General features: G+C 47.1%; 3 protein-coding genes across 6 annotated transcripts; 2 read left to right on the top strand and 1 right to left on the bottom strand.

The window, feature by feature from the left end:
* Window positions 1-15,374: 15,374 nt before the first annotated feature.
* LOC308510739 (uncharacterized protein) lies at window positions 15,375-15,599 on the top strand (the record flags this gene model as incomplete). The annotated part of the gene is made up of 1 exon (XM_081080469.1): window positions 15,375-15,599. The coding sequence occupies one exon, from the start codon at window positions 15,375-15,377 to the stop codon at window positions 15,597-15,599; it is 225 nt and encodes a 74-aa protein (XP_080936595.1).
* BCL9 (BCL9 transcription coactivator) lies at window positions 15,540-29,741 on the top strand. 2 transcript variants are annotated; one of them, XM_081080468.1, is made up of 7 exons: window positions 15,540-15,674; window positions 16,630-16,724; window positions 18,143-18,332; window positions 19,318-19,417; window positions 22,083-24,324; window positions 25,561-25,821; window positions 27,344-29,741. In XM_081080468.1, the coding sequence occupies exons 1-7, from the start codon at window positions 15,622-15,624 to the stop codon at window positions 28,459-28,461; spliced, it is 4,059 nt and encodes a 1,352-aa protein (XP_080936594.1). In that variant the 5' UTR covers window positions 15,540-15,621; the 3' UTR covers window positions 28,462-29,741. The 2 variants fall into 2 exon arrangements, with proteins under 2 accessions (XP_080936594.1, XP_080936593.1); XM_081080467.1 differs by having other exon boundaries at window positions 16,630-16,946.
* A 16,155-nt stretch (window positions 29,742-45,896) lies between these two features.
* Window positions 45,897-63,040, bottom strand: ACP6 (acid phosphatase 6, lysophosphatidic). 3 transcript variants are annotated; one of them, XM_081024796.1, is made up of 11 exons: window positions 62,891-63,040; window positions 62,389-62,529; window positions 55,660-55,791; window positions 55,415-55,545; window positions 55,012-55,091; window positions 52,236-52,323; window positions 51,283-51,415; window positions 50,512-50,609; window positions 48,360-48,455; window positions 46,714-46,879; window positions 45,897-46,092 (listed from the first exon to the last, which is right to left on the bottom strand). In XM_081024796.1, the coding sequence occupies exons 2-11, from the start codon at window positions 62,506-62,508 to the stop codon at window positions 45,949-45,951; spliced, it is 1,188 nt and encodes a 395-aa protein (XP_080880922.1). In that variant the 5' UTR covers window positions 62,509-62,529; window positions 62,891-63,040; the 3' UTR covers window positions 45,897-45,948. The 3 variants fall into 3 exon arrangements, with proteins under 3 accessions (XP_080880922.1, XP_080880921.1, XP_080880923.1); XM_081024795.1 differs by having other exon boundaries at window positions 62,389-62,587; window positions 62,891-63,022; XM_081024797.1 differs by lacking the exon at window positions 62,891-63,040 and having other exon boundaries at window positions 62,389-62,834.
* Between the last annotated feature and the right edge of the window lie 7,223 nt (window positions 63,041-70,263).

Genomic DNA, 70,263 nt, shown 5'->3' with positions numbered 1-70,263 from the left:
ATTTTACAATATATACATATATCAAATCATATGTTGTATGCCTTAAATTTATACAGTGTTATATGTCAATTATATCTCAATGAAATTGATGAGGAGAAGGCCATACCAGAATATCATTGTATCTTGGAATTCAAACTGTAAGAGATTCAGAAAGAAAAGGATATTCATTGGATGGATTTGGCGATTAGGTTTGGCCATATAGGAGAAAGAATTTTGATAGAAGGGCTGGGTTATTACAAGGTGGGAAAGAGAATTGTGGTGGCAGAGAATGTAGGTTACTCTTTGGATAAGTCGGGAATCAAAAGAAAGGGGGAAAAAGAGCATTGGTGTAAGAAAGGTTTGACTGAAGATATTAAAGCAAGGGGTACGTAAACAGAAGAAAGATAATTGACCAAAACCCTTCAGAAGTGGGATGAGATGACAAAATTGGTCTGGCAATGTTGGTGAAGTAGTAGATAAAATTCGGAATAATTGCTGTGGGAAATGATATAGGAGATGATAGGAATACATAAAAGGGTTGCCAAGTAATAGTACTAAAGTCCTTCTCGTTTTTTCCTGTTTAAATATACCATAGTTTTATTTATTTTCCTCCTATTGATAGAAACCAGGGCTGTCAGAAAACTTTGGCTATCATAAATAAACTAGAAAAAAAAAAAAAGTTTTCCACTGACGTTTCATCACCTGAATTTTGTTTGGGGTCCATTTTCTTGTTTTCGTGTTTTTTTTTTTCAGTAATGTCTGGCATCTCAGGAGTGAAAACAAAAGAAGTGGGTACCTCTTGGCCTTAAGAATATCCATTGCTGGGATGATGGGTGGTTTAGGATTCTAAAAAGGCAGTGTGGCTAGGGAGAGCACCCTGGGTGCAAGCCATGTTGGGAGGACAAAGCTGTAATGGTTAGGTAACAATTCCAGAGAAGCCCGGGAGAGGCTGGTTATGGGAAGTAGGAAGAGTCCAGCAGTGAAGATAGAACCCAGGAAAAATAAAATAGTTGTATCTGAAGGGCAAAATTCCTAGAGAAATATCTAGGAGAAGAAAATGAAATGAAGTAGTAAAAATACAGAGACTTATTGTTGGGAAAGAGGTTAAGAATAAGAAATGAAACAGGGAATTAGTGGGAATTGGGGAGGAAAAGGGACATGGGATTATAAAGGACAGACGTGAAGAACTGGTATGAAGATCAAGCGATTCGGGGAGAAATGGTTAGAGCACGTGGCACACTTGGGTTGTTTCTTGTTAAGCCATGATGGACTGTGGTTCAATTTGGAAACTGAGGAAGGGGATCAGCCTTTATAAATCAGTCGTTTAGGGCTCAGGAAATAGATTGAATGCCACATAAGCATGACTTTTCACAGGCAGACATGAGGGTCTAGGAAACACAACCACGTAGGTTTGAGTGTGAAAATCAAGGGGGAAACATTGGTGATATCTTCTTAAGGAATGTCACGTCACAGATCTGTCAGAGCTTTCACAAATAGGGTGCCTGTGACTCCCAAATTGCGCACAGCAGATACGCAGATACACAGAACAAGACCCAAGCTCACATGAGAGTTCCAGTGGCCCCAGGTGGAGCCACAGGATGAAAGGACGTGGGAATATTGATTTCTGCCTTACAAAAGAGACACTTAGCCTTAAATTTCCCCCGGCAGAGATGAAGCTTGGGACTCCCCATTGACTTGAATGGGCTGGTGAAAGCTCGGCTAGGGAGATTTGTTTCTCCTTCATGGGCAACCTAAAGAAGAAATCACTTCCTGTTTTATTACAGCATTGGGCAGTAGCACTGTGAGAGCTGAGATGCTATTCCATTCTAACCCTTCATTGTCAGTCATAGATGACTCTCTTGGTGGTATTCCTCTGGGGTTGAAATGCGCCAGTTTGGGTTTGGACAGCGAGGCAGATGAGTGGGTAAGACACAGATTAAGTAGCTGGAAATCATGGACAAACTGAGGGTTTTGACCAAGGCAAGAATTTGTTAGGGCCTCGTATAACCCTATTACCAGCTGGCCGAGTGGGCTCAACCTTTCTGAGTCTTAATTTCCCAATTCCTAAGGTGGAACTTCATGTTCTCTCCTACAACAATAAATATTGTTATGATTGCACAATCCTTGGAAGTTAGAACAGTGCTGTAGCGTGTTGACTTGAATTCTAGTCCCTAAAAATGGGCATGATCTTGGCAAGCCATTTAACTTTTGTCTTAGAATTCTCATCTGTAAAATAGAAGGGGGGTTCCATCCTAAAATTTAGGTATAAGTTCACCAAGAGTTAAGGGAACAAAGCATTTTGAAAGTGGGGTTCACAGGTAGAAAAGACTGGAGGCAAACTTCAGTAACAGATGCTGAGATTAGCTGAAGAATTAAGAAGCCAGTCTTTCACCATCCATGTTTCCATCACAGTAAGTACTTATTATCATCATGAGAAGCAAATTTCAGTAAGTGAAAAAATCAAACCCAGGACTCTTTAGTGTCAAAAGTCTTTTAAAAAAGGAAAAAAGAAAAGAAACACAGTTTTACCATTTGGATTTTAAAAAATGATTTATCTTAAAATTTCTAGAGTAGCATTAACAGTCTGAATCTTTTATTTATAGAATGACTTCAAAAATGATGTCATCATTCTCCGTTAGTATTTAGGTACCAGTAGATACAGTATGCTTGACCCGGAAACAGTAGAACAGATAGAATTCGTTCTCAAGTGAGATGGAAATGCATGGCAGTTAGAAAATTCAGAGGACAAAATTTTGTAAAATAGGCAAAGAATGATAGAATAAATCACACTTTAAAACACATTTCTATCTCATGTGCAATGTAGCTAAATTACCATTATTGTGGAGACTCCAAACTTTAGATTTCATGACTTTCCACATGCCTAAATTCTCAATATTATTGCTTTTCCCCTAGTGTTGTTGCATTTAATATTCATTTACATTTTTCTTCTGGTTCAGTAAATAGTCTTGAACTTTGACACATACAGTCCCGTGGGGGTGTGATGCCTAATTAAAAGGTTAAGACATTTCTTGCATGTGTATGGTTGTTATAATGAGTTTGTTTTTGACTTTTCTGAGTAAAGGTAATCTTGTTTGGAACACTCCAGCCCAGCGCTTCTTTTAGTAGTGGCTTTCCTTTATACAGTCTGTGAATCCCTTCTTCCCATCTGCATTAGCAACCCCAAGTGTTTCGAGTTTAGTTGTCTTTTCATATGTCCATACCTGACTTTCTTCCTGCTTTCTTTTACAGAGGTTCTTACCTATGTTACATCAAATGTTCTGTCTCCAAAACCTGACCCAAAGTAGCATTTTATTTTCATTATTTCCCGTTTTAGAACCCATCAATTGATCTTAGATTTGTATTGTTTTACCTACTATTGTCCTTTTTCTTTATTTATATCCTCAGTCATAATGGAAGACAAAGTGAAAATATCTTGCTATGAAAAAACAGTTTTTCGTAGGATCTAAGCTTGGGAGACATGGTATAGAAACTTGTATGACGAGTCAAGAGTTGTAAGTGGTTTCCAAAGCTTCATCATTTACGGTTCTCCTGTACCAACCTTTACAACCAGCACCATTTGGTTAAAAGGTTGCCCCAGGGAAGGTTTCCTATTTTATAGACAGGGGAACTGACACAGAAGTAAGTGCCCTGGTTAAAACCATGGGTGATGGAAGCAAAAGCAGAAAAAAAATGTATCTACTTCTCTTGGCCACGTTGCCTCCAACTATCAACAGGGAGAAGACGCAGCCCATTATAACTCTGGCAGTCTTCACTTAGCCCGTTCAGGAAAGCTGTGGGGCCAGTGCTTGTAGTTGTAGCAACATCTGACATGTACCAACACAGAGCTGCAATCACTCTGTGTGTGTGTGTGTGTGTGTGTGTGTGTGTGTGTGTAGGGGGGTGGGGTTGCTGTGGAGCAGACAGGTCTGTAATAACAGTTGGTCACGGCAGCAACAAGGGCCGCAAAGATAAAACGGCAGGAGCCGGAATCTGAGCTTTATTCAGCCACATGCTCTCACCACGATGCCGTCATTTTTCCTGCTAAGAAAAAGTGCAGTCTAATGGGTTACGGTCTCACTTCACAGGGGACAGTGCCGGGATGCCCCGGCCTTGAGCTCACCAAAGCAGAGGCCTCCGGAAAAAATCAGGGGAGTGATACTGCGAGTGAAAAGCGGCTGGGAAGCGATCCGAGGATTTGGGCCGAAGGTGCCCTAGGGGCGCTCGGTAGCGACGCGTGAGCGGGGCTGGGCTCCGTGTGGACAGAGACCCGGCACCAGCCCCCGCGCTTGCTGGACCCTGGCGAGAATCTGCTTTGGACAGGGTGGAGGGGAGTGCACCCCGAGAGGGGCCTGCTCCCCCGGGAGGGGAGGAAGACGGCCACGGCCAAGGCAGTGCGGAGCTCGAGGGGTGAAGACGAGGGACCGCAGAGGGGGTGGGCCCGGGTGGCACTGCACCCCGGAGGTGTGCGGAGGTCAGCCTTGAAGACTGAGCACTAGGCCGGGGCTAAGGCGGCAGACAAGTGTGAGGGAAAGACCCCTTCCTTCGGCGGCTCCCAATTCGTTTCTGTCAAAGATGGCCAAATTCCACGCCGCCCTTCCCCCCTCCGCGCCTTTTCCAGCCCCCTTGGGTTGCTCGGGTGCGTGTGTGCGTAGGGAGGAAGGTGCGGGAAAGAAGAGGCCCTCCCTGGGGGGGCCGCACCTTCCACCCCGCCAGCCCTTGGGGAGGTTCTTTTAGTTGATAAAGAGGGCTCTGCCGCTTTAAGGTGGGAAGTGGGCGTCACCTCTGGCCGGGTGACGGACTAGGGAGGGAACCCGGTGGGCGTGTCCATGCAAAGCCGGAGGTGGGGCCGGCGGTGGGCGGTCCCGTAGTAAAATGTTGGAGGGAGGGGCGGGGTCGAGGGGCGAGGCTACTTGGTGGGCGGGGCGCTGGGGGCGGGGCCTCTCCGGGAAGGCAGGGGAGGGGGAGGAGGAAGCGGCCGGGTTGGTACCATTGCGCACGTTCCGGGAGGGGGACAAGTGACATTCCCTTGGAGAGGGGCGGGCCTCCCCGGCGGCGGGCCCGGCGCAGAGGCGGGGAGGGGGCAGTCCCCATTCCCTCGCCGGGAGAGACGTCAGGGCCGGGGGGAGGGGACACTTCCCCGCTCGCGTCCGAGGCGGGGCCGGCGGTACCTTTCGTGGCGCGGTGCGGCTGGGGGAGGGCCGAGGGGAGGGGGAAGGGGCGGGCCCGGGAGGGGGTAGCCGGAAAGGGGGAGGCGCCGGCGGACAATGGAGCCTATGTGTGCCTGCGGGAGTGGGACAGCGCCGCCGCCGCCGCTGCCGCCGCCGGGGGGAGACGCTGCGCCGCCGCTGCCTCTGGCCCTGGCCCCGGCCCCCCGGGGCTGAGAGCCGCCCCGAACCGAAGCCCCCTCCCCTGCTCCGCTCCTCCTCTCCCCTCCCCCACTCCTGCCTCGGGGGTAAGTGGCACCTCGGGGGGAGGGGGAGGGGAAGAGCCGGAGCCGGGGGCTTGGGGGGATCGGGTCCGCGTCCGCGTGTGTTGAGCAGGTTTGGGGGCAGGGGTAGCCACCGCCGCGGAAAACCGTAGGGGGGAGGGGAGAAAAGGGGCGGGGGTCGAGACTGCGGGTTTAGGGAGTTGAGTCTGTATAAACCTTGGAGGGGTGGGGGGGGGTGCGTCCTGAGCTGTGGGGAGACGGAGGCGTTTCTCGTTTTTTTAGAGGTGGTGTCCCAAGCAGTGCTTGGAGAGGCTAAATGAGATGGGACGGTCCTAGGGTCCTGGGATGAAGGAGCACCCGAGGGGCGAGATGGAGAGCTAAAAGGAATTCGCGTTGAGTTTGTTGGGGTCTGTAAGACCCCAGAGATGGATAGAGAGGGAAAGGGGACTTTGCTGGCCAGTGACTTGTTGAAGGGTGGGGGAAAGTGAGAGCTACTAAGATTGTGAGTAGTCAAGACTCCAGCAGGTGAGGTGGTGATGTCTAGGTGACTGAGTCATCGTGGGGGTCGTGGGCCCACCAGTGATTTACAAAGTGGAGGACCAGTCATTGACCTTTGAAAGTTGCAAAGTCTAGTAAGATGTCACTGGTTAGTGTTGGGTGAGCCTGGTGACATGGAGATCTCCTAAGGAAAACAACAGCTGGTTATTATGTTCAGAGGGAAGCACCCTGGGCCTGTAATATTGTTTCTGGGAGCCTTATGTGAAGGAGGAGGCTTGAAATCTGCCCTCCAAGAGCCTGAGATGGAGAGGAGAGACTTAGATCCTAAATTACAGCCCAGTTGGGGACTAACAAGTTATTAGTCAAGGTGGAGAAATGGACATAACTATCTCTTGGTGGAAAGAGACTGGGATAGTTAGACTTTGGTTAAGGCAGACGTGGATAGATCCTGGGCAGTGACTTTAGTGGGAAAATGACTGAGGAGCTGTGTAAAGAGTTATATGTTGATCCGTGTTGGTGTAATCAAGTATTTGTTAACGTTGGATATATTCAAGAATGAAGTGTTCATTCTTGCACCAGAGATTTGGACTCTTGTGCACTGAGCAAAAAGTGATGAATCCAATTCAGCAGGTAGGAAAGATAAGTAGCAAAACAGTTGGGGGGAGGGGGGCAAACGATTTTGGTGAGTAAGACTCATGTGGGTTCACTTTGATTCTTCAGGGAAATTGTGCAACATAATGGTCCTGTTGATTTCTTTTTTTTTTTACTGTAACTTGGGAAGTTTTAGCAAGGAATTAACGTTAGTGTGTGAATTATGTTATGGCCCTAAGTACAATTGAAGGAAAACCTCCTTACTAACTAGCTAGTGAAAAAGACCCAAGCTATTAAAGGCAGAGATGAATTAATAAAAGGAGCAGATAGATGGCATGAGGATACTTTGAGGAGTGAGGATTCCATTAATTGATGGTTTGGATAAGAAGAGAAAACGTAATGCAAAGTTGACACAGGGGTGACATTTCCTAGCTTTTAGGGTCTGGGATCTAATGGTATTGAACCATTAGAATATTATTTTGTGATAACAGTATTGAATGTAAGATGATAGTAGTGCCATCAAATGTGATAGATAGATAGGTAGATAGATAGATAAGGAGGTCGTTGACTAAAAGATGAAGGAACAATTTCCATAATGCTCTCTTCTTATAAGGCAAGTTTTTTGTAACTTGGCTTTGAGCAAAGGATTCCTGACCTGAATTCCTAGATGACTAGCATAAGTGAAAAAGTACTTCTGTACAGTGGAATTAATTCTATGGGTTATTTTCCCTATAGCCTTCAGAGGTGTCTGTTCCTGTGAGTCAAAAGAAAATGCTCTCTGGCTTGTAGGGGGAAAAAAGTACAGGGGTTTCACAAGCATTTTAATCAGCCCCTATTTGATCATGGTGACTTGGTATAAATGGTTAGAGCCTTGAAGTTGGAATCAGGAAGCTGGCTCTCCCACTGGTACTTATGTGTGACTTTGAACGAATCTCATTTATTCTCCAGTTTTCCCATTTATGAACTGCCCAGACCGCTCATAAAGCATTGCAGCGCCTAACAAGTTAATGCCTATCTACAAAATGTTCTGAACACTTTTGAGCATGAGAGATTAGATACCCCAACTTTTTTCTCGCTTCTGAAAAACTGCTATCTCAGGAACAGACCAAATTCAACTTTTGTAACAATTATTAGCAGCACGCTTGATTAAGGAACAAAAATGACCTTACACATCTGTCCTATTCGATTGTCTGGGGTTTGATTGTATGTTAGTTTTGAGAGGTGATGCCTCTTCCCCATTTAGGGCAAGTCAGTAATGGTGATGACAGTTGTAGAAATGTAAGCAGAGGTCCCCTTGGGAGAGTGAGAATAGTCATGCTGTGTGTTAACCTAAGCTGATGCCGACCCTAAATTTGTGTGACCTTGGACATGTTACTTGGCTTCCTGGTGGCTTAATTTTCTTCAACAATGAAATAATGCTGGTAGAATGACTGACTTGTCTGCCTGCCTTGGTGACTATGATGTTTAGGGTCTGTAGAAACTTTATCTGCACTCTAGATCAGGGGTTCTTAACCGTCCATGTTACATGGACGCCTTTGGTAATCTCATGAAGCACAAGACCCCTTCTGAGAATCATGCTTTTTAAATGCATAAAATAAAATGCATAGAATTCCATAGGACATGGGAACAGTTGTTAAGATGTTAAACAATGATGACATGGTCACGTATATACTTTGTAACACATTAAATAGCAAAATGTAGCTGCAGGTCTAAGGATACTGTAATTTTGAAGTAGTGATAAGCGTAAATATTATATGGCCATCTCAGCAACAGCTGGAATGTGATGTGCAAGTATCTTTGTGGTTTCTCTGGGTGGCACAGTCACAAGATTGCCAATACTACTGCCCGTTGTCACCTGTGTTCACAATTGAAGGCAGTACCGACTTTTACTTAGAGGTTAGTGAGGAGAAACATGCAAGTTTTCCCCAGCAAGTTCACAGCTGCCCCCCCACCCTCCACTTCCCCACCCCAGTCTCTCCACAGACCCCTTGGGAGGCAGTGAATCCCAGGCGACAAACTCCTGCTCTAGACCAGCTGAATTTTGAAAGTTAAATTCTCTTATAGCCACTTGCATTTTAGGCTTTGCAACATATTTCCATCATCTCCACCATGCTAAGAGCAGGGCATAGAGAAGACATAAAAGAAAAGGCCATTCTGCAACCTGTGGTGACTGTTCTTGGTTGTGGAGAAAGTTGAAAGCAATGATTAGAATGAGGCTTTTGTGTCTGGTGGGTTCTACTTTTTCTGTACTTCCCAGTCTTTTGGGGGATGGATTTGGGCTATAGTCTCCAGTTTGCATGTTGAGTTTTAGTGGTTTTTGCCTTCCTTTCCCATTTTTAACCTAATCACTTTCTTACTCTTCCTTCTTCCATATATTGTTTTGGCCTCAGCACGTGAGGGAATGGGTGGTATTTTTGCAATTGGTGTGTGAATTGGAGTATGAACTTTTCCATCCTTCTCATCCCTGTAGGACTGAATGTGGGACTAACTGGTGTCAACTCGCCTTTGACCGAGAACTTCCCTTCTGTGTGGGAGGCAGAGATCGTACTTGGAAAGTTCCTCTGTGTCCCAATGTAGAAGACAAAGCAAATTGGACCTCTCGAAAGGTAAAGAGTCTGGTGTGCAGCCCATCGCTTCTGGGATTCAATCCGAGTGTGTTGTATTGTTGTGTCTATTTCCGCAGGGTCTCTTGTAAGTTAACATGAGATTCGTTTGTTACTGTCCCAGTTCCCAAATGAAGAGCATCGGGGAAATGCAGGTCAGAACTGTAGCTGCACTTTCCTTACACTTTTCTGTGAGCGGGGCCTTCTGCAGTAGCACACCTCGCAGGAAAGGCAGCTGATGAGAAGCTAGAGGTGTTTATCATGTCGTCATGGATTTGTGGCCTGTGAGGGAAGGGGAGCAGCTCACAGGCGCCACGCTCATTGTCCTTCATGGATCAGCCAGCACTTACGGAGTTTCTATTGGGTGTTGGGTGCTGAGGTGACACCCCCTTTCTCCAGGAGTTCCCTCCCTACACTTCCCAGGGGCACAGTTTTTTCAGTGTTGTTATAGTGTTGTGAATATAACGCGGTGGGACCACAGAGGACGTTCCTGGAGGTAGTTGGGAATGAAGGAGAAGTTCACAAAAGAAAGGTCATTTCTGCTGGAAGTTTACTTTGGGTGGCCATTGTTCTAAATGCTGGTGGATGAATTTCATTTTTGAATGCTGAAATTCTGTGAAAACTTGTTAGCTTGATACACAGTTGTGTTTGCTAACTTAAAGTTTGTGAGCTTGAAGGATGACATATGTGCGTTTTTACCCTGTGAGTCTGAAAACATACTAGTATTTTGTTTGGACCAAGGTTTTCTATACATGCCCGTTGCATAGCTTTGCTTTCACTACATGTTGAGAGAACAGTGGTTCTTCCTATTGTATGTTTTTTCTGAGAGGAAGCCTTTTAGTAGTTGGGATGCCAGAAGTTAAGAATGAGAGAGGAATGGAATCCTGAGGCCTTTTAGTTCCACATTCTAAGTTTGATACTATGCCTTTTATGGAGTAGTGGTCATAGCGTAGAAATGAAATGTGTTAAACATGACATAGTTGTAATAAACTTGACTTCTTAGAGCAGGAAAGCAGTTACCGTTGGAAGAGTTGAAATTGGAATGGTCGAGGTGATTCTGGGCTTGGTCAGGCTAATTTGTGAATTTATTTACAACTTTGTGGCAACCGTATAGAGTCTTCTTTTAAAGATTCCTAAATAAGTTGGCCGCAGGACACTCTGGAACTTGGTTCTTGCAATTTTAGAACTGTAAATTCTGGGCAGAGGGGGGAGGCTCAGCGTTATAATTCTAATTTACAAGGACTCTTGTAGGAAATTGTTCCTCAGTGTTTTATTGACTTACCTTGCTCAATTTAGGGTAGCATTTTATACACAGTAGTCAATCAAAGGAAATCATGTGGCCTGGTTGTTCAGTCCATGTTCCCCCCAAAGTCTATGAAAATAAATTTTCTTGCTGAATGCTTGCCACGTAGAGTTACAGTTGAGAATAGGGAGAGCTATGAATGGTATTCACTTTGTGAATTCGAAAGCATATCTGGAATCTTACGTCTCTCACCTTTGCAGTCAGCTCTCGATTTCTCTAACAAGAGATGGGCAGAAGCAAAAATGGGAGGGATTTTTTCTTTCCTACTAAATGCCCAGAAATTTAAAAAGCAGAAAAATTGATTTTATTTGCCCTTAGTATTTTTCCCGTCTCTGAAAATGAAATGTGCAGTTGGGCAGGAGGAAAAGTCACCAGGGCCTTGAAAAATCTGCTGATTGGATAACGTGCCCTTTAATAATTGGAAGTTGATTCTGTTTACATGAGAGATGACAACGTTCTCTTAAACTCACATTCTAGAATAAACAGGAAAGCTGTCCTTCTCTTAAGATATTTAGTAACAAAATAATATTGCCATTTTTTAAAATCCACTTAGGAATTTTTCTTCTTTATCCTCATCTAGGTGAGGGTCACCTTTGAGCCAGAGGCTCCTGGACTCCTTCAGCTTCTTACCTCCAGGATGAACACTGCAGTATCGTGACCCTGGGGGTTTCGGTGAGTAGCCTGATGGTGATGACACTAGCGAGCATGCCTGGCTTAGAAAGGGGATCTCGGGGGGAAGCTTCCCTTTTTATACAGCAGATATTTTCTGAGCAAATGCACTATAGTAAGTGCCAGGAGTACATGGGTGGATATACCACTCTTGGTCTCTGCCTTCATGGAGCCTAGTGGGAGAGCTAAATATTACCCAGATGATTGCAGAATGACAAAACATGGGAAAGGTTGTGAAGGGAAAACACAGGATGTTATGAAAAGAGTGTGATGGAGAATTTCAAGTAGATCAGTGGCATTCCCGTATCATTCCTCTCTAAAGAAGAAACACTGAAGCTGAGACTTCATTCATTCAGCGGAAGTATTCAAACTTAGTATTTGGGTTAAGGTGAAGGAGAGAGGTGTCCAGAACGACTCCCAAATTACTGGCATGAACAGCTGGGGGGATGAAGGTGCGATTGACTAAAATGCAGAAGACTGAAGGAAAAATACTGCTGGGAGGGAGGCTACATAGAGAAGAAGACTTCATCCTTGGTCTTGATACGTTTGAGACGAGTAGGGCGACTTCGGGTTGGCAGGTCTGCAGGTAGAGATATAAAATCGGGAGTTGCTGGCATGGAGAGAACATATAGAGTGAGAGAAGAGGACCCAGGGTAGAGTCCCAAAGAATGCTAAATTGTAGAGATTGGGTAGAGAAGGGGCCAGCAAAGAAAGCAGACAAAGAGGAAAGGGAAAGGAAGGAGGAAAATTAGGGAAGTGTGGTGTCTGGAAACCAGGAGAGGAGAGTCTGCTCATCTGTGAAATAGGGATAGCAGTGGTTCCTGCCTTCTGGACTGGTTGTGAATGAGCTATATGTGTGCACAGTGCTTAGAAGAGAGTTTTAAGAACGACGTGATCGACTGCCGAGATCTAAGAGATGGAATAAGATGAGGTTAGAAGAGTGGCCAGTGGTGACCTTGACAAAAATAGTGGTTTCTATGATCTGTGGGTGGAAGTTGGTTGAAAATGGTCAAAGGGTGAATGGCAAGTAGGGAAGTGTCAACTCTGTAGAAAACTTGGCTCTGAAGGGGAATAGAATGCTAGAGCTGGAGTTTGTTTTAATTTTTTTTTTTTAATCTGTAAGATAGGCTACAACATATCTGAATGCTGATTGGAAATATCCAGGAGATGCAAGAGATAGAGGGGAAGGCCAAAAGCGAGAGCGAGAGCAAGAGCCGGAAACGATGGGGCTAGACTGCCTTGGGTGGGACTGACCGGTGGGGAAACATGGGCTATTTTCTGTGTTTCAATAATAGAGAACGAGGAGACAGGCACTGATGAAAATAGGTTTGCTGATTTGTTGGTGAGGACGTCCTGCCTGGTGACGTCTCTTCTCCCGGTAAAGTCCTGGGCAAGACCTGAAGTGGGGAGGGAGCGAGGAGGTGACAGTGATGGAGAAGGTGTGAAGGGATGAGTAAGCTTGTTGGGCAGTAGTAGTCACAGTAGGAGTTGGCCCGAGTGCTGAGGTTGTGTGCTGAATGAATCCTGTATGTGTCCTAGCTCACCTTGTCCCCAAGGCCCCGAACGCCAGCTCTCCCTCTTACCAACATAGGACTGACTAGGGTACGACCCAACTTACTTGGGCAAATCACTTCACATTTCCGAGCCTCAGTTTTCTCTTCTGCAAAATAGGGGTAATGGTGGTTCCTGCCTTCTGGGGTGGTTGTGAGTTAGTATGTATGGACAGTGCTTAGAAGAGTGCCTGACACACAGTTAGTAAAGGTTTTAAGTGTTATTTAAGAAGGAAATGTACATATAGATCTAAGGAGTTAGGAGAGTTAGTTATATTGGGGGGAATCTCTTTCTGGCTATAATTAGCCATTCTGTGTAAGATCTTTTCCAATCCTTAAAAGTAAACAGTTGAGCACCAAGGGCAAACATAGGAGCCGAAAAGAGCCTAATTTCATTCTTTGGAAGTATACGATGAGACACTTGGCAGACTTTTTTGGCTTGATTGTTTTAAGTGTCAGGAAGGCTAAAGCTAAAGGTGACTTATTTCAGCAACTCCTTGGGATTAGGGGTTGAAACACCGGGGGTTTTTCCATCACTAGGTGAGCCCACATGCTTATTTCAGCCTTCCGTGCTGCCTCCCCACCCGTAAAATCATGGTAAGGAGACGGCTTAGAGCAAAGAGCGGACTCAGCGAGCACTGACTGGGAACCTGGAGACGCCATTTACTCCTGTGGGCTCTGTCCCTTAGTCTCAAATGCCTGTTGAGCAGGTTGGACCGAATTGTGAGAACAGAAAACTATGTAGAACTACTTTCAAAAATCAGTGGTTTATGTTCACAGTATTATCATTACAAATAATCTTTGCTACCAGCTCATCAGAAATGCTGGGCAGATTGAGGTGATTTGAGGTTTGTAATGTTTTAAGTTCCTTTAGAAGACGAGGGCCACACAGATGCCACGTGTTTCTGTTCTGGGAGAAGCTGAGTAAGTCACCGAGGGTCCAACCACATGCTTAGTGCATTATGCTGAGTATTACAGAAAAACCGAAGAACTGTAAAGCCAGGTTCTCGTCTTCAAAGCACGGTCTTCGTAGGGGGTACAGTATACACATACGACGATTCAGAACTCCGTATGACAGCGCTTGAATGTGTGCTGCAGACAGAGGTACCTGAGGAAGTTGCAGAAGGGGCCCTCATAGGTGGTACCTGCTTTTCTTCTCCTGAGGTCAGTGTTTTCTGATGGTTTTGTCCATGCAAGATGCATTTGCTACTTCCGGTTTACCAGTGGTTTCTGATGTTCAGCGAGAGATTACAAAATGGTTTATGATCGTGTGTGTCAAACTTGACAACCACAATCAATTTTATAGTCTAAACTGGAAAAAGAAAAAAGCTTAAGGTGATGGGGGATGAAAATACCACCTTAAATAGCATCAAGACCACAATGTTTTGGGGGGTGCTTTCTCCTAAGGTCGGCATAGAAACATTCCATAGCATGTTCTCGTTCTTTCCCCTGACTTTTTCATTTAAAAAGAAAAACTGTGTAACTGTGTGCCCTCAGAACTTCCATAAATTCCTCTCGGTGTCTTAGGTCAAATAGCTGGAACTATTACAAATTTCTAAATGAAAAAAAATAGACGTTTCATATTTGATAATGATTATTCTCATGCCCAAAATGAAGAACCAGACTCAGTGCCCAAACCTAGAATATAACTGATCTTCCCAATTTTAGTCCAGTTTTTGAGTCTCCCAAAGTATATGTAAGCTGTCACACCCAACCTACTTCTACCTCCGTTTGACTCTTTAGCCACTAATCCTGCATCTAACATCCTCCTTCTTCAGTCCTGTTAACCCATCAGTAAGATCAGAAGGTGGGAAGGATGGTGAGAGGCAGTGGTTACAAGGAAACCATATTGGAACTTCCCAAGAAGGAGCAGTGACTGAGGGTATATTTAGTCCAGGCTTCTCTAAATAAAGGGCTTTCTCGTTTGTTCTCTGGCTAGGTTTGGGAATATTGTCTTGACCTTTATGCTTCAAATTAGCCTTGCAAATTGGCTCAAAAAAATATCTTAGCCATCAAAGATGTTCTTTTACCTTCAGCATTACGGATCATTCCCATGCTTACCCATGCCTGCAGTGCCTTGTCATTAAGCAGTGAGACCACGAGGCACATACTCGGCATAATTTAATAGAAAGATCATGGAAATGGGGGCAGAATTGTTTGTATTTGGTGCTGGCTCAATAGTTGATTTCAGAAGTGCCTCGGTTCATGCCTCCCCACCCCGAGGCCCTGAGAACATAAACATGGATTCGTTTGTTTCACGGTTTGCCATCAGGATGGGGTCGTTACATCTCGGTGCCACTGTTTGCCATCAGAGGTGAGCCAGCAGGTAGTTGTCATGCATTTAGAATCCCCAGTGGTTTCAGAGCATTGTTTTGAAAAAAGAAAAACTCGAGGTTCGGAGGGTTTTGTTTTCGCAAGTAGAGAAATGTAGGGGAGACTATGTGGCTGACAACAAAAATGTGTTTCTTGAATCTGCTTACGAGCACCTGGTACAGGGTGCTTGGCTGGGAGGCCCGTATGCTTGGCCGCAAGCCTTCGTCACTCTCCTGCGACTTCACCACCAGAGCCTGTTGGCCAGACTACAAATGTCGCCCTTTCCTTTACCCCTGAGGACGCTGAGAAATGATCTAGCTGGTGCATCGTGGAGTTGGCTAGTGCTTGAATTGTGGCTCTGTTGTAAGGGTGTTTTATGTCTCTGTGTTTTTGCTCCCAACTTTTTTGGGGGTGGCCTTTTCCCGTAGTGTGCCCTGGAGATGCGAGATTTTCCTTTGGCGGCAGGAGGCACACACCCAGACGATGCTGGAGCTGCGAGGGGAAAGGACCCACTTCCACAGCAGAGGAAAACAAAGAGGAAAAAGGCATACAGGTGGCCAGCGCTAAGGGACGCAGCCAGCAAGCAGTGGGCCCCTGCCACTGCCCTCAGCAGCTGTTTCTGCTGCAGCCCGAGAGGAACTCGGGGAGCCCGTCCCTGTTTGTGACGCAAGCTCAGGATTTCAATCAATGCATTCCAGTAACCCTAAAGTGAGGAACTCTCCGTCAGGAAACACACAGAGGTAAGGGCAAGGGCGGCCCCTGGGGGACTTCGTAGGTGGACCGCGAACACTCATCGATAGAACACTACGTGCTGTTAGCAGCCAGCGCGACCCAAACGGGCAAAGAAGAGAAAACAGACAAAGAAATAGTAGTAGAATAATAAACAGGCCACAGTACAGTCAACGTTTACGTTAAGGGTTTCCCTTTGCTGTTCTTTTGTCCATCATCCCCTGACCACTCCTCGCCAAAGCACAAACGAAAGGACCTTATAGACCACCCAGTACAATGTGCTAACCTTGGCAAGTGAGGGGACTGAGGCCTGGAAAGGCACGGGGCCTGAGGGCCCAGAACTAAAACACCAGCCCCTGCACTCCCACTGCGAAGCTTTTCCTCTGGTCCACGCACGGTACTTAAGTTGATGTTTTAAAATCGTTTTTCCGGGTCCCCTGGGGGCGGTGGTTAGTGGATCTGCTCCAGTGTGATGCTGCTTGTTGGGCTTGGATCCCGGAAGGTTTCCCGAACCTGCCAGTCACAGTGGGTTTCCTTGCTCTCCTAGACCTGCTCGTATTTTCCAGCAGGGAAGTTGGGCTCCCGTTACAGCTGTCCCATGTCATCAGCCGAGGGGTGGGGAGTATTTTGATCTTCACGATGCCTGTTTGTTTACCCTGCGCCAGTCTTAGTTGGAGAGTCACTTCTCTGTGTACATAGAAACCGTTGACAGAAGCCCTGGAGATGGGTCCCCATGTGACTCTAGGGTTCCCGAGACCTGGCAGGCCACTCTGTTCGAGCCTCGTCTCTGGAGGACTCTGAGATGGGAGCAGGGGTGGAGTGAACAAGCAAGTGGCTGACGGGACTTGGGGGTGCTTGCTGAGTCCTCGAGGGCTCCTTGACCCATGCTAGAAGCTGCTTGTCCCTGACTTGTGCCAACCAGCTGCGTGCAGTGTCTGACCTCCCTCTGTTGTCTGTCTCTTTTAGTAGCCCTAAGTCAAAGCAGGAGGTGATGGTTCGTCCCCCTACAGTGATGTCCCCATCTGGAAACCCCCAGCTGGATTCCAAATTCTCCAATCAGGGTAAACAGGGGGGCTCAGCCAGCCAATCCCAGCCATCTCCCTGTGACTCCAAGAGTGGGGGCCATACCCCTAAAGCACTCCCTGGCCCAGGTGGGAGCATGGGGCTGAAGAATGGGGCTGGAAATGGTGCCAAGGGCAAGGGGAAAAGGGAGCGAAGTATTTCCGCCGACTCCTTTGATCAGAGAGATCCTGGGACTCCAAACGATGACTCTGACATTAAAGGTATGTCTATAAGATCTTTGAGACTCAGAGGGAAGTAGGTATTCACGAGGGAAGGATGCCGGAGAGCCCACCAGCCAAGTGGGGAGGGTAGGTGTCAGATTCAGGAGTTTGCCCAGTTTCAGATGGAACTATTTCTTCTCATTCTCCTGCTACCGGAAGAATAGTTTAGAACCACTTGTTGAGGACTCTCGCTCTGGAGGATGCAGTTGTCTCAGGGTTACGCGAGCCTGTCCCACGGCCCTGACCGTGCTCTTCTAGATGCCCTTACCTCCGTGCTCCGTGTACTTCCGTATGGAGCCAGCTGCTCCAGCTGGTCTGTACCAATAGTCCACACGGGGGCAGTTGTTCTGGCCTCGCCCCCTCTTCTCCATCAGCTTCATCCTCCATCACTTGGCTTTTGTGCTGTGTGGTTGCCACCTTGCCACAGCTGTAGGCACAAGGGGAAGCTCTGGCCCCAGGCCGGATTTGTCACAGCCGATCTCACTGCGGCAGGAATGAGTGGCTACATGTGGTCGAGATCGGGGTGGGCACCAAAGCGGAGTGAAGCAGCACGCGTTCGGGACCAGTGGTGTGGTTTCCGGCTTTTTTCCTCCTGGTATAAAATCCCAAGTCCTCACTGCAGGCCAGAACATGAAGTTAGCATTCAAGGAATGGAAGTGTGGCTCCCCAATGCAAATTCGCAATGAAAACCTGGGTGATCGTTCCCCCATCTTTCCTTCCTCCCTGAGGTGTTTGTGGGAGGCCTGTTAGGTGCTGCGTGCTGGGGGTGCCTGGTCAGCAATCCACACACAGTTGCTGTCCTCAAGGATTTGAGTGTACCTAGACAGCAGAACATTAAACAATTACTGTAAAATTTGATAAATGCTGAAATTGAGAAGTTGAGGGTTGTGGGTTCAGCCAGCAGGGGCATCCCGTCCAGTCTAAGAGGTTCCAAAAACGGTTTCCAGGAAGAAGGGACACATACGCTAGTATCTGAGGGGATGTGTGACAGAGGGGGTGGTGGAGGAAGAGTGCTTTACAGTTAGTCATTTCGGGAGAAGCGCATTTCCGTTTTTATGAGTAGGAGAGGTTTCCTCTTAGCAAGGTACTTCCTCCTTGAAATTCTCAGGGTGGGTTTTGTGTTATGATGCTGTATGTGCTGGCAGAAGAAAGTGAATTGTGTTCTTTGTGTGACGTGCGCCTTTCCGTTGTTTTAGAATGTAATTCTGCCGACCACATAAAGTCCCAGGATTCACAGCACACACCACACTCGATGACCCCGTCAAATGCTACAGCCCCCAGGTCTTCCACCCCCTCCCATGGCCAGACTACTGCCCCAGAGCCCACGCCTGCTCAGAAGACTCCAGCCAAAGTGGTATATGTGTTTTCTACTGAGATGGCCAACAAGTAAGTCGATGGCTGTGTCGCGCTCTTGGCAGGGCCTGAGTGTTTGGGCACCTAAATTCTTATGCCCATTGAAGATTGATTTTTCTTTTCTTTTCTTTTTTTTTTTTTTTTTTTGCCCACTTATATTACTACCACTTACAGTTAACAGCACAGAAAGAGGTAGAATAAAATATGGAACCTCCCCTCCCCAACCTCAGAGGCAACCATGGATTTGTTACTTCCTTGGCTCTCCTTCCGGAAATGTTTTGTGCTTATACAAACGTACATGTGTACCTTTTTAAATGCAAAAGGGATTGATTGTACAATACACTTTTCTGCAACTTAGTATTCTTTTTTTTAAAATGACCCAAGTCATACATGTCTGTTTTAGAATAATTAGAAAATACAGATAATTAAAAGGAAAAACAAAATCTTGAATTCAAGGTAACTCTTATTCAAGATTACTATGAACACTTTGATACATACTATGTTTCTGGTGGATGGATGGATCAATGGATTTTTACTTGTTTATAAAAAATGTGAATATACTATACATACAGTTTTCTGACACTTTTTTCACTTGAAGATTTTTCGGTTAAGATACAAAGTGAATCTTGACAGCCGTAGATGATGTTTAGGTGGTGTGAGATTTCACTTTCACCCTTCTGGGCTTGGGATTTTGAACTAGGTTTCCCAATAAAATATCCACCGCAGTGCCCTGGTTTGAGCAAGAAAATCTTGTGGAGGTTTTTTTGTATTTTTGTTTTTAGTGCCTCTTTGGAGATTTGCTCATGGCTATCTTCTGATTTCAGGAGTTCGATGGTAAATGATAGGCATAAATAATGAAAACCTGTTTCTCTTGGTTTCTCCTCATGCCACGTTTCCCATGGTTCTTTATACTTCTCCTTCCTGTCTCGTACAAGTTCAGTCTGGGGTGAAAGTGCTCTGGACTTAGTTAGTGAAAGAGAAACAAGTCCTAGTGTGTGCGCCTCCTCTGTCTCTGCAGAGCTGCAGAAGCCGTCCTAAAGGGCCAGGTTGAAACGATCGTCTCTTTCCACATCCAGAACATCTCAAACAGCAAGACAGAGAGAAGCACAGCCCCTCTGGTACGTTGTTGTGGAAATGGAATAACGGTTTAAAGGGTCTGCAGTGACTGTAAGGGTGAGAGATGGTGAACGTCATTGATAGGGCGTTATGCTGCCTTCTGGGCATGTAACCTAATTCTGGTGTTGTATGGTTTGGGGCACGTCACACTGCGCTGGCCTTTCCTACTAGCATGCTGGTACATTGATGAATTACTAGAAGGGAAAAGGTGTAAATTAAAAAAAGGAGTTAACTTAGATACCTTAGAATTTCCTTCACGTAACCATATCTGGGAAAACCTGAAATCAGCTCTTGTGTGTAGGGCAGGTTTTTAAAAAAATAACAAACAGTCTTGAGTTAGTTAAAGAACAGGAAAAAGCAACAACTGAAAACTGCAATAGTAGAGGACATGCTGATGATACCCTAATTAGAGTCTCGGTGACTTTCAAAATGATTCGTTCTTATTTCAAAGTGAGAGAGGACCATCGAATGTTTTTAATTCCTTGATATTTCTAAAATCGTAATAAACATTAGTCTGCTTCTGTCTGGAACCGAAGCACCTACTGTCAACTACAATAGAAAAAGCCATTTTAGTACCCGTAGTGTTCCAGACCGAATGAAAAGATATTTTTTACAACTGGCATTGGCAAGGCATTGCACCAAATGCTGTGGGGACACTTAAGAGGTTCAAGACACAGTCCCTGGAAATATAAAAATCTAATACCGGGGTGAATCTTACCCAAGGGAAAAGCTAAATGACAATAAATGACTGAAGTAACAATTCAAGATAAAATAGATGACATTTTGTCTACGTTGTATATCAAAGAAGTCCCTGTCTGTTGACATAACAGAGCTTGCATGGGCTTTCCTAGACTTAGAAAAGGAATTTCACTTCCTCATGCATCTCCACTGTGCAAGGGAAGAGGATGGATATATGTAATATGTAAAATGTGTGTGTGTGTGTGTATGCACATATGTATGTGTGTATGTATGTATATACACATACACGTATTTTAAAACTATATATGTATACACAATCATATTCAAAATTTATGTTGTCCTAGGATACATAAAGTACAATGCAAGTCAAATCAACATTTTATTGACTTAGGAAGAGATCTTAATGCAGTTTTCACTTCCCAACCTTCTCTGGTACTAAATGAAATCAGAAAAGGAGTTAAGAAGGAAGGAGTTGGGGATAGTCAAATCACCCTTGCTCCAAATCTAAAATAGGATGGTACTAAACTATTTCTTTTGTGATAGGAAACCAGTGCCCACCTCCAACACACAAATAAAACCTGGCCAACAAAATGAAACTTAAAATGGCACTGGAAGGAAGTGGAGGTGACCTCCACTCTCCAGTTAAGGCATGGGGCGTGGAAGATACTTTGCCCATACAGGGTCTTACAGGTCAGCCAGGCTGACCCACCCCGATCTCTGTCTGCAGACATGTGCAGGGATACCTGCAGGGGAAGCGTTTACACACAGTCACAGAATATGAGTCCTGGAAGTTATGTCCCGTGTTTATGCAACACAAACTGTTCCTACGCAGAGATACACATAATGACTCGTGTACAAGTTTGCACACAGGTAAACATTCCAGAGAGGAGGTGGGGTGGTAAGTAAGAGCCTTAGGGGTTTGGAAATGCACGCTGGATTAAGTGAACAGGTAGGAGCAAATGAACATCGCAAAGGGACCGTGCAGCTCCCTGGAGGCTGATGGAAGCTTCCTGAGGCTGGGCCCTCCCACTCCTCAGAGCCTCCAGAGTGCCAAGGATTTGACCCGGGACTTGTACGTATATCCCTCTTCCAAACACCTAGCAGCATCCGTGTCACCTGCCGTAGGTGAGAGTGCTTTTACCCAGGACTCAGTGTAGCATTGGTACTTAATAAATAATAATAAGGCGATCATCCAGCCTGTGAAAAGGGCAGTGTGCTGTCTATTGGAAAGAACAGATCAAGAGACACCATGAGCTAGATAGCCTCAGATTTCTCCACAGACGCTTCCTGCCTACAGATTATCTTACTACAGTTAATGTACACATTCTTATCAAATATGGAATCAGTGATCACAAACTGAAAACAGAAACCAGAGATGTCAGGCCCCCTGGAAACTCAAGGAGAGGAGTACGTTGGTTGTCACCCTGCCAGAGGAGACACTGAAACAGGGCGGCCTTGCCTGCTGCCTCTGGCTGGTAGAGGACCGAGCTGTGACAGGTACTTTCTCTTTCAGTTGAAAACATCAGGCCTCTTGATGGACAGTGAGATGTCTGCAGACCTAGTTGTACTTTCGGGGAAAAGAAAAAGGTGTTAGGAATAGCCTCCCACATACCAAGAAACTAATCTCACCCTGAATCAGAAACACATAGTAGATACGTGATATCAAACCTGTTCCTCGAAATAGATACTCAGATGTATTCGCTTTGGCAGACTGGCCCTCCCCTGGCATGCCTATATACTTATTGAAACCTAATCTTCAGCGAGGGGAAGAGGCTGCTATTTGACAGGAAGGGGGGGGGAATCAAAATGTCTCCATGTCCAAAGTGGGGTTAGACATGAGCAATTTCTGCCGCAAGTGTCAGTGTAGATTTATGTGACTGGGACGAGTCCTTTATAACGTATCTTGCTCTTTGAATCACCCTTCTGTTCAATTTACCGACGATTTGTAAAAATCTCATTTATCTTCAGAACACACAGATAGCTGCCCTTCGGAATGATCCGAAGCCTCTCCCACAGCAGCCCCCAGCTCCAGCCAACCAGGACCAGAATTCTGCCCAGAACACCAGACTGCAGCCAACTCCACCCATTCCGGCACCAGCACCCAAGCCTGCCGCCCCGCCGCGTCCCCTGGACGGGGGTAGTCCCGGGGTAGAAAACAAACTGATTCCTTCTGTCGCCAGTCCTGCCAGCTCCGCTCCACTGCCCCCAGACGGCGCCGGGCCCAACTCGACACCCAATAACCGAGCAGTGACCCCTATCTCCCAGGGGGGCGATAGTTCTTCAGCAGATCCCAAAGCCCCTCCACCTCCACCAGTGTCCAGTGCAGAGCCCGCCACGCTGGGAGAGAACCCCGACGGTCTGTCTCAGGAGCAGCTGGAGCACCGGGAGCGCTCCTTACAAACGCTCAGAGATATCCAACGAATGCTCTTCCCTGATGAGAAAGAGTTTACAGGAGGACAAAGTGGGGGACCCCAGCAGAACAGTGGCGTATTAGACGGACCTCAGAAAAAACCAGAAGGGCCGATACAGGCCATGATGGCTCAATCCCAAAGCCTAGGTAAGGGACCTGGGTCCCGGACAGACGTGGGAGCTCCGTTTGGCCCTCAAGGACACAGAGAGGTGCCCTTTGCTCCAGATGAAATGGTTCCACCTTCCATGAACTCGCAGCCTGGGCCCCTAGGCCCCGACCACCTGGATCACATGACCCCTGAGCAGATAGCGTGGCTGAAGCTGCAGCAGGAGTTTTATGAAGAGAAGAGGAGGAAGCAGGAGCAAGTGGTCGTGCAGCAGTGCTCCTTGCAGGACATGATGGCCCATCAGCACGGGCCCCGGGGCGTGGTGCGAGGCCCCCCCCCTCCGTACCAGATGACCCCCAGTGAGGGCTGGGGGCCTGGGGGTGCAGAGCCATTTGCCGATGGGCTCAACATGCCACATTCTCTGCCTCCGAGGGGTATGGCCCCCCACCCCAACATGCCAGGGGGCCAGATGCGCCTCCCTGGCTTCGCAGGAATGATCACCTCTGAAATGGAGGGGCCAAATGTCCCCACCCCGGCTTCTAGACCAGGTCTTTCTGGAGTCAGTTGGCCAGATGATGTGCCAAAACTCCCAGATGGTCGAAACTTCCCGCCTGGCCAGGGCGTCTTCAGTGGTCCCGGCCGAGGGGAACGCTTCCCCAACCCCCAAGGATTGTCTGAAGAGATGTTTCAACAGCAGCTGGCAGAGAAACAGCTGGGTCTCCCCCCAGGAATGAGCATCGAAGGCATTAGGCCCAACATGGACATGAGCCGGATGATCCCAGCCTCCCAGCGACACATGGAGCCTGGGAATAATCCCATTTTCCCTCGAATACCAGTTGAGGGTCCTCTGAGTCCTTCCAGGGGTGACTTTCCCAAAGGAATGCCCCCACAGATGGGCCCTGGTCGGGAACTTGAGTTTGGGATGGTTCCTAGTGGCATGAAGGGAGACGTCAGTCTAAACGTCAACATGGGACCCAACTCTCAGATGATACCTCAGAAGGTGAGAGAGGCTGGGGCGGGCCCTGAGGAGATGATGAAGTTACGCCCCGCTGGTGCAGACATGCTGCCTGCTCAGCAGAAGATGGTACCCCTGCCATTTGGTGAGCACCCTCAGCAAGAGTATGGCATGGGCCCCAGGCCGTTCCTTCCCATGTCTCAGGGTCCAGGCAGCAACAGTGGCTTGCGGAATCTCAGAGAACCAATTGGGCCCGACCAAAGGACTAACAGCCGGCTCAGTCATATGCCACCACTACCTCTCAACCCTTCCAGTAATCCCACTAGCCTCAACACAGCTCCTCCAGTGCAGCGCGGCCTGGGGCGGAAGCCTTTGGATATATCTGTAGCAGGCAGCCAGGTGCACTCCCCAGGCATCAACCCTCTGAAATCTCCCACGATGCGCCAAGTCCAGTCACCAATGCTGGGCTCGCCCTCTGGGAACCTCAAGTCCCCCCAGACTCCATCGCAGCTGGCAGGCATGCTGGCGGGCCCAGCTGCCGCTGCTTCCATTAAGTCCCCTCCTGTCTTGGGGTCTGCTGCTGCTTCGCCTGTTCATCTCAAGTCTCCGTCACTTCCTGCCCCGTCACCCGGATGGACCTCCTCTCCAAAACCTTCCCTTCAGAGTCCAGGGATCCCTCCAAACCATAAAGCGCCCCTGCCCATGGCCTCCCCCGCCATGCTGGGGAGCGTGGAATCAGGTCAGTGTGCTGGCACCACTGTGGGACCTGGTAGCTTAGACATTGCAAAAGCCTGTTTTATTTCCTTCAAGAAAACTGGTGTCCCTAACTTGATTATGCAACCGGAGGTGGCAGCCTTTGCCAAGATGGATGTATTTGTGGCATAGGGGCGTGATCAGTGCTTCCAGGGGGTTAGGAGCAAGTGTCCAGTCCTGTCAAAGATACACGGGCTCTTAGTGCAGAATTTGTTTATCAGCTAGGACAGTTCCAAGGAGGAGGGAAAAATGGGAAATCGGTGTCATCTCACAGAATCATTTACGTTTGTACAGTGAACACATGTTGCTGAAATAAAATGTCTGAACCGTGGATAAATATGGCTTCCCACCCACCCACTTCAGGGGGCTGCCCTCAAATCAGCAGATTCGGAGGATAATCCCAAGCAAAGATGGGAGGCTGCCGAGAGATTTGAGTCGTTCTCATTAATACGTGTTGACCACAGAAACAGTTACCAAAATCTTCTTGGTAGAATGCTGTTCTCACAGGTCAGCTGCAGTTGATTAGTATTTTCTTCCTGGGAGAAGCTCTCACTGATGATGGTGGTTTGGTGAATGGGACCAGAGGTGGTCAGGAGAAGATGAGTACTGAGGTATAAGTACTAGGTCCAAGCCATATCCGCTTGAGAAAGGCTAGAATCAGAATTGGAGGAGGTTGATCCTCCCAAGCCAAAGTGTGAGTCTCTGTTGGACCACGGTTCACAACAGGCGTTCAGTGGAACAGCCCCCTCAGGCCTTCCTAGTTCAAACACCTTGTTGTGGGAATGAATCAAGAGCGTGTGGAGTGTGATGTGGATCGTACCTGGGGTCAGGTCGCTAGTCTGGCTCCACAGAATACGGTCCCTGAGTCAAATTCTAAATTGCGATTGGCAAGGGAACAAGCCACTTATTTCGTGTTGTTTTCAGTGTAGTAGTTGTCTGCAAACCATGTTTTTTCCAAGCTTGAGCTAATATTTCTAACGTGTTCTTGGTGTGGTTTGTCTTCCCCTCTGCGATCCGTCACCCCCGCACCTCACGGCCATCTCCCTCTGCACACACACCGAGCTTGACTAGGAGATTGATGATTCGTATCGCAGGTCTAATAACACTGTCCCGTTCATCTGTCTCATCCTGGCCTTGCTACCTCATAATCACAGGCCCACTCGCCTTCAAGAGGCATCTAATTCACTGCCCATTTTTGTTTTCTTTTGCTGTGTTCTCCTAGGGGGCCCCCCACCTCCTACAGCCAGCCAGCCTGCCTCTGTGAACATCCCGGGAAGTCTCCCCTCTAGCACACCTTACACGATGCCTCCAGAGCCGACCCTGTCCCAGAACCCACTGTCCATTATGATGTCGCGAATGTCCAAGTTTGCAATGCCCAGTTCCACCCCATTATACCACGATGCCATCAAGACTGTGGCCAGCTCAGACGACGACTCCCCTCCAGCTCGTTCTCCCAACTTGCCATCAATGAATAACATGCCAGGTAAGACATCAGGAAGATGGGATCTGGAGCTGACGTAGGACAAAAGCTTCTCGCATGTTTTCTCGACAGCTACAGACCTCGGTAGATGGAGGTTAGACAAGTTGAAAAGTATACCACCTAAGTCAGTTTTCAGTAGAATTAAAGTGTCTTGACTAGAGAAGATAATGACAGTTTTTTATTGGCTCGATTCAGTAAATGCTTATAAGAAAACAGGTTTCCTTATAGTTTCCTTACAGAAGTTCTGATGCTTTGGTGTGTATGTGGGGGGGGAGGGGTCCTCCTAGAGCGATACTGAAAGCAGTTTCTTTTTAACATGCTGATTGGAATGTCTTTAGTTCCCAAATATTTTCCTGGAAGGGCAGCCTCAAACCACAAGCGGCCGCAAGATTTCAGATAGTGGAAAGCCCCTGTTTCCTAGAGAAGCACTTTCTTTAGGACAAGAGAGAAAATTTCTCCCTTCCCTACCCGTTCACTCCTACACCTCCTGCCCCTGCAAATCTCACTGCCGGGGAATGATCTGAGATAGTGAAGGTGGTCTGCAAAGCGACCGTGACTTCTCCGCCCCGGTTTTGGCTCCAGTTCCATTGTGATTCTATGTTTCCCTGAAATAAGACCTCGCCGGACACTCAGCTCTAATGCGTCTTTTGCAGCAAAAATTACTATAAGACCCGGTCTTATTTTACTATAAGACCGGGTATAATGTAATATAACATATAATATGTAAGTATAATATCAAATATGATATGATATAATTATAACACTGGATCTTATATTAATTTTTGCTCCAAAAGATGCATTAGAGCTGATTGTCTGGCTTGGTCTTATTTTCGGGAAAACAATTGTTATGAATGCTCTTTATTGATCAGCAATCCCAATTAATCAGGGTAGACAGCACAAGCCACCATCCTTACCACTCTCAGTGCTAATTCCATAGACCAAATACTTATATAAATGTCCCAGAGACTCTAGTAGAGTCCACATGCTTTTCTTCTTCATAAAAAGTTATTTCTTTAACGTTTCATATAACCGAGACTGAAATGCTCTCTCTGTGAGGCAGTGTAACTTGATGTCCGATGTCAGTCGCTGAAGGCCTGTTTAGTTTCCTTGTTGTAGTTATTTCTGAGTCTTGGATTTGTAAGCCGGCTTTATCCTGTTTCTCAAAAAAAGACCATACTCAGGTCATTCAGACAAATTGTTTGCTTCCATATTAAACGTCTCTAATGAAGAAGACTATCATTAGCATATTAATTTGTAACTGTATATGCAGGAGACTTTCTTCCTAGTTGTCTTCTACGTGCTCATACATCAGACAGTTGAAGACTCAGTAGTGTGCTTTGTCACAGAGCTGTTGGTTTGTGTGCCCCAGAAGGTATTCTAACCTCACTGAGGGCAAGGGTTGTATGTGGTGTGTTTTCCCAGGACAGTACCATGCACATTTGAGGCACAATAATTTTTTCGTTAATGTGATTTATTATAGTTGCTTTCGGTTAAGTTGATTTCTTTGATATCTTTCTTTTTCTAGGAATGGGCATTAATACACAGAATCCTCGAATTTCAGGTCCAAACCCCGTGGTTCCGATGCCAACCCTCAGCCCAATGGGAATGACCCAGCCACTTTCTCACTCCAATCAGATGCCCTCTCCGAATGCCATGGGACCCAACATACCTCCTCATGGGGTCCCCATGGGGCCGGGCTTGATACCACACAATCCTATCATGGGGCACGGGTCCCAGGAGCCTCCGATGGTACCTCAAGGACGGATGGGCTTTCCCCAGGGCTTCCCTCCGGTACAGTCTCCTCCACAGCAGGTTCCATTCCCTCACAACGGCCCCAGTGGGGGTCAGGGCAACTTCCCAGGAGGTATGGGTTTCCCAGGAGAAGGTCCCCTTGGCCGCCCCAGCAACCTGCCCCAGAGTTCAACAGATGCAGCACTTTGCAAGCCTGGAGGCCCAGGGGGTCCCGACTCCTTCGCTGTCCTGGGGAACAGCATGCCTTCAGTGTTTACAGACCCGGATCTGCAGGAGGTCATCCGACCTGGAGCCACCGGAATACCTGAGTTTGATCTGTCTCGCATTATTCCATCCGAGAAGCCTAGCCAGACACTGCAATATTTCCCTCGAGGGGAAGTCCCAGGCCGTAAACAGCCGCAGGGGCCCGGGCCTGGGTTTTCGCACATGCAGGGGATGATGGGCGACCAAGCCCCCAGGATGGGACTAGCATTACCTGGCATGGGAGGTCCAGGGCCCGTGGGAACTCCGGACATCCCCCTTGGCACAGCTCCATCCATGCCAGGCCACAACCCAATGAGACCACCAGCCTTTCTCCAGCAAGGCATGATGGGACCTCACCACCGGATGATGTCACCAGCACAACCGACAATGCCCGGCCAGCCCACCCTGATGAGCAATCCAGCTGCTGCCGTGGGCATGATTCCTGGCAAGGATCGGGGGCCTGCTGGGCTCTACACCCACCCTGGGCCTGTGGGCTCTCCGGGCATGATGATGTCCATGCAGGGCATGATGGGACCCCAACAGAACATCATGATTCCCCCACAGATGAGGCCCCGGGGCATGGCCACTGACGTGGGCATGGGTGGCTTTAGCCAAGGACCTGGCAACCCAGGAAACATGATGTTTTAAGCTGCTAAGAATGGATGTGCCGACCCTTGTCAAGATGAGATTCCAGGTCCTGAGGGCTGCTTCGGGGGAGTTCCAGGAGACTGTTGGTCATGCAATAGGAGAACAGAGACCCGGGGGCTGCTGTGGGGGAGGGGGGAACTCGAGAATGTATGGATTTACCTGAAAACAAAGGATTCATTTAATCAACAGGTGTGTTTTTTTTAAGATTTATTTTTTAAAGATTATTTTTGTGGACTTGGGTATCCCATGATGGCACCTCCTTTTGGGAATCGGTAGCCGTGCTTTGAGAATTGCCATCGGTCATGTGTTGCACCGTTCTCTGTATGTTTACGTCCTTTGGACTGGCTTCTCCCAGGATTCTTTGCTGGTTTTGTTGTGTTTTTTTTTTTTTTTTTGCTTTGGGCTTTATTTTGTGTGTGTGTGTACTGTACTATATTGTCAAAGGGATTTTAGCAGAGACTTGAGTCTTTGGGACAAGAGGAGAACAGGAATGCTGGGCCATTTACTTTAGGTGGAGAATCCATCTTCAGACCTTTGGACTCTTTTCTTTCAACTCCAGTGTATAGAAAAACCAAACTACGACCTCAGAGCAGAGTATTAATGAAAAGCACAAAAAAAAAAAAAAGGAACTAAGTTCAGCGAGGGGTGGGGGGAGGGGGGAAATTTTTCTTTTTAAAAATAATGACGTTTAGGACATTTGGTTTTCAGTTCAAGTGCTCTTCAGCACTCTCCCAGTCTGCAAACCCACCGTCAATATTTTTCTCTCGTTTTCCCTCTCCCCTCCTTCCCCACCTCCTTGGTTCAGTGTGTTTCGTTCCCCTGTGCCCTCCTCCCCCCCATGGGTGACCCCTGCTTCCCTCCTTCTTTTTCCCTTTGGCAGCTGCAATACATGGTGTTACTTTGGGGAAAATAAATCTAACGATAACGAAGGCTCGCCTTGCGTGCCGGGGGTGGTCCCGGCTGCCCGAGGGAGAGGCCTGTCTTTGGTATGCTCGAGGGTCTTCCTTTCCCTTCGTCTTCTCTTCCCCAACATGCCCTTCCCTGCCCACCTGGTTTTCCGTCCTCCTTTTCTTAGGAATTCCCAAGTGAATTTTATTAATGTGGGAGTGGAACAGATGCTAAAAGCTACCCAGGATTTTGGTTTTTGTTTTTAATTTTCTGGTTCCTTCCCTTCCCCGCCCTCCCATGCGTAAAACGTTCTGTGTAACCTCCATTAAATTTGGTACAAAACCACTCACCAGAGCTGTGGTGTCAGAAAAATAAAATATATTGTTTCTTACAAAATTGAGCAGCCTTTTTTGTTCCCTTGGATTCCTGTGTGTTGAGTGTTCGGCACATGAATTGCCACGTGACCCAAGAGCATAACATCTTTGTATTGGAGGTGATCGGCGGTGCGGGTTGGGGACAGTGTGCCAAGTGCCAGAGGAAGCGTCTCCCTTGCTGTGAGTGACCTCACATCCCTTTATCCCGTTCTGTTCCTGTCTCAGCCGTGACATTTTAGCCATGGGCAGAGGCGCAGCCCTGGCCTCCATTGCTGACAGTTACCTCTCAAGGCGATTAATAGTCTTGACTAGGAATTTTTGTGAGAGCCAATTCAATGGTGTGAAGTAATTAGGAAGGCCGAAGGTATATTTAGTCACTTGAATAGGCTATGAAACGTCCCTGGATCTTGTTAAGGAACAAGGTTCTTACCATTCTCACCATACATGCAAGCCCTGGGTTTCCACAGCCTGTGAGCTCGTGGTCTGTTCTGCCAGCCGGTGTGCCCAGTGCCAGCCCTGCTCAGTCTATAGCCCACGCCTTCAGCTCGTCAGTGCGCATCCTGCTCGGGATGTGTCCAAGGGACTCGCTGTTTGTCTTTCTGCGCGGCTGGGTTTGTTCTGGGTTGTGTATTTGAGTTGTAGGCATTTTTAGCTGGGTGAGTGGGCGTGTGTGCATGTTTGTTCTGAGGTGAGAACCTCCGTGAGTAGCAGCAGGTGCCAAGTGTCTGCAGACAAACGGGGACAAATTGGTGTTCCACCGTCTGAGTTACCTGTGATCCTTTCTGAGAAGTGGTTTTGAGAGCTGTTTTTTCTTCCACCTTCAGCAGCCCTGTCTTCTCAGTAACACAAGAGCCCCAGACAACAAAACGGAGGAGGTGTCCATTCGAGCACCCACTCTACCAGGCACCCCCCCCTCATGTGTTCTGCTAACTTGAGAGGGACCCCATGAAGTAGGTGTTAATCCTCTCATTTGCAGATGAGAAAACTGAGCTCACTAGTTGAAGAATTCTGACACAATCAGATCTATTCAGATGGTCCTGGGTGGTGAAAATTTAATGTTGTGGAGAAATTAGGAGAATAAAATGAGGACTTTTGTTTCGGGAATTTAGCCATACTCAGATTCTCTGGCTCTGAAGTATATAGAACAAGGAAATGGCTAAGCAGGGGAGCGTGAGAGGCCAGCAGGTTGGGCCTGGCATTGGTCCACTGGTCTGGCTTCTTGGGCAGCCCCACTCCTTGTTGCAGGTAATGGCGCTGTGGTCACTAACAGTGTGTGGTCGCATTGTCACTGTCCCAAGGACAGAGCCAAAGGCTGGCCTCTGGTGGACCCCAGCCGGCATCTGGGGATGTGGCCCCCTGCTGGAGAACCTGCCACAATGCAAATCAGCTTCCCCATTTCCAAGTACACAGCTAAGTTTCAAAAAGACCCTTTCGTAAATTTTCATTCATTTACATTATCATCATATACTCACACATTTCATCATGACAATATCTGACAAACTAAGTTCATTTGGGGTTTAAATATAACCATTTCTCATTTACTATTGCTATGAAATAAATTCATATTCAAGAGATGGATGCTATTGCGTGGCAAACTAAAGATGCAAGATTTTCCAAAAGCAGTGAAAGGATGATAAAGACGTTTTGTGCTAGCATGATCCTGTGAAAACCTAGCCTGAATGGAGGAATTGCAATAGTGATGTGTTTCTTCATTGCAGGATAACGCAGTGTGTGGACCACTGCATTGTTTCTTAAGGACGAACAAGGGGCATGTGGTATTTTCCCTAAAACAAGGAAATACAAAATTTCCTTTTCCAAATACAATCATAAATGAAAGCAAACGAATTTAGGCATCTCACAAGGGTGGGCATGAGAAAATAACAAATTTTGAAACAACAATTTTACATATTTTAAAACTATTCTCAAAAAACAAAAATCGACCCAAACTTTCTCCCAGTCTCCTTCCTCTCCTGCTGTGCTCAGGGCCACCTTCGTGGGTGTGTGAGCTGTGCCACTGCACAGGACACTAGCTTGGTTTAACGTTCTGCTGTCACTTTCTGAAATTCTGAATAATCTTTGAATCGGGAAGCCCACATTTCCGTTTTGCACCGGGCCCCAAAAATTGTGTAGCTGGTTCTGGCTGTTGTGAGTAGGAAAAATCGTAGCAGCTCCGTGTGGGTGATACTGGCGGGCACCGTGGTCTTGATTCTTACTTTCTCCTTCCCGTTGGCCAGGAGTGACCCCGGCAGGATGGTTGCTGTGTTCCGTTTAAACTGTCTACACTTGAGTCATTTCCTTTTCCTTTTCTGAGTACTTTCAAAGCGCTGAGAGCAGAGGGAAGCTGTATGGAACGCAAGGACTCATTTATTCAGCAACATTTAGAGAGCGCCTCCGCTGTGTCAACTGTGCTAATACTCAGAGGAGGAAATACGTATGTAAATTGGTCATTACAATCCAATCTGATCATTACGATAGTGAAAGTGTAGACTGAGTGCAACAGGCCAGAAGGTGCAGTGAAGCCTCAATGGAAAGGTGATTTGTGAGTTTACTGGTGAAGGAGGGAGCGTTTCCTGCGTGGAGGGTAGTGGTAGGCATTTAAGCAGAAAGTGGGAGCAGCAACGGCCTGCCTGCTGAAGTGATGGGCTTTTTAAGGGAGCTAAGAAATGAGCCTAGAGTGAGAGGGCAGGTCACAGAGACCTCGGTGTGGCCCACCAAGGAGTTTGAACTTCAAAATTTTAAGCAAGGGAATCAGGTGATCAGATTGGCTCTTCAGAAAGCTTATTGCATTGGCATGTGGATGACAGGATGGGTGGGGGTGGGCTGAGAGAACCAGAGGAAGATCACTTGCAAAAACTTGCTTATTCTACAAAATCCTTAGACTCATCTCTTTGGCTTTAAAAAACATCAAATTATACATATTTCCCATGCTGTTTAGATAACTTGAGACTCACTGCCACTTTCTTTTCTCTAACCCAGGCCAGTAATTTTTTTGCAAAGTCAAACCCTTCTATTTAAGAAAAGTCACGGAATCTTCATTTGGTGGTAAAATTTTAATGGCACATTTAAAGCAAACGGTGTATAGAGCACAAAACCCAGTTCGTGGCCAAATATTTTAGATTGGAGGGAATTAAATAATAAACTAGGTCATAAAGAAGGTACGCAATGAGAGTTATATAAATAAAAATTCTCTCTCTCTCTCTCTCTCTCTCTCTCTCTCTCTCTCTCTCTCTCTCTCTCTCTCTCTAACGTGGCTCCTTACTGGGTTACTGTTTGCTGCCAATAAGTGACCACACTTCAACTGTCAACTTTCTGGCTCAGGGCTCAGTTGTGCTCGGCAACCAATAGGGAAACGGTGAGTGTATGATCATAGGAAAGGGAAGATAAAGAGAAGGCTGAGAAATGATTTCCTCACATACCAGGTCGTGTGTAAGCACACAGTGGAAAAGTTCGCCAACTTAATTGTCTGACCTCGTATTTCAAGCATGGAAAAATTCAGTTACTTCATTCACCAAACATACAAGAATTCGGTTTTCCCTTGCAAAATGCCCCCTGAGAGCCCAACGCAATTATGAGGGTTCCAGAGAACAGGTTAAAGAAAACTCTGCCCGGGGAAAGTGCAGGCCGTCTCTGTGGTGGGGAGAAGGGGGCCAGGCCTGGATGGCACTGGGCCTCTGCGTGGTTCTTCATACCGCACAGACTACCCACAGCTGTGCTACACAATGTCTTCCATTCTCCCACATCTGCAGCTCAGGTCAAGGGCGGAAAGAACTTCTAAATCTCAGTGGTGTTTGGGGGTCTAATTAATGCGTGTTGAGGGGAGATTTAAGTTTTCAAGAATTTTTTTTTCTTTTTTGGGGCCACAGTCTAAGTTCTTTGTGCTCTTGTCTCCTGGGAGCTTGTGTTTATTTCTCATCTTTACCAAACTTCCAGGAGCTTTCATCCCCCTCCTTACCCCCAGCTTCCAACACAGAAACCCTCACAGCTCCTCGGGGAGCTGCTTTCCCTGGAGACTCCTGCCTGTCCCCGTGCTTCTGTTGCCTCTAAGCCCACTCTTTCAGCTGTGCCGTGAGAGCTTGGAGTGCTGGCCTCTGGTGGCTCGGTTCTCGGCGTCCAGCGCAGTCTGGCTGGGCCCAGCACTTTGCTACAGGCTGACTCATCACTACTGTGTTCCATCGAAACATATTTGGTTATAGGGGGTCATGGATTACTGGGATTTATCTTGTTTTCCAAATGGCAAAAGGTCTCCCAGGCTTTGGTGAAGTTCTCTATTCTATTCTAGCTGTCAGTAGTTCAGCAATGAAAATATTTGTATACACACACACAGATTTATTTATACAAGTGTATATGTACCTTTTAATATACTAAGGTAAGTAAATAATTAAATGCCAGTTCTGAAATGTCAACACACTGCTGTGAAGATTAGTTTGTTTTTTCCTTGTCAATGAAGCTAGAGAATCCCTAGAATTCTCTTCATTCCTATTGTACTTGGTGTCTGCCAGGCCGTTAAAGTTTAATCATTATTATTTAAAAGTGTAATAATACCAATAAGGAAAGACAAGTACCATGTCCATACAAAGTATGAGCCAGGCATCGCTTGGCCCAGGAAAGAAGCCCTGTAGCACTGTGTACAAGGACCTTTACTAGAAGGTCTTACACCTTCATTTAAGCATTCAGCATCTACCTTATATCCTGCACTGAGCTGTCACAATGGATTATAAGGAAAGTTTAATAGCTGCCTGCAAGGAACCTGCACGTAATTGAAGAGATACGTACTAGCAATGACTGCAGAATATGAGTACATTCTATTCTCAGCATTACCGTATTCCATATAGAAATAATTACTAAAGTAGCCAATAAAGACAGACTAGGGCCATACAGAATGAAATTATTGGTCTTGTGAGCAGACCTCTGACCCCCTTCCTGTATTATTAATCCCTCTCCTTCCTTTAGGTCATCTCCATCAGCTCACAACATGCCCTGGGCCTGGTCCAGGCCTTCTGCTTTCTCTTCTAATTCACCCCGTCACAAATCACTAAACACCACCTGTGTGCTGACTCTGGAATTCCCAGGTCCCGCTCAGCCTCTTTGTGGGAGTTCTAGACTCATCTAGTCAACGGGCGCCTTAAGATTGCCTTTTGAGTAACTTGCATGCACCTCGGACATAGCAAGCCCTAAACTTAACTTCTGAATTTCCCCCAAATCTAATCTCCATCCTCCACTTCCCCATCACAGGAAATGATATACGTCCACCCACCAATTCTCACCTCAGACACATGGGAGTCTTTCTTCATTCTTGAGTCCTCACATAAAACAATCAGCAGATCTTTGCATGTCTAGTTCCAAAATCCGTCTTAAATCCATCGACTTTTCTCTATCACTCCAGTTCAAGCTACCATCTTTCCCCTGGTTTCATTTTGTCTCTCTCCTCTATTAAATCCTTTTCCCCAGATACTCAACCTGCTTTTTACTTCTTCATTATTTTCTCAGAATATAGCTTAAAAGCCCTTCGCTTCCCCTCCCCATCCTGCCTCACCCAAGCCTCTGGTGTCATGGGTGAAAATTAGGGAAGTTGGGGAGCAGTGCTTTTTGGGGCTTGAGGAAGCACTGAGTGTATAGGGGTGACGTGACATCCACGTGTGGACAGCGGGACATAAGGGAAGGAGGAAAAGAGGTTTGGACTAGCTATAGACATGTGAATTCCTCCACAGAAGTGAGAGAAGAGAAAGCCAAGTGGAGGGCCAAGAACTAAGTCATGAAGAACGGGCATAGTCGGAAGGGGTGTGAGGTGGGTTAAGCAAAAGAAACTGAAATTCACAGAACAGGAAGAAACTTTAGAAATGATCTAGAACATCTCTCCCATGTAATTGATGAGGAAATGGTTGCCGAGGTAAAAGAAGCGTCAGTCGCCAGGGTAACTACAAAGGTATAGCATTACATAAATCTGGAGCGGGTAGGACAGTGGCTTTCAGGATGCTACTGAGAAATGAAAGACGGACTTTTGGTAAAGTAGGAGAAGTGGAAGTCAGATGGCAAGGTGAAGTATCAGGGGAAAGCGTTTAGGTGTGAAAGAGACAAGGAAGTACTGATTATACACCCTCAGTATGTTTGGCAGGACTGGGCAAGAGAAATAGGATGATAGCTAGAAGGAGAGCAGACGTAAAGTTTAAGATAATGGGAACATTACTCTTTTGAGCCAGAAAGAAAGGAACCAATTGAGTGAGAGGGAATGAGGATACAAGATAACTCCTGCCATCCTTGGCGGGAAGAACACAAGAAGCAGAAAAGGAACCAGAACACAGGTGGAGGTAAGCTTTGGAGAAAAAAAGATCCTGGAACGTACAAGGACAAAGATACCACATGTGGTGAAGGAGACAAAGCAAAGGGAAAGCCACATCCCAGAGGACAGATGTGGGAATATGAGGAGAAAATCAAGGTGACCCCAAGGTCGAAGGTAAGAGTCCAGAGTCCTGCCTTTGCCTCCGTTTGGATCATTGACTTTGATCTCTCTGAGCCAGCTGCTTTACATCTGGGTGTCACAATTTTGTGACTGATAGCAGATAACATGCGCATATGCCTAGTACAAGCTCAGTTATCAGAGCGGTTTTTGAGATTCATCCCAGGGCTCACAATACAGAGAAGATCTGAAATGGCTGCTCTAGTGAGTAAATGCGAAAGCTGAAAGCCCTGGAGATGTGCTGGCTGGGTAGGAAGGTTCTAGCTGGAACTGGAAACTGTGTTTCTCTTTTCAGAAGGGACTCCCAGGCAGCCCTCTTGCTGCTCTCCTGGGCACTGAGGTAGCACAGAAAAGCTTTAGAGGAAAATGCATCAGAGTGGAAATTTCAAGGTGGGATGGGGGTAGCAGCACCAAGAAGGGGTTTTCAAGAGCTACCAGTCCCTGGAATCTCAGAGCCCAGCCACCCAAGGTAACAACCCTTTCCATAGGGTTAACCTGAGGTCACCAGATTCTCAGGCACTTCCCTCTGCCTTCTTTAAAGATCAGAATCATCAAATTAGAGGACCAAACCCTATTCCTGACCACATGAAAAGCAAAACGAGGCCTGCCTCTGACTCAGACTGTTCACAGGGAATGAAGGATGCTGTGGAATTATAGAACCACAGCTTCTCGGGGTGGGGAGAGACTTTAAAAGCCATTTATCCCAACCACCTGGCTGGTGTGGAACCCTTTTATACCAGTGTAAGTTCAAAATCTTCCAGTGGCAGGAACCCCTCCGAGGTAGCCCAATCCATCCATGGTCGGCTCTGATTAGTTCAGAGATTTTCCTTATATTGATCTGAAGTCCACATGTCCCTGTAGCTTACATACTGGTCTGAGTGTGGTCCTCGGGGCACCCATGAATAAAATCTGTGACATGTCCTCGGTCCCTTTAGTCCCTCCCCCTTGGCGGTCCTTCCCCGGTGGACATGCTTGTCTGTCTCTGCTACACGCCTGGCTCTGGGCTCTGAGCACAATTCTCTGGGTGGGCTCTGGGCTGTGCAGCTGGAGCAGGACCATCATCTCCTTCAGTCCAGGCGCCATTTTGAATGTTAAGGAACACATCGTTATTATTTTATTATCCTCCACCGCCCCCTCTGTCATCAGCAGGAACCTTGTCTGGTTTGTTCACTGCTGTATGAACAAATCACTCACGATAACCCCAATCCTGTGGTGGGCAGTCGACTTTGAGATCAAGAACTCTATTTGTCCCCAGTAAGTTTCAACTCGTAATAGTTGGCCCAAGATCCAGAAAAAGATATCAGCATGGACGGATCTAACACACCTCGCATTTTTTCACTCACTCACTCACTCACTCATTCATGCAATAAGCTATTTCTCCCCGTTTTATATCTCTCGTAAATGTGACCAGCCTGCACTCTGTTTCTTTAGTTGTATTTTTATGCAAACCATGGAAAAAGAGGTCCAAAAGGGCAGAGACCTACCTTGCCATATGAAACAACTCTCTGAAGAATGACTGACCACTGAATTAGTTACTTTATTCATTCAGCAAATTGATTCAATAAGTGTGTGTTGAGGCCCTACTATGTGCCTGGTCATAATCTACATGCTAGAGAAACATACTGCAGTCAACAAACCAGACAAGGTTCCTGCTGATTACAGAGGGGGAGATGGAGGATAATAAAATAATAATAATAATAATTAACAATTATTGAACATTCCCTTTGTGCCAGGTATTGTTCTAAATACTTTGTATGTTTATTCTTCACAAAAATCTTATGCGGTAAATACTATCATTGTTCCCATTTTTGAGATTAAGTATATTGAGGCACAGGGGAGTTAAGTCACTTTTTCAAGGTCATACAGAGCCTAAAGGACACAGCATCAGCCTAGGCAATCTGGCTCCAGAGTTTGTGTGTTTAACCACTGGGCTTCCATCATGCCTCTGTGAAAATCAACACTAAGTTAAACATACATATAAAGATTTCCGGAAATAGTCCCAGATGAGGTGGAGTCACATTTAAGCTGAATTCTAAATGACAAGAAGGAGCCAATGTCTCAAGATCTGAAGGAAGGACAAGAAAGAGTATGACCAGGAATGAGATTGGAGAGCGTCAGTATCCAGACTACACGGAGCCATCTTGTGCACAAATATACCACGAATGACTTTCTTTCCTGATCCCTACATGAGATCAAAAGATGCCTGCCCCCTTTACACACTGAGCAGTTCCCTCCCAGTTGTCACCATCGGAGTGGTACAAGCAAGACACCCTCAGGACGCACAATCAGGATTCAGAATCCACTGTATCACCGTCTTGCTATGTTATCTTGGCCAAGTGACAGCTTCTCTGATCTTCAGTTTCAGGGTATTTCTTCCATTGCTTCCTAATGTTACCTTCCCCCAGAACTGGACCACTCAGAAACTAAACATCGTGGGACACTTGGATCTAGGGAGCACTCACTCGTTCAACCTTCCCCCTCTGGCTCTCTTCCATCCTTCTCTCCACAAGGCCCAGGTAAACTGCATCTGACTTTGGCTTCCAAGACTAGCAGCTCCAGGGAACGCTCTCTCATCTCCCAGAAGCCCTGCTGGTTTGACCCCATCAAGTTTACTTAGCCAAGTGTTATACAACCCTCCCCTTAATTACACACTCAATCAGTTGCTCCCGAGCTCAGCAATTTGTGGTCGCCCGGCATCCCCCAGCTGCTTTTCTGGAGGGAGCTCGCAGCTGGGCCTTGGCAGGCCTCCGAAGCACTGACTGGGCTGCTAAGGCCACGGTGCCCAGAGCCGAAGTCCTTGCTGCCATTTCACACTCCATTTCCTTCCAAATTAATTCTCTGATGAATACTGTCCTTTGCAGCGATCCAGTGCGGGCCATTGCCTTACAGCCTTCCTTTATCTTTGAGACTTTTAATCTCTCTTGAATCCAGATTTGCCTCTGTGCAAAGCCTGTCTTGGAGAAAAATGCCCTGCTTTCCCACCAATGTTTCCCTTACTGGTTTGCCTCGGCTGTACCTTTGATTATTAAGTACCTACTTGTCTTCTCTAAAAATCTCTGCACCACTAGGCCAATAGTGAGCCTCTGAATTCTAATTCCTCGAAGCCCTAAAAACATGAAGATGCAGATTCAAAGTTTGTATTTGAGCAGCTACCATGCTCCAGACCCTCTCATACAAAAATTTTGCTTTACACTCTCCGCCACTCGCCCCCTCCCACCTCAGAGAGCGTCATTATCCTCAGTGTACAGATCAAGGGACTCTGCAATGTTAAGTGAGTCACCCAAGGTAACAGGGCCCAGGAAAGTGGTGAAGCTGGAATTCAAATCCTGGGCTCTTTACTCCAAGGCAGGTGCTTCTCTCACCACCTTACAAGTGGCTTAAGCACCCCTAAGACAGTCACCCAGTGAAACAGCAACGGGACTGGGCACCCACGGCCTGAGGGGCACTCAGAAGGAGCCACACGGAGGTTTTTCTGGCTGTCAGATGAGCGACACCAGGTGTTTGTGTAACACTTTTCATATTATGAGGTGCTTTATGTACCTAATTGAGGCAATCCCGGGATAATTTTGGGAGAGACGTACTACAGTCGAGTCCTGTTTTACCCACGAGAACATACAGGAAGTTGCCCAAAGTCACACAGATAGTACATGCAGAGGGAGGGCTTGAACTTGGAGCTCGTGATTCCCAGAGCAGTTCTCTCTCAAGTTCTCAGACATCAGCTGGGATCTTTGCTTCAGACAGGAAGACTGTGTACCAAGCCATGCCCACCCCTCACCTTCGGGGGTGTGTACATTTCAAAAGCCAGGTGGAGAGAAAGGAGTCCTGGGAAGATCAGCTTTTTATTGGGGAAAGTGTTTCTCAGCTCTCTCTCTCCACCCACCCTTAGGGACCAGGTTCCTAGAGGCTGGCAGGGTGGCCTGGGTGGGTTGGGACTGCATGGCTGGTCCCCTCAGCCACTAGAGGGCAGGGTCTGAACAGAATCCACAGCCCTCTCCCCAGAGAATTCCCCAGCCAGCCAAAGGGACACACACTTCCCTAGTAGCCCCATGACACACAGCAAACTGCAGCTCTAGCCCCCAAGCTGAAGAATGATCCTTCCTTGGCATGTAGTAAACAAAGCAGTCGGTCTCAGCCCATCCCGGCCTCCTTTGCAGGTAGAGAGATGGGCAGTGCCCTAGAGGATTCCAGCTGAGGGGAAGGGGTGCCAGGTAACACTTGTAAAGACCTGAGTTTCTTTCAGAAATACAGGTCAGCATGTCAGGTTCCTGGGGGTGGGGTGGGGTGGGAACTCCTTCTTCCTCCCTCTCTCCTGGTGGGCCCTTCAGAGTCTTGAAACCCTCCCTGTCCTTTCTAACCATCTACAGCAAACTATTAAAGGGGATTCAGCTGTGAGTAGGATAAGCCAGGAGACCCTCAGGAAGGTCTGCCAGGTGCACTCATGATGAAGCCAACCTGCCCGAGCAAGTCCGGCTTCGCCGAGGAAGGGGAGAGACGGCTCTGCCTGGGAGGCCCCCTCGATTCTGCCATCCAAGGGTGAGACCCCCCTCTAGACATTACTTTAACCTTAACCACACTCATTTTAAAAGCATTCAGAGATAGGAGTCAAGGCCAGGGCAGGTTAGGAGTTTATGAAGTGCTTTTCACAGCCATCCTCAGGACAAATTTTCAGGTAGGCAAATACTAACGTCCCTGTTTTATAGTTGGGAAAACGTAAGCTCAGAGAAGTTAAGTGACTTGCCACAGGCACATAACTGGTGAGTGGGGGAGCCAGGGGTCCCCTGTACACACAGGCAGACTCCTCTTAGTAAGGGGAGAGTAGAGAGAGGGCAGCTCAAAAGAGCATTCCCAAACCACTTGAGGAAACCTGTCACAACTAAAAATGAATGCAGTGGGGAGAAACAGTGAGAGGGCAGTTGAAAGCCCTTACATTTACTCAATTCTCACAACAACCCTAATTAGTAGGTATAATTATCCCCTTTTTCCATGAGAGGAAAAGCAGGCTCAGAAACACCTGTCCAAAGGTCATAAAGAAAACAAATACTAGCGTCAGAATTTGAACCCAGCCGAAGGCCTGGTGTTTTCCTCTACTCCATGCTACCCCCTGGTGGTGAGTGGGGAAGAGTGCACAGAAGCCGCTTGGCCCCGGGGAGTTCAGAACCCCCTCAATAAATCAAGCTTTGCTGAATGAGATCCACTTTGTGCCAAGCATTGTACTTAGCTCTAGGAACACAGTAACATACAAGGCAGACAGCCCCCTACTGAGGGACAAACAGGAACACGGAGACGTCAAGATGAGCAGGGATAAGACGGGCAAAGAGTGTGTGTGTGTGTGTGTGTGTGTGTGTGTGTGTGTGTGTGTGTGTCGGGTCAGGGGAATGGGACTTCCTTAACACAGTTCACTATGGCCTGAGGGAACGTGTGAGGGGGTGCGAGGGATGAGGCTGGAGAGCTGAGCAGGGGCCAGGTCTCTAAGGGTAAGGGAAGGCAAGAAAGTGTGTGACCCATTAGGAAGCCACTAAATAACCTGGGAGGATGGTTATGGGCCCAGGAGAGGTGGCAGAGGGGATATGTTCTTTCATTCAACAAATGTGTGAGCATTAGCATGAGCTAGGCACTATTCTGGGTGCTGGGGGAAATCCGTGAACAAGGTGACGTATGTCTTCATGGAGCTTATGTTCTAGTGAGGGAGATAAATTCAGACATGTAATATCAAGCACTGACCAAAACCGTGGGATGGGGGTGAGCGGGGGAAGACAGGACAAAGTGTATTGATTTGCTAGGGCTGCCATAACAAAATACTACAGATTAGGTGGCTTCACAATAGAAATGTATTTCCTCACAGCTCTGGAAGCTGCAAGTTCAAGATCATGGTGTCAGCAGGGTTAGTTTCTTCTGAGGCCTCCATCCTTGACTTACAGATGGTCGTCTTCTCCCTGTGTCTTCACATGGTGGTTCCCTGGGTTGGTGTCCTAATCTCCTCTCCTTATAAGGATACCGGTAATATCAGACGAGGGCCCATCCATAGAACCTCTTTTTACCTCAATTACCTCTTTAAAGGCCCTATCTCCAAATGTAGTCACAGCTGAGGTATTGAGGGATAGGACTTCAAAATATAATTCAGCCCCATGAAACAAAGTAATAGAACGTAACGAAGGCTGGAGGAAGAGCGGGGGGAAGTGTAGTCACACAGCAACATAGCAGTCTGTCCCCTCCAATCTTTCCTTAGGGAAAGGTGACCCTGCGGGATTGTCCCTCGTTGGGGTTGAGTTTATGTTACCCTAAGTCTCCATGTTTGGTCCTTGTAAGCAGGGTCTGCAGTCAAAGGCGGGTAAGATTTCTCACGGGAGAAACAACCTAAGCCAGACGGGACCCCCCTAGGACCCCCATGAGCTAAGGTAAAGTTAGGAGGTAGCTGTGCCCCTCCTCTTCTGAGAAGCTGCTGACGCATGCCTCAACTGTTATCCTTTACCCTCTGGTGTAATGGACCCATTAGAACAATAGCATCTCGCCCCTCCTGTGTTTGGCTCATGGGATAATCTTATCTTGTGAGACTTGTTCCTCCAGGGATTGTATGCACCACACCTTGGTCATTTGGGGAATGGCATGCATCGTTGCTTTGGGACGATTATGGGATTTGGAATGAATGATTATTGTATGGTGTAAGAGTTTCGCAGACCCTGCCCCTAATCAGGTGATTTCTATTGTAAAAAATCAATAAATACCCACGGTGACCCGATTCGGGGCTCCAGTCCCTCGAGGCTGTGAGTCCCTTGGTCCTCTGTGATTTAACTATATTTGAGTCTCTGTCTCTTTATGAGAGTTTAACCCTCGCCGCCTCCCTCGCCTTCCCACGGCTTGTGTTGTGCAGGACGCAACAGGGAAGGGCCTGGGATATTTTATGTATAATAACCCAGGGGGGCCTGTCTGAGACAACACTGAGTTGAGAGCTGGGTGAAGAGAGGGAGCTAACCGTGTAAATGTTTAGGAGAGCATTCCAGGGAAAGGGAACAGCTGTGCAAAGACCCAAGGTGAGGACATGATTTGGGGATACTTGGCATACAAAACAGCAAGAAGGAAGAAGGCTAGGGTGGCTGGAGTATAGAGAGAACAGAGAGGCAGGAAAGGGTTATAGCGCCTTGAGGATCTGTATGATGACTGGCTCTTTCGTTGGGAAACCAGAGAATTTTAAATAGAAGAGTGACATGATCTAACTTTGTTTTAAAAGCAATGCCTGTGTTGAGAAGAAACTGGGGGACGGGGGAGGGCAGAACAGGGAGTCTTTGCAATAATCCAGGGGAGAAAGGATGTTGGCGCTAAGACAGTAGCAATGAAAGTCTCGAGAAGTGGTCAATTCTGGAATCGTTTGAAGAGAGATCCAATGGGATTTCCTGATGGATTAGATGAAAGACATGAGAAAAAGACAGGAGTCAAGGGTAATTCTAAAGTTCTTGGCCCAAGCAACTGGATGAATGGTGGTGTCATTTACGTAGTTTAGGAAACCTGTGAGAGAAGTACATTTAAAGAGGCGTAAGAATTGAGAGCTGATGGTGAATAGTGGGCAGTTTAATACATATTAAGTATCTTAAATACCCGTGTAGAGATGTGGAATAGACAGTTGGAAATGAGAATTCAGGAGAAAGGTCCAGATTGAAGATAGACATTTAGGAGAACTCTTAGAAATAGTATTTTAAACTATGGAACTGCTTGAGATCACCTAGGGGGTGGGTGTAGGAGAAAAGGTCCAAGGACTAAGGCCTGAGACACGCCAACATTTTAGAGATTGGAGAAAGGTAGAATCAGCAAAAACTGAGAAGTTGAGAAGCTGGAGGGAAACCAAGGGCATTTGTCATGGAAGCCAAATGAAAAAAAAAAAATTCCAAGACTGCTGATGAGAAGCTGAGTAAGAGGACTGAAATTGGCTGTTGGACTGAGCATTCAGAGGTCATTGATGATTTTGACAAGAGCTGTTTCCAGAGTGCAAGGAGCGAGTACCTAATCACAGCTGATTCAAGCGAGAATGGGAAGGGAAGAATCAGAGATGGCACATATAAACAACTCTTTTAGGAAGCTCTGTTATAAAGGGGAGAAGAAAAATAGCATAGTTGTTCAAAGACGTGGGAAAATTTTAAGACAGCATCTGTGTATGCTCACGGGAATAACTGACAGGAAGAGAAAATTAACAATGCAGGAAAGAGATAATTGTAGGAGTCAATGCAAAGCTGGAGGGTTGGTGTTGGATAGGAGTAGAGATGGTCCGTTGTTAGTATGAGGAGAAAGGCCTTATGGTCACCAACGCACCTGGGTTAGTAGATTTGTTGGTGGTGCCGGTGGTGGTGGGAGATGGAAGTTCTCTTTTGATTGCTTTTACTATCTTAGTGAAATTAGAAATATAGTAATCATCACCGGAGTGAGGATGGGGAGGGGATTTACTAGACATCAAGGATGGAGCAATGGAAATAGACTCAAGAAATAAACAGATGGGATTGATGGAACTTAACTGATTAGACTAGGGAAACATGAAAGGAAGGAGACAGAATAGGTTTCTGGTTCAGCAACTCAATAGATGGTGGAGGTGTCTTTCATGCAGACAGGGAAGCCTGTGGCAGGAGCAGGTCTAGAAGAGAGGGGCTTGATTTCTTTTTTAATTAAAATTTATTGGGGTGACAATGGTTAGTAAAGTTACATTAGGTTTCAGGTGTACAATCCTGCATTACATATCACATGTGTGTTCAGCACCCAGCGTTGGCTCTCTTTCCATCACCATGTGTTTGAGGAGAGAGGCTTGATTTTGACCTAGAACATTTTGTGTCTGTGGCCATCCAAGTGGACAGGAGGGTCTGAAGCTCAGATGAGGAATCTGAGCTGGAGAAACGGATCTGGGAGCTGTCCACATAAAGATGGTAGGAAGTGGAGAGGTTTCCGTGATTGCTATTTTCTGAGGTAAAGGGATTGGTTGTTTGGGATCAGAGAAAGTTTGAAAGAGTTTCTGGGGGAGAATGAGGAAATTGATGAGGAAATAGGGTCACCATGTACCCATGGGGGCCCAGTTAAAGGTGGAGCCCAGTTAAAGGTGGAGCCCTTACACTGAGAGCGGCGCTCACCCCCCCATTGCTGAGCCCTTATTCTCGCTCCTGGAGTTTCAGCCATCAGAAGCCAAGCCCTTCCTGCATCCTTCCGCTGGGTTTCCTCCACCCAGGAATGTTCCTTGACCTTCAAGCTAACCTTTTACCTGCACATAACACCCTTTCTTCCTTGCTCACCTGGTTAACTCCTACTCACCTTTGTCTGCCAGCTGGGGTGGCAGACAAAGAAGTCCCTTGTTTATACCCCAATAGGCCCTGATGTACTTTATCTCAGAAGGAAACATACTGCAGTCATCACTGATTTACTTATCGACCTCTCCCTCTGGTCTGAAACAACTTGAAGGCAGAAACTTTTCTATACATGTTCGTGAAATGAAAAGAGGAAAAAAGGACTGAAGTCCAAAATCAACACAATTCTCCAGGGTCATGATGTCCCCAGTTCGTGTCACAGGCGCATGTTTCTGGACATGGAATTCAAGCCCCCAAATAGGGACTATCCCCTTGGTGTCAACATCACACCCCTTTACTTTCAGGAAGAGACCTTCATATGCCTATGTAGGAAGGAAATACCTTTGCCTTCTGTTAAAGTACATGAACTCTTGTTGCCGCCTTTCCCAAACATAACAACCAGAGGCATCGTAGAAGGCATTTTATTGAAACGTCAACACATCCTGCTCAGATCCATCAGTCACTCTGCATTTCTGAGTTCCGTCACCTGCGCTTGAGAGCAGAGTGTGTGGTACTTTTCTGGGTTTAAGGTATAAACGGACATGGTGTTCAAGAACTTGTCCAGTGGACAGAGCCGGTCAGGGCACCCTCTCGGCACTTGCTCCTGTGGAAAAGACATTACTCAGGGGAGCCACTGAGGACCCCGTTTTCAGCTGTGCCCAGAGGTCGGCGAGGCTTTGACCTGATGGTGACAGCCAGTAAGGCCCTACAACTCGGTCGGCTTCCAGAATAAGAGTACGACGCCTGCCTGTAAAAGTCACTCAAGAACTGTCTGTTGAACTGACAAGGACGTTATGCCCTTGAGCTGGGAGGGCTGAAAGTCAAATCCTTGGGGACTGCTCTAGCCTCTGCCCTGGACAGCGACCTGCTGAAGCAGCCAAGGTACCCAGAGTGTGACAGCACACATCGCATCCCAAAGACACCATATTCATTTTAAAAACAGGCCTCCCGGTCAGATTTACATCCTGGCAGACACTCAGGAGAAGAGGAGGGTGGTCCCGTTCCTACAAGGAATCTGGAATGGACTTGGGATACGGCCCAAGTCGCAGCCTCCCACCATATGCCAAGTTCGGCCTTATCCCTGGGCCACAGCCGTGCGTCGCCCTAGAGGACTCAGAGAGCTGATGGTACCCATGGAGGCTCCCCGGGGAGGTGGCTTGGAGCCCACAGGAGGCTGGGGTCTGAGGCAGGGGGCCACCACCCGATCCCACCTGAAAGGGCTTACCTCCCCATGGTAATAGAGCTGCACAAACCACTCCTTAGATTCCTGGTGCTGGTAGAGTTCCAAGGTCACGTCAACAGCAAACGGTGGCCATTTGTGGTCAAAAATCCCCAGGGCCATTAAGAGAGGCATGAGGGTCGTATCATGAACCGCATAGAGGTACAGCTTTCTGCAGGGAGCACAGTTGACAAATCTTTACTCAGGATTCTGGAGGCCAGGACACTGCCTGCCTCCTTTCAGAAGGAACACTTGCTTCAGAAACCAAGTGACCAGTTGAGCCTGGAATAAAACTCCTTTGAAGGAGATGATGGGGAGAAGCCTTATGCCCACTCCCCATGCCTTTGTAAGGCGGGATCCCCACGGGAGTAGCTCTTCAGGCCACCTCCTGCCCACCCACCCACTCACTCACTCTCCCCTGTTGACTTTCATGCATGCGTGGGCCCTTCCTCTCTTCTCTCTTGGGGACCTGCCTGCCTATGGCCAGTGTTCTTCCTACTCTCAGCCTTGTGGTGTGTTTAGTAGAGCTGGCCATCCTCCTTGTCGGAGAAGCTCGCATTTGGGGGAAATGAAGTTCATTTCAAAGGAATATTAATGAGCCTACTGGCCCTCAACACATTCTCCAAATGGCTTTAATCAGTAATAAAGGCACCATTTTAATCTGTATCTTCCTGAGCCCTGTATCTGTCTCTGGAAAAAGATCAAGGATTTTATTTGTTGACTCCCGAACTAGAAGAGTAGCTTTGGGTCCCGCAGTACTCTATAGACACAAGGCCAAGGGTGACAAGGGGACAAAGGCCAGTGGGAAATGGATTGTCATTGCGGGGACTGTGAACGACAGGGAAAGGGCATCCACGTGATCGTCTATTATAAATCTTGGCTCAAAGTTCCTGAAGGTTCCTCTTTCAATTCACTATCCACTACCTTTCCGTCACTCATCGTGAGTTCCTAGCTAAGTTCAATCTCTCTCAAGGAGGCCGCCTGCACCAGTGCTTCTCTAATAATTAGGGCGCATACAAATCCCCCTGGGGATCTTGTTAAAATGCAGGTTCTGACTCAGGGGGCTGGGCTGGGGCCTGAGACTCAAGCACCCAGGTGACGGTGAAGCTATTCATCTGCAGACCACACTTTGCGAAGCAAATGCGACGAGATGTGACATTCCAAACCCGTGGTCCCTAACCTGGGCTTCCAGCTCTGTAACAGCGGCTGTGGAGGTTCACGAGCCAACATTGTAAAATGCCTAGGGGACATCATCCTCTTCTATCCACGCAAGGGAGGTGTTCAAACGAGACAATCTATTAAGCAATGATCTTTATCTTGGGCTATGATAATATCGAAGCAGTGTGATATCATAACCAGCCACTCTGTTTGACACATGTTCGATTAGTAAAAAATAGAAAAATAAATTTAGGGTTTTTTTTTTTTTTTTTTTTTAGCTAAGATAAACATTTCAAAACATGGTAGCATGAGTGCAGCCAGAAGAAAGGTAAAAATGTTGTGAATGTCTTTGTGACTAGTGGCCTCTTAAACATCACCTCTCTGTCACTGACAGCCTGGTTCTTGCCCCCCCTAAAACCTGGGTTTCCTCCCTGCAGTCAGAGGCCCCCCCCATTGCCCTCGGCGGCACAGAGCCGAGTCGCTGTGCCACGTACCTGGTCTTGCCAGCTGGAGTGGCAGGGTCCACGGCTCTCAGCAGGTTGCTCTCCAGGAGGTGGAGAAACGGTCCTACCACCATCTGAAGACTTTCCCTGTGGAAAGAAACAGCCTTTAAGCAGCGCGCGGTTATTGGGCACACAGGGATGTAGGCTGGCTCTGCCCCCGAGGACCTCACGAGCCCAATCAGAGGGGACAAGAAGACAAGCACGAGGGACAGGAAGGGGAGAAACGGCACCGCCTGGGGTTGGAGGGTTCTCTGTGTGCAAAGACACAGGACATAGACCTGCTGTGAACACATTGAGGTGGCAGGGGCTGAAGAGGTGGGTAACCAGGAGAAGTCAGGATAAGAGCTAGGCCTTCAGGAAGAAAAGAACAGAGCTGGGAAGGACAGGGTGTAATGATTCCCAGGAATTCCAGAAAGCCCTTAGAAAAGCGATCTAAAGGAACAACATCCTAAACTACACTTCCTATATGCCAGGCCCCCTACTTTGGAGATTAGACCATAGGACATTTCTTATGTACGGATATAACAGTCAGGTCAGCAGAAGTGCTCGCAGGGTTGGTGCAGTGGCTTCACCACTTTCCTTCTCAGGCATTCATCTCCTCATCACAGGTGGCGACTGCAATTCCAAGCCTGTCGTCTCGCAGTAGTAAACAAAGCAGGAAGATGGGGGTTTTGGTGCCTCTCACTTTTTATGAAAGAGAAAAACAAAACCTCTCCCAGAATTCCCAGAATCCAATCACTGACAAAAGGGACTGGGGTTGCCATGATTGGTTTAGACCAATCCTCATTCACGGTATCTTGATAAATGGCCACCTTTCTAAATCAAGGAAGGTTGAAGCAAAGCATGAGGAGTAGGCACCCAATACAGCATGTAACATATACTTTCCAGAAAATGTGCACAGGCCAAGCCCAGTCAGGTGGTATTGTGAGTTTGTAACGCTCTGTCCTCGAAGAACCATCCGTTTTATAAAACCAGGATTAATTGGAACGGAGAGGAGAATAGATCAGGTCTTACTTAACATGCTTTACACCAGGACAAAGCAAACTATAGGTGTTGGCCAAATCCACCCACCTACCTGTTTGTGTAAATAAAGTGTTACTGGAACACAGCTGTGCCCATTTGTTTGCGTATCATCTATGGCTGCTCTCCTGCTGCATGGGCAGAAATGAATAGTAGCAACAGATAAAGCATGGGCTGCAAAGCCTAAAATATTTACTAACTATGAGTGTGTGTGTGTGTGTGTGTGTGTGTGTGTGTGTGTGTGTGTGTGTGTGTTAGTGGAGGGGAGGACAGTCAGTGACAATTTAGGTCTGGAGGGGCCACTTCAGGAACAGATGAGGGAAGGTGTCAAGTCACAGGTGGTGGCAGCCAGCTGCGTGGCGAGGCTGGAGCCTTCAGGATGCCCTAGGCGGGTGCACAAGTAGGCATGCTGACTCCGAGTGGCAGAAAGCAGTCCGAGGCTCTTATCCGACAGCCAGTTCTGGAAATGTAGCTGCTTTTTCCTCCCACTCACCGTCCCAGGACTGTCCCTCCATTTCCCATCTCCTCCGCTACCAAGTCACCTAGTCTGAGTGCAAGCTGAATGTTCTTAACTAATCAGCAAAAGGTGTTTTTTTGCAATTTGGTAAGAGAGAAACTCTCCATTCTGGGAGTCAGGAAACAGGCCGTCCAAAAACAGAGCCTTCAGTCCCAGTAATATAGAGAAAACAGGACTGGTAACCCCGGTGGCCCCCGTGGTGGTTCTGCCACTTGCTAGCCGAGCCGGGGCAGGTAGCCCACACCCCCCAGGCCCAGTTTCGTCATCTATAAAGCCAGGACGTCAGCCCCACCAGGGGGAACACCACCTACCTCACAGCGAGAACTAATTATTCTCCCCCCGGTCCCCGCACCCAAATCCTTAGAAACTTAGAGCAAAAAGTCAGTGATTGAGAGAAACCCAGTCCTGGTGGCTCCTGGTTCCCAGCCCTAGATGTGTAAGGACCGAGGGCCGAGCCTTCAGTGAGCCAGCAGCATGGGGTGATTTCCTCCAGTGTGCACAGAGAGGTGGCAGCTGGCGGGTGTGCGCGGCCTGATGACCCCCTGCCCGCTCTCTGGGGGCCCTGACCAAGCATGACTTCAGCCAGCAGCTGAGGAGACCCCTCACCTGTCATCACTTTGCACGTACAAGACGGTGTCCACAGCTCTCTGTTCGATCAGCTGTGTGAATCTCTCCAGCATGGGGCAGCTCAGGAGGCCGTGCGCCTAAAAGGACCACAGGCACAGTCTGAGAAAGAGCCTGGCAGCACGTCGGCTTCCTTGGAGCCTACAAGGGCCCGTCTTCTCCGGGGAGGGCCTTCCCCACTCGGGAAGCTATGTCCCCCAAGGCCCCCTGGAAGCTAATCCTAGAGATCCAAAGGCCCAGGACAAACAAATGTTTTCTTCCCTTTCTGATGTCCCTATCTACTCCAAAATGAAAAACACTTGTATTTTTTAAAAACTGTTTTTAAAGAAGGTGAACAAAATACAAGGCAAGGAATTCATAAATTCATACTTGGCCTTCATTTTCCCCAGAATGATTTCTAAGAAGGATGGACTGTACATACTTCCTATAAACTCTTGTCTTACACCCTCCCAACCCACGAGCACAAGGTGCATCTTCTTCAGGGCACACTGCCATCAAAACAAGAGAAGGAAGAAGGACCCAGGCCACACAGCCTCTGGATGTCCGACTTTTGAATCCAGAGAAGCATTTCCCACCGTGTGGTCTTTGGTATTGATTACACTGTCTGTGATTGTTCCCCACCCCTCACGGCTGCTTCCAAACCAGGAGGCCTCCACCCACTTCTCTCCACCCAGTTCCAACTCAGAAGCCAGCCCATGCAGGTGGCCGCGCCAAGCTCCCCTACCCAGGAACCGAGGAGGACAGCTGTCCCACCTGTTCGGCAGCCATATTGTCAAGGAGAACAATGAAATCCACTTCATCACTGCTGGCAATGCCCAGCCCCTCTTTCACCTTTTTCAAATCCTCTGAGATTCCTGGCTGCAAAGAGGCGGCCTGCCTCCGGCCTCTGCCAAAAAAATAAAAAGTCATCCCATACATTGTATAGTGATTAACAGTTTACAAAGCATGTCTCATTCATCATTTGGGATCTCATTTAATCCTCAGCAACAACTCATTGGGATTAGCTGGCATTATTCCCATTTTACACAGGGGCAAACTAAGGCCCCAAGAGGTCAAATGACTTGTAAAATAAGTGAGTACCAGAGCTAGAATAAAAGGCTTTGGGATTTTATTGGGAATAAAATTTGGATTTTCCAAATCCCAATCTAGCATTTTTTCATTATACCAAAAATCATGCAAGCATGGCCCAGGTCTGCTTCAGAGCATTCCCTTTCTTCTGTGGAACACATGCTATCTCGTCTTAGAACAGCCCAGAAATACGTGAACACTGAAAAGTGCCATCAGCCCAACCACTCTCTCCTCGCCACACGTTGGTAAGAGAAGGGAAATCTGTGTCATCCGCGTTTGCCGTTCGATGACTCGCTCCATCGTCTCTTATTCAACCTGTCAGCTTCTTTGTCTGCCCCATCTGAGAACTCGAGACTGTTGAGAGGCTTTGCACAGGGCCCAGCCCCACTCGTGGCCGTACGCCACCATCATCTCTCCAGCCCAGCATGCGGCCTTCCCCAGGCTTCCTGTCCCTTCACGGACAGGAAGGGAAAGCAAGAGCTTTCTCACTGGACAGCGATGTCGGACCGGAGGGTGACTTACGCGGTCCTGCCGGTCCCCTATCCACCAGCCTGGGAAGCCTGGTTCAGGCAGAGTCCTGTCAGCAAAAGGCTAAACTGTCTGTCCCCTGCGGGTGAGCAAGAACCTGCGGCAGTTACCTGATTCTTTCCCGCAGGCTGCAGCAGTTCTGGAAGTTGGGGTACAAGACTTCAGAGCTTGCTTCATCAGTGTGGATGATGATGGGTCCTGGAAGGAAGGTGGGAAGCAAAGGCAGGAAGGGGCTCCAGCTTGTTCTTCCCAGTATCCCCTCCCCTTTCTGCTTCTCTTTGTCTATACGGATGAAGTTGCTCCAGGAGGCAGACCATCCCAAGCTTAGTCCTTAAGGACAGTGAATGCCTTCGACACGCCCTGGCCTTGCCAAAGGAGCTCCCCTGTGATCTGAGCAATGTGGAAAGCAAGCAGCAGCCTTGTTCTGTCTGGCACGACCCTTCCTATCGGGCCACATATAGACTAAAGCAGGTACAGACCCGGATCAGACTGGCACTTCCCTGACCCATTCCAAAACACCCCGCCTCCAAAGGTACAACCAGCACTTGGCCTTTCTAATAAAGAATGGGCCACCTCTGACTTTATCAGAACTAGGGTTCCCCAAGTCCAATCCTATAGGCCAATATGGTGACTTATCACATGACAATCTAAGAAAGGTGACCCCGAGGCCACAGACATGCACAGACCCCATAGCTTTGCCCCAAATGAAAGCCAGGCTTCCAGATGAACTGCCAGGAATGAAACATTAGACTACAAACAATGTTATTTTTGCACCTGGCAGAAGCTCATAGCCACTCAGAGCTCACAAGTACCTTTGCCCCCATCAATGCCGAAAGGTGCTCTAACACCTTCCCATGCTTTATTCTGTGCCAGAGATGGCAAGGCACTGTGGCAAGGGCGAGGGCAAGGGCAAGGGCAAGAGCTCCTATCAGCATCTCTTTGGTATTTGCTGAGGTTAATCCACAGAGTGATTAGGTGACTCTAAGCCCCAAAGAGCTATTATTCCCAAATTATTGATAGTCAAAACCCCAGGACTTTAAATGTAGCCTATGATAACTTGACAAGAATATCAGAATTCAGACGCACTTCGTTGGTCAAAGGATTACAGGCCCTCTCCTAAGGTACATGTCCTCTGAGAAGCAGCAGAACATAAGCGTGAGGAGTATGGATTCTGAAACTAGACTACCAGGGTTCGAATCCCAGCTCCACCATTTACCAGCTTTGTGTCCTTGGGAGGGTCACTTAGCCTCTCTGTGCCTTAGTTCTCTTATCTGTAAATTAGTGACAATGTTACCTACCTCACAGGGTTATTACGAGAATTAAACAAGTTAACATACGCAAAGCTCTTAGAATAATGTTAGGTTTAAGTGCTTTAGATGCTAGAATAATAATAACTAGGATTTAAACCTTTAACATAACACGATTAATTCCTATCTGCTGTCTGGATATTGGACATGCAGTTTCTGATGCATAAGGCACTCAAATACGCATTGAATAAATGACTGCCCACGTGGTCCAGCTTCTGCCACAGACTGATTCTCTGTAGTTTACACATAACCCTCTGAGATTTCTCTAGGAGCTCTCTCCTGAAACAAGATCCCAAAGTCGCACCACTTCTATTATTGCTAACATCTCATGGGGTTCTTTGGTCTGTTCAAGTCCCTTGATACTGGGCAAGGTATGGAAGTCGCTGAGACAGAAGTCCAGTTGGAGTCCCAGGAGGTCTGGGTCCCGTGCAGGGAGCTGCTCCCCGGGCAGCCACACCAGAGGCTGGGGATGATACCACTTCCCCCTTTCTGGAAGCCTGCGGCACCATCGGGCTGAGACCTGCCTGCGGATATAAGAAATAGCTTTCGGTGTTTCACTCATACTTTTGGTGTTTCATGAGAAGAGGACATAGGCCTTTTAGAAGCTGAGTGAGTGAAGAGCTCTCAGAAGGCCAAGTGTTGCGGATTTTCCTAAGCTCAGGGGCTCCAGAAGTAAGGAGCAGCCCACCCTGCCTGCTGTGTGTTACAGACACAGCGGGAGTCAGCAGCCAACTTCAGGCAGAATCAGCAGCGCTACCCAACCCAGCTGGGGACAGGGCCAGCCTCCTCTGGCCTGGATGTTTCTATCATTTTACATATATATTTTTAAAAACCTGATGGAAATGTTATATCTTTTTGAGATACTGCTAAAGAAGCTAAACAAAATAACAAGAACCTTTGCCTTATGGCACCATTTTAGTCTTTTGATATTGACGAGGTCATGATGACCGGAAACTCAGACCAGCAATTAAATGTAAATTTGAATCAACTGCATGTGACAACTTCGTTTGCTAGTCAAAGGCCACCAATACATGGGATCCATGATGGAAAATAATACACGTGGTCCTTGGTGGGGAAAAGGTGGGGAACCACGAGCTGGGACCATTCACTGGCTGTATCTGTCAAAACCTAAGCTCGACAGACTTTCTCAAGGAGGCCGAACCAATGGCTGGTGACACCCTCTGGGTCATGCTGTGGATTTTCACCAAGACCAGAGCAGGAGCAGAGGATTTGGGTCCAGCTAAGTATCCCTCCTGCCCTTCTTCCTTTACAGCAGTGTCCCCTAGGCAAAGAGCCCCCGGTAGTGTTCACAGGACCTGGTTAGGGCTGCTTCATGCAGCTCGTGCAAGAGCAGGAGTTGGGAGGCAGGGGCCCGTCAGATCCCTGACGCACTGCTGCAGCCATGGAGAAGTCAGGCTGGCAAAGCAGCAGGAGACCAGACAGGAAGGACCCACCAGAGCAGGCAGAGAACAGAAGCCACGCACGGGAGAGAAGCCAAGGCAACAGAGACGGGGGCTCTGGCATGGAGAAGAAAAATCTCCTCAGGGACAGGGGCTGACTTTAGACTCCAAACTCAAACCTTCTTTCTGATGTGGGAAAAGCCCAGCCAGCAAACACCGGGTAGACTCCAGATTCCGATATATGTTAGTGGAACGAACACTGGAAAAAACCAAAAAGGTGAAGACATTCAAAAAGAGAACATTTAATTATATACACGCTACCTTATTCCACAGAGCAGCTGGGAGTGCAGAAGGGGAGGTATGGGGTCGGGCAGAATCCTTTCTCTCTGGGGGAGGGTTGTCCCAATGGACCGGAAAGCCAATGGCGGTGACCTCCAATGACCACCTGTTCACAGGATCCTATTCCGTAGGGGCACCTGCCCCCAAACTACCTTGGGTGAGAGTGGGAATCATCTGGGGGATCAGGACAGGTTTCCTCAAGCCCTTAAAGTGGGTGCAGTCTCCCTTTTCCAGGTAACTCACAAGACCTCCTGTGGGTTGAAGGTTGGCGAAAGGAAGGGGATGTCCTCTACATAGTTCTTCCTCAGCCTCTCTCCCAGGGCAAACATCTGCCACATGCCCACCTTCGTCAGCTGTCCCGCAAACATGCCCCCCTGAGGTAGGGAGGAAGGAGAGAGAACAGAAACACCTCACAGCCTGTGAAGCCCAGCCCAGAGAAAACCATGGAAGCTTCGCCATGGGCTTCCCAGAGCGGAGGCTTTGCTCACCTTCAGCACGGTCTTCCGGTACTGAGAGTCCAAAGGAGAATAAGGTTTCGGGCCACCGGTGAGGTCGGTGACGGTGTAATCAAACTGAGTTTGGGGTGGGACCTCCAACAGCCGGAGATTCCACTCCACCTGCTGGGATCACAGAAAACAACCCATTGTTGGAAACTTCCAGCACTAATATCCAGCAGCACTTGGAACACCAGCTGGAATCCCTGACGCCAGACCTGCAACCTCCCCATGTGAAGGAAGGAAAGAAACTTTTAACTCCAGCTCCAATGAAGGGAAGAAAAGACCAGGATTTATTATTCCGGGTGTCCTGAGCCCAAGTCCTGCCATTTGACACTGTCCTCACTGTCAAGAGGCTACTCTGGCACTAAGCCCCGACTGAAGTAAAGGGGAGAAGTGGCCCGACTGCCGGGTATGGAAATGCTCAGTGAATGAATGAATGAGTGAATGAATGAATGAAATCTCAGTGACCACATACTTGGAAGGATTTTGAAGGAATCAACATACAGGTTTCTAAGGCCATCCCTTAAGGGCTGTACTGAATGTCCTTTGTAAGCACCACATATTTCCCTTCTTTTCATCCAATTTCTCAACAAGTAGCGGCCCTTTAAGAAACCTTCGCGTCTTCACCCCTTTCCTCGACTCCTAGCAATATGGTGCCTGCCCCACCTGTCCTATAATGTTTTTCAAAACGTCACAAGTAGCCATAGGTGTCACAGCTCCGACTGCCCATAAAACTCTTACACTCACTGAGTCAGATGTGATGACTTCAATTTCCAAAACACGAGTCTTTTCTTCTAATCCCATAGGCCGGCTCCTCCTCCCAACTTACAATGTTTCTCTCAATACTCACACAATTCTCTTACACCCCAAAACTTAAACCCCTGACTCTCCCTACTGTTCCATCCCTGCACCAAATCCTGTTGATCGCTGGCTAGAAAAAAAGTCACTGCAACAGTCTTTCTTTTATCTTACCATCAGAGTATAAAACCTTATTCCCTCAGGCACAAGCCTGTGACAGATTCCCACAATCCATCCAGACATAACCACCTTGCTAAGCCACTGTCATATCAAGAGCTAATGTTCTAAGAGATAAGCATGTGGCCTCCCAGGTCTTCTGCACCTTGGCCCAGCCCTGTCCCCAGCAGTACGGCCTCTCTCCTCCCTTCCCCAGCCCCAACCGACCATGCCCACTGCTTCCTCTGTGGCTTTTCTCAACTAGCTTCTCTGTCGCTCGCCCGGAGGGACTCCTGCTTGAGATTTACACGTCTTGCCTTGCCATCAGTGACTACTCCAGTTTCCCTTCTTATCTGAATTCCTAGGCACTTACAATCAAGAGAACAATATTGAACTCAATTTCCTACTACTTCGTTTTGTTAGAGGAAAACTAACATTTGAAAACCTCCTACGTCACACATGATTATATTTATCTTGGCCCCTCCCAGAACTATCCCAGGAGAGTACGCCTGGGAGTCCCAGGTTCTCTCCGTACACAGGAAGCTTTCCATTCTTCCAAAAGGGATGGTCTCAGTCCCATTTGCACCCAGTCCCAACACCTGAGCCTCTTCTCCCACTGGTGCTGTAGCAACTAGTATCAGAATATGGAGCGATCAGAGAACTTCCTCCTACTATCGTTTCATCATTGCTCCTTCTTTCAAAGTTCTGATCCTGTAACTTTCTGCATAAAACCTTCCAGGGCTCACAGCTGCAACGATGGCCTCTGCCTCTGTCTCTTCATTACTTCTTCCCTGCCCTACACACTTACTCTCTAGCCACCCAACTTTGTTTCCATTGTTTTGTTGCCAGGGCACCATTACACGTCCTGGCCTTTCAACCTCATGGTTCTTCTATCTGGAATTGTCTTTTCCCTTTCATCTGGAAAGACTTCTACTCATTGCACAGGACAGCTTACATTTCCCAGAAGCCGTGACCATGGCCCCAAGCTCTCACAGCAGCCTTGGTGGCTCTTTTTGGTGGCCTTTATGGAACTGTCTGAGAAGAGCTCCTTTACAGTCTGTCCTGCTCAGCAAACTTTGCTTCCTGAGAACAAAGACCAGGTCATCTATTGACCTCTGCATTCTGGATGCCCAACGAAGAGCCTGGCACACGTTAGGCACAATTAACAGCGCCAGCAATTCGCCAGGTCCTGTGGAAGATACCAAAATTGAGATAACATGACTCTGCCTTTTCTGGGTTTTCAGGTCAGTGGAGACAGCAAGCTATGAATGTAAATGACAGCAGAACTAAAATTGAAACTATGCGCTACAAGAAACCAGATGAAGACCACCCTAATTCAAAGGCAAGACAGACCTTCTCTTCTAGCTGAGTATTCAGGAAAAGTTTCATAGAATTAATGGCATTTGACATGAATAGGATTTAAACAAGCGAAGACCTGGACTAAGGGTCAAAAGGAGGCAACAAGAGAGGGTCGTGCTGAGAACTCCCAGAATAGGTAGGAAGCGTCAGCAAAGCAGAGATGGTGAAGAATGCATATGGCCAAGAACTGGTTTGCTTTGTCTCAACCTGGGAGTGGTTCTCACACTTTTTAATTAACAAATACCAAGGAGAGTTTCACTGTAGATTTGTATATGTAAAGGCAAAAACTGGGATTTCTCTGGTGGAAGTAAGAGTGGGAACCCAGGCCCACAGCCACTCAGCATCCCCTTAGCCTGCAGTCTCCATAGGACAGTTTGAAAGCCAGCGGCACAGATCACGATTGCACTGGGAAAACTAGATGCAGAAAAGCCGGTTTCAAGATGTCTGCCACAGAGCCAGAGAGCCTACGGTCCCACCTAAGGCCGTAGGAATAGAAGGGTGCAATTTGAGTCAAACTTGGCTAGTGAGTAGATCAACGCTTTATTTGGGGGTTGTGTTGGTAGATAAACAAGTTAGAATAAAGAACAAAAATTACTTTGATTTTGAGGCTGGGTGGCTAAGGCGAGACCAGAATAATGGAGGTACTTACTCCTTGACTAAAACTAAGGCCAAGACAAGAACAGCTGACAAGCCGAGTTCAGTTTTGAACATTGTAAACTGGAGATACGTCCTTGGGGTTCCCAGCGCTCCCAGCATATTTCCACAACTGGAATCTATTTTGCTTTCCTCCTTCATCCCAATGTAATCAATCTCCTTACAGCCGAGATGGAATCAGCCATCTTTATAAGCCCAGTGTTCAGCACGGGTCTTGACACCAGGTCCTGTTCAGCTTTGCTAAGAGATCTCCTGCTGTGAGGCACAGTCGCCAACAGAGGACCTTTTGGTATTTCCCGGAAGTGACTCTTGAAAGTCTAGGTCATGTCAAGTCCAGAGTATACGTTTTCAGATTTCCAAGAATGGACGACACATCAGTGCCACATGTTGTGTCTACCCCACATACACACGCTCATTCTTCCTTCCGTGTTAATGGCAAAGACTACATTTATAATTTACTTAATCATTTGTACCCCATTTTCAAGAACTAACTTAAAGTAGGTGATAAAAAAAAAACACCCTACAATATACTAAAACAACCAATTCAAAGTAGGCAAGCAAGAAAAAGCAAATGTGTAGAGGGACCAAAAAACTGGATGGAGTGTAAAGTTACTCAAAAATATACATCAGGAAGATCCATCTATTTGGATGTGAAACAAGATGAGGCACTAAGTGTCCTGGCTTTTATGTAAAAGGAGAAACTTGATCAGCTAGACAAGCTTAAAGATAAAAGCAAGCCGACTGTTCGGGAGAAGCACACCATTTCTAATGCGAACCGACAAATTTCTCCCGAGGGTCCTCCTAAAGAGGATAGAGTAATATAATGAAGATCTTTTCAGTAGTCACAGCAGTGAGTTCTGTGGGATTGCTTCTCATTGTTTCCTCAACACAGAAGGATAGCATCTCACCAAAGCACATTTCTGTGAAGACAATACTACACTGGGATCAATACACTACATTCTAGGGAAAAGAAAAAGATCTACATAAAACTAAACAAAAACCTTCCAGGTGTAGATTTTAGGATAAAGCAATGGTTTTAAACCTTGACTACACACTGGCATCATGGGGAAATTTTTAAAAGTTACCGATGCCTGAGCCCCCTCCTGACATAATCACATCCAGACCTCCTGGGGGTGGGGGCCTCAATTTTTTTTAATGCTATCCAATCCAGATCCTTCTAAAGCTTCACAGGCGAAGCTTTAACCAGGTCTGGATGCTCTGGGCCAATTAAATCAGACTCTCTGGGAGAGAACCCAGGTATCAGTGTTTTTTTAAAGCTCCCCAGTTGAGTCCAATGTCACTTCAAGGTTAAGAACCATGGCTCTAGAGGAATGAATACACTGCCTGGCAAATCCTTCATTCAATGCTTCTTGAAATCCCTTTGCTGAGCCCCGGATAGGTATTAAGCAACAATGAGACTGGCATTATCCTTCCCATTTCATTTACATTACCAAATAAATATAGACCCAAATGCCTTAATCAACAGTGGAGCTGCGATGGGTTGGAATTTATTTTATAAAGACCGAGGAACCTGCCTGATTGGAAGCCATCTTACCACTGTATGGAGGGCGGCTGAGGGAAATCTGAAAGCAGGGCCAAATTTATCTTTTGAATGTATACTTGGATCTAATCTAATGTCCAGAAAAAATGGTCAATTAAGTTACAGAGTTGTGTTTCCAGAGCACAGCTAAAGGAAGACAAGTCAACAGCCATTCAAGCCATGGGAAAACAACTCAGTAAACTATCTAGTTTTAAACAATGCTACTTTCTGAGGATTTATGAAATAACTGAATGAAGTGACTTGTCACATGTTAATCTATAAACCAGTCAGCAGTCTGGCAACATCTACCAAAGGCAATTTCAGTTTTAGAATTGTTGCCAGGTTGTCCCTCCTGACAATAATTAACAGCAGAACCAGGAAGATTAGAAAATCCCAATGAACAGCCTCTATCAAACTGGATCTTGAAAAGAAAACCTGAGCAAGGAACTCCAGAAACAAGTTACAGCAGGCCGATCACACTAGCTCATAGCCTAAATTGAAGGAGAGTTGGTTCCACCTCCGGCTTTTATGCTTAAGACTTTATATGAGATAACCAAAGATGTTTAATGCATCTGGCTCAAGTCTGGAGAATGGGAGCAGGCAAGAGAGGTAATGTGCCTTCCCTAATGGCAAAGCGAGGCCCTGGATGATCCATATTTTGTGGCTACACAGACAGAAGATGAATGAAGCTGGCGCTCTACCTGAGCTACAAGGGTGTCTTCCCCATACAGGCAGAAGACACCCATCACACACCCACTGGCTCAGGAGAAAGGCTTAAAAGAATCTAAATCTCTTTTTCGACTCTCTAGAGAGTACATATACAGTACATACTAAGTCCAGGTCTAGACGTTCAGACTTCTCTGCTACCACTGATAACTTTGTCTTCAACACGAATCTTCTATTCCTATATATTATCTTCCAGCTTTTCTGTAACAAGAATAAATAGATTAAGGGGAATGCAGGAGAGAGAGAGAGAGAGAGAGAGAGAGAGAGAGAGAGAGAGAGAGAGAGAAGAAATTCCAGTACCAAAAAGTGGTATAGCCATATATAAAAGCTAACTAGAAATCTGGTAATGGAATTAAGTGCCACCCACGATTTATTTATGTGGAAAGGGCAGAAAGGCTTGATTTCATGTGTGGCCAGCTTTAAACACTGGGTTTTCAGTTGTACAATCTGCACAAAGCCCTAAGAGTATGCCTAATATCAGGTTCGGACATCCGACTGAACCTGCTCCAACATCAACCTGAAGGAACCAACAATGCAAAAGCACTCCACAGGAAGTGTGACAGCTGGGGACCTGAGGACTTCAGGTGGTCTATTCATCTTTACTAGGAAGCCAGTTCTTCAGTCACAGGCCTGCATGCCTTGAGAGGTGGGAGAACTTCACTTGCTCTCCCCAAGAAATAAATTCAGGAAAGGTAATCATTTAAAAACCTAATTATTTGTGCTTTCATCATAATGTTCCTGACCAAACCAGGTACATTTTCAGACATCATAGCCACAAAACTAGCCAATTTTTCATTTTTTCCTACCACAAATCCCTTCCAAACTAGCTTTAGAAACCCAAAAGAGAAAAGGAGAGCCCCATGACACAACGCTTGTTACCAAAAAGCCTCCAAAGGATCTCAAATGGTCTTCAGCAAACCCTGCAAGACAGCTACTGTAAAATCTGTTCCCAAGTCATGGACTCTTCATTCTGCTATTCACGTTGATCCGTTAGGTTGGCTGCTGTCCCAAACATCACTGCAACCTTTGACAACCTTCAAAACGGCCACACAGAAATGCACTACACCTTTGTACTCGAGGTCACCCAAATATTTGTTAGAAATGCAGAATCTCAGGTCCTACTCCACACCGACTGAATCAGAATCTATATTTTAACAAGATCCCTAGACGATTTACATGCACCAGAAGCAGCGCGCTGCTGCCAGCTGTGCTACAGCACAGCCATCCCGGGCGCAACTGGACGTTCTGGGGGTGTCCTGCACCCCGAGGGGCAGAGCGCGGTGCGGGGCGGAGGGGTCCAGGCCAGCACCTTTGCTCAAGGGCCCAGGGAGGAACCGGCAACTGCAGTTTTCTCTTGGTCTGGAGCCCCCACCCTGCTCCGGGAGGGTGGCATTCCGGAGGTGTGTGTTCGGGACGAGGCTCCTGCCCCCCACCGTTTGGCCACACGGTCCTAGCCCCACCGGTCCCGGCCCGGTCCAACCTCTCACCTGCTCCTCCTGCGGGAGCGGCTTAAGAGGACTCCGCGCCCCGTGTCGAAACACGACCTGCACCATTTTCAACTCCAGCAGGCTCCGATCGACGGGATGCTGGCCGTGCGCCCCCCGCATCTCGGCCAGGGCCACCCGCCGCTGGTGGACGAAGTACGCCAGTGAGGTCAGCACGCCCACAGGGGCCCACAGGCGCCTCCTGAAGACACGGGCGATCATGCTGGGAGCCCCTCGGCTGCCCCCCGGGAGGAGGCTGCACGAGGCGAGCGCACGACCTCCGCGGGCGCGGGGCTCAGCGGCCGCCTCCAAGGCCCCCGGAACTGGAGGGAGCGCACATCCAGACGCCCAGCCCGAAGGGGACCCCGAGTGGGAGCAGCTCAGAGTCCCCGGGAGTTTTAACCCGGATCGGCGTTGGCTGCTCCAGCTGCAGACCGGGCCGGGGGAGGGGCGGGGGGGGGAAGGGGGAGGGACTCAGTTCCTAATCTTTTGCCCTCTGGGGAACCTTAAATGTGTATTCCAAGTCTGGCCTCCAGCACTCTTGAAGGGATAGGAAGTAGCCGAGAGTTCCTCTGCAGCAATGACTCCACTACCACAAACGACTGGATTCCACTTTTCTGCAAGCCAACTCCTACTCACTTCCTCCTTCGCACCCAGGGACCTGCCCCAAGTGGGCCCGCGCAGAGGAGCACGGGAAAACGAGTCCCGCGCTGACGCCTGTCCCGAGGCTCTGAGTTGTGGGAACTACAACTCCCAGAAGGCTGAGCGCGGAGGGGCTCTCCCGGGGAGGTATTGCCCCGCCCCGGCAGTGGGCCTCGCCCCTCAGCCCCAGCGCGTAGGTGCAAGTTTCCAGTGCTAGGTGGGCAATGTAGTGGGAGTGAGTCGGCGAGCTTGTCAGGCCGGGTAGTGTGGGACACGTGAGGACGGGTAGAATTGGCTGATGGAGGGCAGTATTTTGAGTGTAGAAAGTGTGATGGACTTCTTTGAAGTCCTGGAAGCAGGAGTTGCTGAAGGGAAGAGCCAAGACACCTATTTACTGATTACCATTTGCGAAGGGCAGCACTACATGATTTATATTTAATCCAGGGCAGCACTACATGATTTATATGTAATCTTTACTTACTGTCCCCCGTGCATGTTTAAAGAGGCTTAAATCGTGGCAAACACGTAGAACTTGGAGCTCACTGATGTGCTTACTTAACATCCAGAATATTTCTTGTGGAAAAATCCAGGCCTTGTCTGCAAGTGTCCCAGTGACTTGGCACCTTAATTTACTAAGGAGAACCTGCTGGGCTGGTTCTCTTGGCTATACAACTATCCTAAGCCTGTGTTCCAGATCTTGGCAACAGGACACAGTGAAACCATCTGTGCCCATCTCAAGGCAAAGGTCATTTGTAAGGTGAGTGTCAGTATACGACATGTAACCAGTTCTTTCATCGTTCTAAATTCTGTCTTTGGATCAAACTGGACCACGTGGGACGCTATACTTACGTATGGCTCTCACCTGAGTCTAAACTTGTTCTCCAAGCTAGAAGGTTCTGAATGTTCTGTGGGGGAAAGGTCATTTTGAATCACTGCACATTGTCACAGTTCCCCCCGCCCCAGCTTAGCCCATGGACTCACTTTTCAGAGTCTTACTGTGTTCCCTGAGTGCTTAAAAACTGAAAGCGGTTTTCCTATAGCCCACGTAAGGCATAGGAGCACCAAACAGCACTGCTGTTACATTTGGGTTGGGGACCGCTGTTCTCTACAATTCAGTGAAAATGTGCTACAGCTTTAGTACGAAAGACCCTGGTATTTGAGCAGCTTTAGCGTGCTGGACAGATTTAGCACACCAGAGCCCTTCAGGGCAATGGAATGTTGGCATCTGGGTGCCAGTACCTTCTATATAAGGGACAGGCCACCCTTATACACCCTGCATTCTGGCAGCCTGGGCCCGACATATGGGTCAGGTATCGTGAGTAGTACCTTTGACCTGTATGAGCAATAACAGAGGCTCACCCTGCTGGGGTGTGTGTGTGTGTGTGTGTGTGTGTGTGTGTGTGTGTCGTTGCGGGAGTGGGTAGTGGGTGCCAGGGATGGCTCAGCAGATCTCTGCAGGAAGCCAGAGCACATTAAGTTGCAAAATGACAGATTCCTGGTAGTTGAAAGCACTGTTTGTCAGCATATGTGAGACAACCCTTGGGGAGTCCTACAAATATTTGGTGTGTGATGTATGGTGGTGCTGATAGTGACAGTAAGCTGCCTTTTAAAAGAGGCTAGAAATCTTGAAATCATGCTCTGGGGAAGGCTCTGGAGTTGGAGGATGGGGGAATTGAACCTTGTTATTGTAACCCTGCTTTTACCACCAAGCAGGGCTGGTTTGGGAAATCATCCCTCCTCCCTCTAAATTGTTTTCAGACAGTTGCATTTACTATTACGCCCAAACTCGGTTTTAACCAGGAGCTTAGATATGAAACAACCACATTCACTGTTTTATCTCCAGTATTGAGCACAGTGCCTGGCTCACAGTAAGTACTCCATAAATACTTGTGGAGTGAAATTATAGGATTTATCATTGGAGTTGTCCATTACATCACTTATTGCTCTCTGTATAAATCTCCTGAGAAATTTGTCTTGGGCTAAAGTGTTAGCATTAGAACAAGCATTAAAATGTATGGAGATTACTTTTCCTTCCTTTTTGCCTACGTTGACAGGAAGCTTGAAGGCTAATTTTAAATTTAACTACAGCAAATATTTAGAGCCTAATAGCCAGTTTAACTGTGATCTTTTCCTCCAGGATATCACCCTGGCTTGGAAGGAAGCAAACCTGGAGAAAAGTCAGTTAGGAATGCAACAGCAGCATTCCAGGTGTGAGACCTACAGGAGGTAGAGTTAACAGTAGAGAGGGAGAGGCAGGAAGGAGTCAAGGCGACTGCCAAGTTCCTGGCTTGGGCAGGTTGCACCAGGATGCTATTTACCTGAAAGATGGTTGAGCAGAAGTTAACAAGTTCATTTTAGATTTGGACATTATGAGATACCTGTGAGGCATCTAAGTAGAAATGCCGCCTAGACAATTGATTATGTTGGTCTGGGAATATATACACGGGACTCCTCTGCACATTGTTTTAAAGAAAGAGTGGGAGTGGGTAAGATTCCCAGGATGTGTGGGGAGAGAAAAAAAGGGGGCCAGGACTGGACTCTAAGGAACCCTGTCATTTAAGGCAAGGGCAGAGAAAGAGAGGCCTGAGGAGTGATAGAGAAAAAACAAGACTTGGGTGTTGAAACCAAGAGGAGAAGGACGTACAAAGCTTAACTGGCAGAGTCTGGGTAGTCTGAATTGAAACTCACGTCTCTCTAAACCTGTGCCTACTGTATGAACCCCAGATATTATACTGCTAAACTCCTATCTCGGAGAGGGTAGTAATTTATGTGATAATTTGTGATAATTAGTATGTATGATACCCCTCTAACGTGCGAGACCAAAACTTTATTTTTCCTTCATGACTTCTCACCAGTAAGTCTTTTTCTTTTGGTAAGTCTTCTGTCTTCCTACCATCGCCTCAGTCCTGATTGATGGCTTCCTAACTGGTTTGTGTTTTTTTCTTGAATATTGTTTAGATTTCTTTCTGTTGCAAGTGACAGAAAACTTGAGTCAGGCTGATTTAACAGGAAAAAAGAAAGGAGTTGATCAGCTCATGTTGTTGAAAACTTTAGAACTGCGTCAGGCTTAGCAGGTAGAAACTCAGAAATACTATCAGTTTCTGGTTTCTATTGCGGGCCCCCAAATCCACCTCTCATACTGTTGCCTTTATCCTCAAATTTTACCTGGTGACTCCTAGCCTGCCCCTGAGTCACACAGTTGCTGCAGCAGTTTTACTCTCTTCATTCATCAGTGTAACTGGAAACAAAGAGCTTGTTTCCCCTCATCGGAATAGAAATCCTGGGCCTCAGAATCATTTGATAGATTTGGGATGGTGCTTAATTCAGAAACAAATCACTTCCGGCCATCCCAGGTGTTGAAGGGGAAGCCACCCCACCCAAACCACATGAGCTATGAGGGGTGCAGTCACTTCTTCAAAGGAGATTCAGAGAACTGTTTTTACTTCTAAAAACGTAGGGGGTGGTAAGTGGATGAGGGGAAAGCAACAGATGTCTTCCATGCCTTTCTCCCATCTTTCCTCCCCTCATTTATCAACTTCCAATGTACATTGTCAGTGACTTCTGCTGAAGTTGCTGACCTTTTGGCAGAAGGAGGTGGGCTTAATACTCTCTACAACTCTAACAGGGAATGTCTATGTCTATACATTTTTGTTATTTTCTTATTTAAACATCTTTATTGGTTCCCCATAGCCCATGAAGAAATGATTTACAATATCAGTGTTCAATGGTTCACTACTCTAGTATTCTATGCTGTTTTAGAGTCCTGGAATACTTGTATTTCTGTTGGTATGATACTATTGTTGTTTCAAAAGCCCACGTCATTTATGTCTTGAGACATACCAGAGACATGCTTCATTAAAATTTTGAATCAAATATAGGTGAGCTTGTTTAGAACGCTGTCTTCTCTACTTCCATAATCACCAAGCAAAAGAAGAAAACCACCACGAAAGCAAGCTTCTAATGCAAGAATCATTCTTATCTATTACAAAGACTTTCCAACAAATGAGATATGAACAGAACACTTATTGGTATTAATATGGTGTCTGCAGTAGAATCTCCATGTATATGAGATGAGACGAGATAGAAAGATGAAGACAAATGAGAAATAATTTCTTTAAAGCAAAAAAAGAAATAATACAGCTTGTTACAAATAAAAAATTGTCCCTGCAAAGAAACAAAACATTGCGCCGCTGCCCGCCCCCCCACCCCAAATCTCCTCAAAGTTATCAACCAAGATAGGATTGTTTGAAAATAATGCGCTAGAGAAAAAGATTTAAGGGCAGCCTGTAACGATCTCTTCTATTGCTTTATCATTCCCTTAACTAGCATAGATTCAGAAAGAAGTTTTCAGCCACTGGAAAGCTTTTCACAGATCAATAATGACCTCATTGATACACTAAGATCACTTAGGAAAAGATTATAATTTTACTTCATTTTTAACCCCAATTGAACTTTATTTTATGTAATGCTTACTTTAAGCAATATTTTATTTTCATATTAGAATACGTTTAATATATATTTCAGTATATTTACATTTTACTTATTTGAAATGTATCAAATACTTCATTGTACTAATCTCAAGTACTTAAAATATATTATGCGAAATAAATACCAAAATATACTGAACTTTTACTCTAGCATTTAAATGACTGTTTAGTTTGGGTCTGGAGTCCCTTCCCATGAGCCCGCTGTCTATATTTCCAGCCGCCTTTCCACTATCCTCATGCCTGGGAGAGATCTGTTTACGTATGTTTCCCATTATAGCTTGGACCTGGCTACCTCTATTCCTTTGCCCAATGCCCCTTCTCCTGTTCTACCTGGAATGTTTACAGTGAACAAGCACAACTGGTAGAATGGAATCTTAAAGCAAATTCATTTTTGACTCCCACTGTTTTTTCAAACCTGCAGTGAGGGGCTATTTCTCCGTACCCCTAGGAAAGACAAAGATTGTTTCTCAGACGTAATAGAAATAGTCGTTTCTTAAGTGACTAAATAAAGTGGCAAAATAAAGAGGCAATCAGGAATCAATATGGCAGTCCTAGGGAAGAATGATTACTTCAACCTTCATTTAAAGTAGAAGTTTCTCCTCTCTTCCAGCTTGGGCTGGCTAGAAATCTGCAGTGTGAAGGTGAGGGAGAGAAGGGTTCATGGCTTCTTCGTTGCTTCCTTTCATGTTCCTTCTTCTCTTCTTCCATTTGCCACCCCTGCAGGATCTGGAGCTTGGTGAAGGGGGTTAGCCGAGGATAAGGGAGGGGACTTCCAGTAGCAAAATTCTGGGTGCTGTGGAGGTAATCAAGCTGCTGCTCTGTGAACCTTGCAGACGATGAAAGTCCGTTGCTCTTTTGAGGGACTTTCATGGCTTCCTCAGAGACCTTCCCTTTCCTCATGCTTCTGCACCCTAGGTATCCAGCAGCGATTCACCTCCAGTTCTCTTCTGTGGAAGCCCCTCAGCAATGCGGGAAGTCATTTTGAACAGAGGCTGAGCAACAGCACACCAGTTCCTTCCCCCCCACCCCCCACCTCACCTGGTCCATAGGAAACCCCATTTGCCCAGGGAAACTCTGGGAGTGTGGCTGCTTCCCCAGCCCTCAGCCTTCTAGATTAGATTTCTCAGGTGTGAGCCAGTCAGCAGCCTGTGTTCTTCAAACTGTGGGAGACACACATTAAGTTATGTACATGGTTGCCACAAGTCCTGTCCTTTGGTGTGAGGTAAGGGGTGGATATCCTCCCCCACCCTCACCTTTGGTGAGGAGGGTAGAATTCTTCACACCCAACAGTTCTCTCCAAAGCATTCTTTGCAAAAAGCTTCCTATCTCCCATTCAGCAAGCATCTCTTTATGTCACCGATGTGGGTGACAATGTAAGACTTACTGCCTCGCCCCCTCCCCTTTTTACCGCCTGCTTTGGAAGTGGTTTCATTTTGGTCCAACACATCGCTCCGGAATGTGCCTCAGCTGAAACTTTTATTTTAACATCTCGTTACATCCCTAAAGCTCATATTCATGCCTCTACCTTCAGAAAATCTTCCCTACAACCCCCACGGTAGTCATTTTTTACTTCATTGAACTGTTAGGTGTGGGTCATTTTGCCATTCCCGTGGCACTCATTTCCTGCTTTGTACTATAGTTATTTAAGTATACTTATTTCCATGAAAAATTTGTAAGTTCCTCAAAGGTAGAGACTACACATCTTCCTTTTTGTATCACCAAAGTCTTACACACGGTAGGTACATGATATTTATTGTATCCCAAAATGGTGTCCTCAATATGGCTGTGCGTTATAAAGTCCTGGAAAGCTGACAATGTCTTCAGTGCCACCCATATCTGTAGAGTATATGCTGAGTTTCAAGCGCTGTGCCCAGTTGGGGACACAAGCTCAGACAAGACCTAGGCATGTCTAGGAACAGTCTTAAGCATCAGAGGAAGCTGGAATAGTGCCGAAATATTACGTAAGTCTGCAATGAAGATGTGATCTACAGGTTGTACCCTGGAAGGACTGGTTAACACAAACCAGGGGCTCAGGGACGTCTTCAGAAAGTTAGAACTACCTGGATTTTTTTAAACTGAGCTAGACTTTACCCCTTTATCACAAAATTCACCCCTTTAAAGTATACAATTCAGTGATTTTTTAGGATATTTACAAAGATGTGCATGCATTACCCCAAAAAGCAACCTCATGCTCATTGTCAGTCATTCTCCATTCCTCCCTTCCCCAGCCCCTGGCAACCATTAATTGGCACCCGACCCAGAGGTGAGTCCTGGTCCTTCCCATGCATACTGCTTCTGCCAGAAAAAATGTGGCCTCATTAGACCATCATACATTTGCTCATATGTTGGATTCCTCTTGGTATGAAGCAGTCAAGATAATTCTCTTTGTGTTTTTTAATGATGACGATACCATTTGCATTTTTTTTTCATCCTATGCTAAAGCTCTCTGAGTACCCACTTCAGGTAAGACTGGAGAGTTTGCCTCTCACAGAGGGTGCTTCCGATTGTCACTAGAGGGCACTGCTGCTGTGTGCGAAGTGCCATTCCTGGGGGGACTGGAAGTCTGTGTCTGTGAGATTCACAAAAGGCTCCTGGTGCTGGGTTGGTTTGTTCTAGAGAATGGTTGAGGAGTGTTTCCTTGGCCAGCTGGGAAAGGGTGGGAGGAGCGGTGGGAGGAGTCCCTGCCCACCTCACTCTCCTCCACAAGCCTTCTCCTCCCTTCTAGGCGGCAGACCTGCCAGAGGGTGGA

The sequence above is a fragment of the Rhinolophus hipposideros genome (assembly GCF_964194185.1).
Source record: "Rhinolophus hipposideros genome assembly, chromosome: 19".
NCBI lineage: Eukaryota > Metazoa > Chordata > Mammalia > Chiroptera > Rhinolophidae > Rhinolophus > Rhinolophus hipposideros.
Note: the sequence above shows the minus strand (reverse complement) of the source record. Positions and strands in the feature narration are given on the sequence as shown.

Bases quoted from the DNA above. Each gene is read 5' to 3' on its own strand.
- ACP6 (XM_081024797.1), bottom strand. From the start codon at position 62,607: ATGATCGCCCGTGTCTTCAGGAGGCGCCTGTGGGCCCCTGTGGGCGTG. The intron at 55,546-55,659 runs GTGAGCAAAGCC...TCCCTACCTCAG, and splicing joins ACCGGAAGACCGTGCTGAAG to GGGGGCATGTTTGCGGGACA. The intron at 55,092-55,414 runs GTGAGTTACCTG...GGTTTTTTCCAG, and splicing joins TTCAACCCACAGGAGGTCTT to TGTTCGTTCCACTAACATAT.
- BCL9 (XM_081080467.1), top strand. From the start codon at position 15,622: ATGCATTCCAGTAACCCTAAAGTGAGGAACTCTCCGTCAGGAAACACA. The intron at 15,675-16,629 runs GTAAGGGCAAGG...TGTCTCTTTTAG, and splicing joins CCGTCAGGAAACACACAGAG to TAGCCCTAAGTCAAAGCAGG. The intron at 24,325-25,560 runs GTCAGTGTGCTG...GTGTTCTCCTAG, and splicing joins GCTGGGGAGCGTGGAATCAG to GGGGCCCCCCACCTCCTACA.